Source organism: Lepisosteus oculatus, chromosome 28 (genome assembly GCF_040954835.1).
Source record: "Lepisosteus oculatus isolate fLepOcu1 chromosome 28, fLepOcu1.hap2, whole genome shotgun sequence".
NCBI classification, from domain to species: domain Eukaryota; kingdom Metazoa; phylum Chordata; class Actinopteri; order Semionotiformes; family Lepisosteidae; genus Lepisosteus; species Lepisosteus oculatus.
In genome coordinates this window covers 976,939-1,041,775 of record NC_090723.1, presented here as the reverse complement: position 1 = coordinate 1,041,775, position 64,837 = coordinate 976,939, and the positions used below count along the sequence as shown (strand labels likewise).

Below are 64,837 nucleotides of genomic sequence, written 5' to 3'. Positions count from 1 at the left end.
CTGCTCCCAGACATAAAAAGCTCACAATACAACACCACCCACAAAACAGAGTGACCCAAACCCAGCAGTATCTCCTAGCTTCTTTTAGCCTGATGTATAGGTCCTGATATAGACACTCATATACGGAGCTGGTGCTTACACTATAGCACATAGAAGGAAAGTTAAGAAACAGGCAATTAAATTTACCTTCAATATACATTTATAATCTGAGATGATCGGACTAACTGGCCCGTCTTTAAAAATGTTTTGCAAAACCCCAAATAAAGACAATCCCTTCAGCCCCATCTCAGCAGTGATTTCTTTAGGACCATCATAGCAACACTTTTAACACATCACAATCATTCCTGAAGGAGAGAAACACGTTGGGTTCAACAACACCATTTGAAAGTGTGTTCCAAACAGAACGACTGTTTACATGAAACACACATATTAAATTTCCAGAGTCCACTTCCTATATACTGGAATGTTCTTCCTTTATTGACTCAACAGTAGCTACTTGGAGACATGCAGTGATGATTAAGCTAATTTCTGCACAGTAGTTCAATGTAACAATGGCTATACACCCATCTTAAACAATTCTTTCTGACCCCTTTTTATATCAGAAGATGATCAATCAAGAGACTCAAGTGCACCTGAAGGCTCAACAGCCTACTTCCCATTTTCCCGTGTAAAAGTGACCTCTGCCTGATCCCGGAACCATTCTCACCCGGATTTTGTTTTTAGCCGTTCCTGTGGTCGGGTCAATTTTATGGTGCTATAATCAGCCCTTGGGGAAGTGAAGCACTTGCATGTACAGGTGCCTCACCTGCTGACGTACAGAAACTGCACTTCAGTCCTGCTGATGGAGCAATGGCACGGCTGCCACCTGGAGCAGACAGCAGGCTCTCACCCGTGCTGTTGACGTCATTGTGCGAATTGAGACCACCCACGCCCACTTCAGGATCTTCACTGGGAGGAAAACGATAGACACGAAAAAGTTTCCATCCAGTGCTCCACCCAGTTTTTGTTTATCCTAAAAAGAAGTCTAGCAATAAAATTGCACACCCACGTTTAACAGGAATAAAGTCAAACATTTTTTTTCCTGTTTGAAGGTTATTATTTTATTGTGTTGCTATGCAATTATGCACCATGTTGTCTTAATTTCGCCAAATGCACCTTTACATCTTTACACCTGCTTGCATCACAATTGTGGTGTTTGTTGTCTGATTAAGAAGTGTTTTCTGAATAGGAAGCCGAAGATCACGTTGCTAAAAAAAACGGAAATATAGACTGAAATATTAGCGAGGCAAATGAATTTTCCCATTCCGTCCAAATCATTTACTTTTACTGTCACCTCACATTTAATAAATGCCAGAATTCACGTATTAGGAACAGTACACCCTGCTATATATAACGAAGCTTAAGCGTTTCCATTCATATTTTTCGCATTTAACAACTGATTTTTGCTACAACGAAGGTGCGTTCTTCCCATTCTCATAGCGTGAGCTCCCTCTAACGTGAATATGAAGGGTATGCTTTAAGAAAAAAGCTGATGAAAGAAACCACCACATAGAAGCATATTATATTTCCAATAGCAATTCAGCTATTTGTTTTTGCGCCTGTTAACTTTTACTGGTGATATTAAGGCGTATTTTAAATGTACAGTTAATTGTAAAAATTGAACCAAAAAAGTCCAAAAAGATAACAATTGCGTCGCCTGGTGGCCAGAAAATGAACGACAGCGACACATTCAGAAATCACAGGCATCAGAGATGAACCGATATTGCACCATTTCTAAAACGCACCTTCTCAAACTTGAGTTATTGAGGATTCTCACATGAACATATTTTCCTGCTATCAGGAACAGTGGGCATATTGCGATTAAGGAATTCAACAGCAAAACATTTCAACAATCTGTGGACTCATGTTTTCCTACATAAAAACAATTTGGATTGCACAAAACATTTGAAGCTCTTGTAAATAAGTAGTGCATGACACTTATCATTTTAATACACTGCTTGGCTTTCTAGTGTGTTCTGTGCCTTGGTGTGTACATGTTGCTCTGGAGCCTGGGACACGAAGGGCTGGTTTTTGCATTGGACAGGCTGGGCAGCCCTCCTGGGACAAGGTCCTTGTTCTGGGTAATGGCGAAGCAGCACTCCCCCCTAGGAACACAGCATTGCAGCTTTATAACAGACAGGATACTCACCAGGATCCAACCACACACCTTCAAAACCACAGCAGTTATACCTACAACCTGGCAAATCGTTTCTGCGGCCCTTAAGAATTAAAATTGTTTTGTTCTTCAACTTTTAAGTTCTTGTACTTCTGCCTTCTTGGTCCGGAAAAGACAAAACAAAAGCAGCACTCTAGAAGGAGACAATTTATGTGTAAAACAAAAAGCACCGAGTTTCACTGCGATGAGTTCTAAGCACAGAAAACTTTGTGCTATCCCAAAAAATGTGTTAAAATTCAATTTTTGAACAATGAAGTACAGTAAGAATTTCTTATGTATTCTGATATGGATGTTCCACACGAGGTGTGGAAATCAGGAAATGTAACATCATTTTCCCTGAAGATGGGCTTTTCTGAACATAGGACTTGCATATTAAAATAACAATACCCCAACACTTGTAAAGTAAGACATGCATTTGAAATGAACTGCCTCCCGCTGACGTACCTCGAAACCTGTTAATGGTGCATTGTTATTCAAACTGCCAGCTGCTGATAGCATCAGCGGCGATTGTTCTGGCTCCTGTATGACAGACCCACAGCAATCCTGCTGCAGACGATCCTCACACTTAACAGGCTTCTCCTGAGCCACTGTTTCTAAATCACCCCCAGAATACACTTCTCATTTCAGTAGCAGTCTGCCTCAATTAGCAGTTAAAAAAAGTCCAGGGAAAGAATCCAGGTCCATAGAACTCAAGTCTGAATAATCAACAGAAACTGAGCTTTTTTTCCCCCCTCAATCTCGTTTCAGTATGTGAAATTCAGACCAAACCAAAACACAAGTATTTCATTAAACTCTGTCCTTTCTTTTTCAATGTTGTCCACTTTTAATTCTCTTGCAATGACTCAGAGCTTGCTTGCACTGTGAGTAAGACTGAGTAAGAATAAAAGGCAGATGTTGCACTGACTCCAACAGCACCATTGGTTGAAGTGTTCCTTTTGCAAAGGGGTTTAAGTGTGGGTATTTGCAGGCTTGGGTTGATATGTTAAAAAGATGCAGTCGTCCAAGCACCCCTCAGACTCGGGGATCTGTACAAGAAAACAGCCGTAAAGGAAGGCCAAACTGCTCAGTTATCCAGAGAAAGGTTTATAATTATTATTTCAGTATCCCAGGAACCCAGAACTATGGGGAGAAGTACAAATAACATTCCATTTCTCTTATCCCATAAGCAAGCTCCTTACAACTGATAAGCAAGCACCCAATTTTCCTACCATAACAAAACAAATAGCTGCGCTGCATGATAAATAGAGCAGCAAAATGAGGAGTTTAGTGTACTCAGGCCTGTTAAATACCAATATATAATATTGTCAAGCTCAAGCATTCCAATTGACTGTTGTTGTAATGAAAATCAGCCTATTGAGCAGCGTTTCCACCTTTTTCAGCCTTGATCACTCCAGGCCACAGAAGCTAAGCAAGGCTGAATGAGGTCAGTACTGGGATGGGAGACCTCAAAGGAAATGCAGGTCACTTCTAAAAATGGTGTCATTGGACCAGTAGGTGGTGCTCTTCCATCTGAGCCACACATCTCTGTTTTAACCTCTTCTTACACTTCAGGGTCATGGCAGAGCCAGGGCCTATCCCAGCAAGCAATGGGCACAAGCCAAGGCTCACCCTGGACAAGACACTAGTCTATCGCAGAGCACAGACAGACACCAGGACCAGTCTTCCCAGAAGCCAACTAACCTAGCAGCACCTGGAGGAAACCCACACCGACAGCAGCCCAGATCTGGGATCGAACCCAGGGGCGCAGCTCTGCAAGCCAGCAACGCTGACCACTGTGCAGTCTCATCTGAGCCAGAACTTCCAAAACAACGCTTTCCGCCCAATTCAGATCATTAGTGTGGCGAGTGGAGTCATTGTGCTGCAGGAGACATTAACCTAGGGTGGGCAGTCTTGGTGTGGGAAGGCCTGTTTGTCCACAGGGTTTCTAGGCGTCTTCAAAGCAGCAGCACCTGTCAAGCTGGAAGAAGCTGTTAAATAGGTCCCATTAAAACAGTAATGAGCTGACCTGCTTCAAGAACATGGCTGGGCAGCTTGTTCCACACTCCTACCAACCCTTAAAGAATTCTTGTTTTCAGTTTTAAATTCCCTTCCACATAGTTCTCACTTGTGTCTTCTGGTTTCAATGTTCACTCTCAAGAGACCTGCAGGGTTGACTATCAAGCCTGCAGGTCTCTAACAACTGTATCAGTGTACCCCCCTAATAGTCTTCTCTGCTTAAGAATAAAAAGGTTCAATTCCTTTAATCTCTCAGTTAAGACTACTTGATCATCCCAGATGTTCAAAAATGCAAATACTGCAGTCACATTTATTTTATTTGTCGGTTCTCTTGAGTGCCTGTGATGAACAACTACAAATTTAATAAGTCATTATCAACATCCATACTTGTTTTACAGATTAAATGTTTTTCCTGTTACCTGTTAGTTTGTGCTGGGGCCTAGGTACAATTATCGCATCTTAAAATTATAATTAGACATGTCTTTAGAACAGTGTCTTTTTAACAATGTGATGACTTCAGCAGTCAAATAAGCTTTAGTTTCTTCTCAGATAACAGATCCAATATAATATTACATAGACAAAACAAAGTTTTAAACTGAGTAGCTGACCAAACAACTACTTTATCAAGATAAGGCTGCTGCTGGAAGAGGTTTTAGTAAGACCAGCAGGGACTGCCTGTGTGCCCCCTAATGCACCAATATAGTGACGGAGAGACTATACTCTAAACAGGTGCCGTCCTTCGGATGAGACATAAAGCCAGGGGAGACATGTAACCCCCTGGCCTTCACCAATCAGGGCCTTCTAATAACCCCCGTCTCTGAACTGGCTTCATCCCTCTGCTCTCCTGCCCGCTGAGAGCTGGTGTGTGGGGAGCAGACTGGCGCATCCTCCAGGTGGGGCTGCACACTGCGGGTGGTGGAGAGGATCCCCATTACCTGTAAAGCGCTTTGATTAGACTTTCCAAAAAAGCACTACATAGGTGTAAGAATTTGAAATTACTATTAGTTAGTTTATAAACTCTTCTGGAAAGAGAACTGAACTGCACCCCCACTCTTTACAAAGCCTGAGGTATTGATAAAGGGGTGACGAGTGCTAGACACAGGAATGGGCTCTTCTTCCTCCTGCAAGGTCTTCTTGTTTTCAGTCTAGCGGAGCTCAGTCTCTTAACTCCAGTAACATGATGATTTGTTGCTTTCAGCTGCAGCTGGTATGTTTTCAAAAGAGTACCTCTCGCCTCAAACCGAGGAACTGTGTTGGTGATGAGTCATTGAGTAGCTCCTATTAAAACTGATTACGTTACCACTGCAGACACCCGATATCACTGTTATCAGTGTTCTAGTCAGATAAATATGCACCACAAACTGAGATAATGGACATTTCTTTCAAATACAGAGCAGAAAGCTTTTTTGGGGGGGACACTCAAGATCCTGAATGAAAGGAATGCCACTGGGCAAGTTCCAAATTTTCACCAAGTCCAACCTGCCAAGAAACTGTGGGACGCGGGTTACATGCTTGAAAAAAAAAAACTAAAAAATTCAACAGATCAGCACGAATCTACACGGTGCAACCAGCAAGCAGAGAACAGGAATGAGCAACCACTCTGGCCACCCAGCACTTCTAAGCTGGCAGACATGTGCGATATGAACTTGAAAGAAGGCAGAAATGACACTTTGAATGAAAACCAGCTGTGGGAATACTTTTCACAGGGCCTGGAATTCCATCAGTTCGAAACTCCTTGAAAACCTCTTCCTGGAATGTGCAAAACACGAAAGGACTCTTTCAAGTAAATAGTAAAGATGCTTAGAAACACTTCTATTTTGCATGCTATATAAAACACTTACGGAATTAAACAGCTCCATGCACTGAACTGGAGAATATACCTTATACTTAAGTCATGAAGCATGACTGTTGTCATCAAATTGGCTGGTGCTATAGAAGTAGACAGTGGAAGAAGAACTAAACAGCCAGAAGTTTATTGCACAGCAAAGGTTATGAAACTCTCAGAACCAAACATATCCAGTACAATTTGAAAATCAAAACAATTGGCAAGATACACCAAATGCTTATTCAGTGTTTTCCCAGGGCAGATAAAAAAACACATTAATGACCCTGTGCTCAGGTTTAGTCTTTAGCGTGAGGTAACCTGCAAACCTTAAAAGAAACCCACTGAAAACATTTAGTGTGGATAAGTCCATTAATAAAAGTGGACTTTACAGAACACAGAACCGTGCTACCTGAACATCTGTATATAGCTGTAAGAGCTATATTCCGCTGTGTTAAAACTCCTGAAGCAAGTAGGATGACAATTGGTTAGGAAGGATCACAGCCGTCCCAAAATGGTGTGTGTGCACACCTTTAGTATAGAAGACAATGAGAAATCACAGCCCTACTAAAATCTCAACCCCTGCCCCACATTCACCTTTACAAATACCTACATTGTTTTTCTGAGCACTCAAATTCATGTTTGTGCAAGAAGTGTGGATAACAATTATTTTTTCTAATCATTTATAGATTTATTTAATGGGTACAGCCCTGCGAATCAGTTCACAAGCTTCCAAAACAAACCAAAAAAAAAAAACAGATGACAAAGAATAAGAATAGACAGGGAGAAAAAAACATCTGTTACAAATTTGGTATGGAGACACCTGGAAAAGAGCTGTATAAAATCTTTTTTATACCATGCGGATCTGAAGTTTAAAACAAAGAAAGAAACAAGCAGTTTAGTGTTTTTATACATATTTGTAAACGAAACCTGTCTAAATCATATTAAAACACAATATGGCAAAAAATAAAAATTCATAGTAACAAATTCAATGTGGTACTTACAGAGACTGCACACTGCCTGGCTTTTAATGCTTTACAGAGCAAAACAAAAACTTTTTCTCCACATTTTGTAAACACTGTTTACATAAAAAGATGTAATATGGTTATACAATATGGTTAATACACACTATAGCATCTCCGCTACATACATGAATACATGTGTCCCTGGTTACGTTTAAACAGTGATATGAGGTATATAAAGGTCAATTCTAATTTAAAACATAGCGCCTCTTTTGAGTGGTCAGTTTCTGTTCCCTATGATATGACAAGTCTTGCAGTCTTTTTTTCTCCGCTCCTTTTAAAGGGCTCAATCACATAGGACCCCCAAAAAAACACAAATATCAACCCCCTCTGCCATTCCAGGACAGTTAATAAATAGCACGGAAGACAGCGCAATCATTTTTTTTTTGCAAAAATTCAGTTGTAGAAATAACACTTCTTTATCAGGCATGAGTTTCTTTTTTTTTTGGTAAACAGGTTTATGTCCAGTGATTTTTTTTTGCATCTGAAGCATCTTGCACCTCACCCTTTTCACTTCTTGGTACCTGCTGGGATAGGGGGGACCTCGAAGCTGGAAATTTTGATCTGAAATGTGACGTATGATTTCAGAGGTAGGATTTAAAAAAAAAAATTCAAAACCAAGTCGGACACCTTTCGAAGTGTCTAATTCTGGAGTCACTCTGCCCCCTTTTCTGTTCGAACGGCTTCAATACTGTCCAAAAGAGGTCATCGGCATCCACAGATTCGCTCACACGGCGCTCATGATAAACACCCAGAAACCTGGCGAGTTTATGAAATAACCCCCGTCCTGTTCCCAGTACAAGATCTTCGGTCAATACAAAACAATCACCTCTAGCCACAGGTCAGTTCCCTTGTGTTTGTCTGCAATCTAACTGGTGTTTCTTGTTATTTCGTGACTAGGTATTAAAAGTGCTTATCAGATTCCTATAGAAAAGACATGAGCCAGCCATCAGAGCGTGCCACTTCACCTTACGACAATAACACCCCGCATGTGCTAGGCAGGCATACAGCACACCCAGAGTCACCCCTACACTACTGCTACAGTGATGCTAGGACTTCTAACTACAGGCCCCGGGGAGGGCACCGCTGCTGGCCGGGCTACGCTAATAACTTTGCAAATGGAGGCACTCATGCAAACAATGACTCAGAACCCCAGTACGCAATCCGTACTGCAACACGCGTGCCGGGATTCCCGAGACTCGGAGCCCAACATGAGCCTTCTCTTTTCAACAGGCTAACAAATGTCCTTCTAAAACGCCTCTCGCTTTGTAGTGCCCCAGAACAGCTGATCCGTTTCATATAAATATATATGGGCCCTTACTGACAGAAACTGGGCGTTTCACATCAAACAAAAAGTACCAGAATCTAAGGGAAAAGTGTTATCAGTGTAACTGCACAGGAAGCAGGTTCATTACTTTTGCACTCATTTCTAAAAGGAATAAGAACTGAAGCTACTTTTTTCCTGTGGTCGAAACCTAGATCTCTAACAGAGTGCATGCTGCACTTCATAAACTCTCCTTATTACACTCGTCATTATTTTCCTGAGTAATACTTAATATCCATGTAACAGACGATATCTTTTTTTGCTATTTCAAATCTGGGCTATTCCCTGCCACAAGTTTATTATTTTGTACAATTGTAAAGTTTGATTGCTAAAACACAGAAGTCGATGGAAAAATAATTAAGCCAGTCCTCAGCTACCCTAATTTTGCTTAAAATTCATTTTACAATCTGACCTATCATCATTACGCTAATATGAATAAAACTGACTACGTACAATTTAAAAAAAAAGAATAAAAAAAATTGCATTGGAAGGACGTCACATACACCATTCCTGGTAGGACTTTTGTAGAAACATTCTAATGGCAGTGTAATAATTAAAACATAACTTTACTTAAAACATAAAAAAAGAAAAACAAAAACAACCTCCAACCAGGTCGCACCTAAGACCTTACCTGTAACTTTGGCTTGTTGGGGTCTTTGCTCCTGTACTAACTGGCTCATTTACGTCGGCCAACAAACTAGTATACCCTGAGAATTCTGAGACGGGAGTCCGTATTCTGTGGTCAACCTCTCCGCTAGAGTTAGTGCTGAAGGCCAGTGGCACTCTGCTGCCCGACTTGAACTGGGACCCGAAGGCCTGGGCGAAGTTCTCGATCTGGTAGGTGGCTCGGAGGTCGATCCCCTTGGAGGGGTCGATCTGGGAGGCCAGGTCCTGCCCAGACAGCTGGTAGCCGGACGGGGGGTTCTTGGCCTGATCCTTCTGACCCCCCAGGTCTTGGGGCGTCATCTGGAAGGTGGGGGAGTGCTCCATGTTCTTCTGCTGCTGCTCCAGCTGCTCGGTCAGCTCCTGGGACGGGGTGAGCTGCTGGTGGGCGGTGTCCAGGCCGCCCAGGTGGAAGCTGGGCTGCGAGGCGACGGCCAGCATCCCGAAGTGGGACTTTGGCAGGGCGGCGGGCAGCACGGAGGTCAGGGACTGGCTGAAGCCGCACTCCAGGGCCGGTGTGGTGTAGACGTGCTTGTCGGAGAACAAGGTGCTGCCGGGGTGCGTGCTGGCCGAGAGGCTGGAGAAGGGCCCGCCGGGGCCCAGGGCGAAGCTGCTGTTGTGGCTGGTCCGCTCCAGGGCCTGCAGCAGGAACTTGGAGTACTCGTGCATGATGACGGCCTTGTCGCCCGAGGAGGAGGGCGAGTCCTCGGCCACGATCTCGGCGCTGTCCCCGGAGGGGTGGATGTCCACGTGCTGGTCGGCGAGGTCGAAGGGCACCTCGTGGGCGCCGTCGGGCTTCTGGGAGTAGTGGTCCAGCAGGCTCTGCAGCACCTCGTCGGGGATGCCGGACTTGTCGTGCTTGATGTCCACATTCATGGGGGAGGAGTCCAGGAGGTTCAGCGGGGGGGCGTCGCTGTCCATGACGCCGGTCACCACACCCTGAATGACAGTCTGCTGGGAGGGCAGGTGCCCCACGCTCACCCCGTAGTCGGCGGCGCCGCCAGCGGCCTGCAGGTAGCGGCGCTTCTTCAGAAACTGCATGGCATCGTCGTAGTTGCTGCTACTCGTCGGGCCTTGCTTCGAACCCGAGCCCTGCAGGAGGCTCATGTTGTCCATCCCCGAGCTGCTAGCGAGGTCCAGGGACCCCGGCTTGTCCGACAGCAGCTTCTGCCCGACCAGGTCCGCTGGGGAGTCCCCCAGGGACAGCTCGTTCTTCTCCGGGTTCTTCCGGCTGACTTTCTTGAAGACGAGCTTGGGCGCTCGGGCCTGCTGGCTGTGCATACTGGTGCCTGGCATACTGTTACTCGAAGACACAATGGGAATTTCAACGGCGTAGTCCTGCAGGTTAAGGTTACTTGGCATCTGCGCTTCGCTCCCCTTCTTCTTTTTCCGTTCGCCGGCCTCGCCGGAAGAGTTTTTGGATTTGCCCTTTTTGCGGCCGGAAGCACTTGTGTTTCCCTGAGTGATTGCGTAGCTGCCCTGTCCGATCTCGGCGCCCCCCTGCTCCGAGGTCCCGGCGTCCATTCCTTTCTTTATGGCTTCTCCACAGGTTCTTTTGTGCTTTAATAATCGATCGGTCCTGGAAAAATACTGTGGGGGGGAAGGAGAGAAAAACACGCGTGTGAAAATGGCGAGATTCTCACCGCAAATGGCCATCAAGAGAAGACAAAACCGCAGAACCCCACCTCCTGTGTCCGTCATTGCAAATTTACTCTTGGCAGACAGTTCAAGAATAACTGAAAGGTGGGACAGCCTTATCAAAAACAGCCATTGTGCCATATGTGGAAAAATCCATGTACAGGAATCCTGGTGCACATTCGACGATCACCTCTAAACACTCACTCATGGTGAGACTCGAGTGCCTGGGACAGGATTCGCACTACCACCCCCCTGAAACAGCCTGAATACAGGGCACCACAGGAGGACGCACTTTGTGTGGGTGCTCTCCGGGAAATGGCATTGTTCATATAATAAAACTCATTTCAAAACCTCTCTGATCTGTGCTGTGACTTCTTGTGTCCCCTACGAAAGGAGCTGTGACTCATAGTTCCCTCCTGAATAAGCCCCTTATTGCTATGAGTCAGCATATTGCTAAGTAAGCAGGGTGTACTGGATGAAACCACACAACAAAATCCTACAACGAAGCACTTCTGAATTACCTTTGCAAAGATGTATTACAATCCCTGTGGCTCAGAAAATATACCAATAAAAGGGTGTGCTGAGTTGGGTAGTTGGGTACCTTTGCTCACTGCCTACCCACAGCAGCCTCAGCCTAGAGTAAAGTTTGTCTGAAGCCCGTTGTCAGCTGGCTGTTCAACTGCCATTATGTATTGAAATTGCTGCTAAGAAAGTTAAAAAAAGACTAATACCACTGAAATATTTTTTTTTCCCCTCCCATGGGACATCTTATTGCAATTGTGTACAGAGCAAGATAGCATGGAATTCAAAGTGTGATGAACTTTTTTTGAAAAAGAAAAATAGGAAGATTGAAGCTCAGTTCCAGAACTATTGCAGACTGTAATATCTTGAAGCATGCAGATGTGTACTAATGAGTATTGAAAGCTAAAAATAGCTGCTATCATAACCAGCATCAGCGAGGGAAACAACTAGACCCAAGTCTAAATCTGTCTGAGCTGAAGATAAGAGACAATGCAGAGCACTACTGTACTAAGGAGAGCACCCAACAAACTGTGAAACTGCGTCACCAGTGAAGCTCAATTGCAGGAACCTCACACAGTTGTCAAAGGCAACCCAGCAGAGAGCAGGAGCACCCAAGTCCTTCCAACCGGACTGGCCGGAGAGCGGCGGAGCTGCACGGAGCCGCTCCTGAGGAAGAGCAGAGAAACCCCCTTGATTCCGTGGAACTTCTGCTCTGCCATCAAGTTAAAATGAATGAGATAATAGAAAACCTTTCAATCAAATACCAATAGATTGATGTTAATGTTTCGATTATTATTTCTATTGCTTGTTATTGCAGTGTAAAGTGCGCTGTATATTCTCCTGCATTAAAGGTACAAGCCATCTTAAAAGGCATTACAGTTGAGCACATTTTCAGATGCTTGTGCAATGCTCAGCCGGCCCCGCTCAGTGCCAGGACTGTTCTCCAGGTCCCACACACCCTGCAGAATGAGCACCACAAACTCCTGCACAAACTCCTGACTGGAGTCAAAGTGTTCACCTCTGTTGATGTCTTTCTAGCCCTGAGCTAAGCCAAATGTGATGGAGCGCCCCACCTGCAAGGGCATTCCAAATCGGATCCACAAGTTTACAAACAGGAGAAGACTCAGCTGTGGCTCACTGCAGTTACAAAACAGCTACACAGGAGCGCATTTAAAAAGATTTAAACTCCAGTTTTAACATTCCGTACATCAGCTAAAACAGAGCTCCTCAGATGTTCAGAGCCTCATACCTATGATCTCTAATTACATGTATACACACACTGACACAATACTGGTTTCCCGAAAGGGTCAACATCTTTATATTTTGCAGTCACATTCCTACTGCACAGACTGGAGCTGAAGCAGAGTAGCAAAAAAACCAGCACGAAACAATAAAAGCATTGCTGAAGGAAACACCTGCCTTTTCACATGACAAAATCAGAAAGTCACCAAGAGTGGATCTCACTGTAGGACCCTCCTCTAACTGGGGAAGAACAGGTGGAATTAGCACGCTAGAAAATCACAGGCTCAGCCCTTGGTGAGGGAAATTCAGCTTGATCAGAGAGCGGGGTACAGATACAGACAGCACTGAGTGATTCAGATTTACTCCTGGATCTTCACGTAGGGTGAATGACAGGTGACAAGCTGTGTGCTCATGCACAGGAATGCACTGGTTCTCTACAAGACAGCAAATAACGTCTAGAGCCACAGTGTTTTGATAAATACACTACCAACCTCCTCCAGTGCACCTGTCTGCTGCATTGCAAAGTCAGGCCTGCCCCTTTCCCATTTCTGGGAAATATATTTACAATATATTGAGGAGGGGTAAGTGTGACTCCTTTAGATTATTAAAGCAATTAAGACTTTGGTTTTCCAGCTGAATTGTCATTTTTAGAACCAGAGGCAGCAGGATCACATTGACAGGGTTCTGGTTTAAGAATGAACAGGCCTGAAGATCCCACAGTATTGAACACACCCCCAGTACAATTCCCATGAGTTATTACCTGTTGGCAGGTGTCACATTTATATGGCTTCTCTCCACTGTGAGTCCTCTTGTGTCTCTCCATGTGGTACTTCTGAATGAACCTCATGTTGCACTGGTCACAGCTGAACGGCTTCTCTCCTGCAGCGAGGCAACACAGCACAGAAGTTTATACAGTGTGCCTCTGTGCAGCACTAAACCCTAAACAGGCACCAAACCCGGACTCGGGTGGTGCTCTGGCTCTATGGCTAAGGATCTGCGCCTGTGACTGAAAGGTTGTCGGATCGCATCCCGCGGCCGGCAAAGGAATCCTACTCCGCTGGGCCCCTGAGCAAGGCTCTTAACCCCAACTGCTCCAGGGGTGCTGTAGAAATGGCTGACCCTGCGCTCTGACCCCAAGCTTCTCTCCCTGTCTGTGTGTCTCATGGAGAGCACATTGGGGCATGCGAAAAAAAGACAAATTCCTAATACAAGAAATTGAATATGGCTAATAAAGTGATCTGATCTGAGCAGAGAAGGCAGGGGGAGACAAGCAGTCAGCAAAACCACTCAAGAGTCAACACAGATATTCTGCACATTTAATGCACCAGGATACTGGGTTTGATTCTAGCACCTAAGGTGTCCATATTCTTTTCCACTCGGGCTCCAAGCTTGCCTGGCACGGCTCTGATTTTTAATGCACAGCATGACCTGAGCTCTGACGAAAGACGCCAAACCCAGAGCATCAGGAGAGTCAAAAGCTTCTGCAGAGAGCGCCAATCCTATGTGGAAATAAACTTGAAAACTACATTTTAAGACACGGTAAGAACAAGGTAGATCTTAGCAAAGACAGCGGAAACATTAAGGAATTCTACTCCTGTGTAAAGTCAGATCCACCTCTTTTCAATGCCAGAGCACTTAAACCAAATTTTAAGTGGAAAAATATTCCATTCTCCTTCTCATCAAGCTATTCCCAACCTTGTAAAAGCCTCCTCCAGCCAAAACTAAAGCACAACACTCGGAACAGTGAGATACTCCCAAAAGATCAGGCTTACCACTGTGGATCTTCTCATGGCGCTGCAGAAGATACTTCTGGATGAAGCTCATGTTGCACTGGGCGCAGCGGAACGGCCGCTCTCCTGGACCACAAGGGAAAGGACAGCCAGCTGGTAAGAACTGGGAGCTTCTGACAGCACTGGCGCTGTTCCACTTTCAACCCTTTAAAACCCACTCTGCTCCTCCTGACACACAGGACTGCGCAAACTACTTCAGAAGTCAAGATAGTTTTTCCTTATTGATTTTTAAAGGAGAAAAGGTAACATTCAACATGGTCAAACAGAAAGCGAGAGCTCTTGATGAACCTGATCTGCATTTTATAAAAGCCACACAAAAACACAGATCTGCTCATGTTAAGGAACGAAAAACAATCGCAAAGGTATGAATGGCCAAGTCTTGATCAGAGACCAAAGAGCTGCTATAACAGTTACTAAGGGCCCTGATTTCTGGAGATTACATGACAGCAATATGACCGCACACTCACAAAGTGCTCACACAAAGAAACACTGACGTTCATGGCACGCCTGTGCATCTCGGGAGAAGTGCCACTTCTACTCACTGCCACCTTAAATTACTCTAATTGAAAAATTACAACCAGAAACACCAAGGCCCCACTTGTCACATAAAGCACACAACATGAAGTCACTCACCTGTGTGGATAAGCACATGCCTCCGCAAGTGATAGGAACTCCTGAATGCTGCATTGCAATTATCACAAATGTGGGGTTTGGAGCTTGGAGACAGGCTACCTCCATCCCCATCCAACATCATGGACTGCAGCAAAACACAAGGAACAAAAACTCTCATTCCGCCCGTTTCCTTCAGCAGACATGGAAGACTTGACAGCAGTCGGACAAGGCTCCTGCCCCCCCTTTCTTACTTCATCTCTCCCAGGCAGACCTTCCTGAGCGAGCCCAGGGTCGGCCACGGCAGAACCAGAACCAGCCCAGCACACAGCTGGCTTCGGTCCGCTTTCTCACGTTAACTATACAATTGATACAGGGTTACAAATCCCAAAAAGTATCAAAAGTAACAAAAGTTTTAGGAACTGAAAGCAAACTTAAAAATCAACCTCAAGTAGGAAACAGTAATTAATTATCCTTTGATCAAGGACTTAACTGAAGAAAAACCAAAGTAGGAGCAATGCTGGGAACCCCTGATCTGCAAGCAACTGCTAAAACAATTTTGTGGAGGAAAAATATGTTTATTAGAAGCCTCTGTTCGCAGTTTCAAAGTTCTGCATGGACTTTTGTAGCCAAATAAGAAACCTGTATACCATAAAGTATTCAGCATTTAAGAGAGCAGGCTTTCGTGGATGATTCAATGATGATCCAACTGAATAACACTGTAGTCATATGCTGTTCATTCAAAGTGATTCACGGAAACTTAGTGGTGAAAGAACCATCAACAGCTGCAAAGTTCCTCACAAAAGACTTTTATGGAGAACGTAAGAGGAAACTATTTGAAAGTGCAGTGAAAACAGAGAACAGGAGGCAGAGGATTGTGGGAGTATGGAACAGGCTACCATCCAGCCACGAGGTTGAAGACGATATCTTGGTTTCCTTCAAGACAAGGCTGGGCAAGGTCACAGGATCAATTAACTTCTAATTACCCAAACAGCCCAAAGAAAGGTTCTGAAATTCTAACTTTCTTTGTATTGCCTCATTCTTCTTAAGCAAAAGTTGAGGCTGACACAGCAGGACAGTGGTAAAGCTAGGGGTTGAACCTGGAACTACATCCCTGCAGCGGGACCCAGACTAACTGATGTGAGCACAGGCCATTTCTCTCTCTTCTGTGCGTTAACGCAGGGAGAATTTACTCTACTGTGGCAGCTAGATGGCAGACAGTGCTCTTTAACTGGGACTCATCTTTCATCTTGAGAAAGTACTGAGAACATATTTTAAATCTGGAAAGGGTGCACTGATCGCACACACACCTTCCTCAGTCTACAAGTAACAAATTATACAACTTGAACTTCTAGAACACAACGCACACCACATTTCAAACAGTGTGAGAAAGCAGCTGTGTTAGCAAAGCAGAATCCAGGGCAGACTGAACAGGAAATCTGAAGTAAGCTAACTGAAAGATTTACATAACGCACTGCCAAGTGGGCCTTTTTAGAGAGATGTAATGGACTGTTAAAACTGTGGATGTGTAAATAGCTTATTAAAACGTAACCTATTGCCTGCTTAGCAGTTTTGTGTGCTTTTTGGTGAAGATACGCCTGCAATATTAAAACACCAAATGCTACTCTCTTAGAAATTGAGGAGGTGGTACTGAAGGACAGCTAGGGACACGCCCTTTCCCAGAGCCAGCGGAGCACCTAGCCTCTCTCCTTGCGTGCCGTCGGAGCTCGGGGCAGGAACAACGCGAGAGCTGTGGCCAGGGCGGGGAGCCCCGCGGTCGTGTCCATACCTTCGAGGAGTCCCCACGCTTCCTCCTCGGCTTGGCGCCCTGACCTTCACCATTTGACCGCCTGGCCTTCCGTCCCAAAGACTCCTTTGTCTCTTTCACTAGCCTACCTGACAGCTGTTGGAAGACAGAAATAAAATGGGAAAACATAAATAACGAAGGCTTAAAAGCAGAAGCTATCAATTCAGATCACAGTTGCTAATGGTGTGTCCAGTTCCTGAAGCTAAGATGTCACCACCAGTTGTGGTTCAGTTGATTTTCCTGCACTAATCCGGTTGGAATTTTGTGAAATGCAGTCTCTGTCCTGGAGAAGTGTGGAGTTTGAAGTCACCCCTAAATCTGGACTAAAATCCCATATATATTTAACAGAAAACTTTACTTACACAGCCTACAGCTAAACAACAAAAAAACTTTTGAGAAAATCACCTTTCTTCTGAAAACATGCATTCTCATTATTCATACGAGTGATGCAGAAGAAACTAGAAGATATCACTAAAGGGATATTGTTGATTTAAATCAGAGAGCAAACTCAATCCCTTTTAGAAAAAGCAGCTGATTAGAGGTGGAATAAAGAGGTAAATATGCAGTATGTCTTCTCTCACCTGTGGCAATTAAAGAAATATACTGGTCTCACTTGCTTATTCCAACTACTGGTTTCTTACTGATTGAATGGTGACTTCAGACACCAGGTGTTTTGAGTTTGGAGGCCAGCTGAAATAAACTAGCTACAAGTCTGGCAGAAGTTCTAGCTTTTATTTAAAAAACTTTGAAAATTAAGTTTGCTATTACTAATAACATACCACTTCTGCCCCTATTTCCCCATTCACAGCACAACTGATGGGCTTTCTATAAAAGGAGATGACTGAACCTTCTAGGTCTACCACTGTTAAATAGTGAGATTTTTAACAACCACATTCACCATGCATAGACAAAAAAATAATGCATGCACTGCAAAAGACTGCAAAAAGTCCCCTAATTAGACACATTACATTCACATCATTAAGTCACAGGTAGAATATGGATTTAAAAATTTTTTTTTTTTAATTCCAGCACAGAATCTTAACCATTTATAGGTATCCCTGATTAATAAAAGCTCATAAAGCAGGCAGTTGGCTCCATCCAACCTCTTCAATTTCCAAATATATTGAACCAATATCACAGATCGAACACAAATGAAGGCTATAAAAAAACTAAACTGGGAAGTGCACCAATAGCAGGAATGAGAAGCCCTAAAAAGCGAGCTTTCAAGCCAAAACCGAGAATAGCCCACAGTGAGGACCAACAAATACACGTGCACAGCTCTGGCTTAAAGGCTCTGCGTGGGTTCCACTGCGCAGCCAAGGCAATGAGGAAGTGAGGAAGACGACAATGTTTTTAAAGACTTCATACGACTGGCAAGAACCTCTGAAGCCAACCTGGCTACCGTCAGGCAGAACGGCAGTGCTGGCAAGCCTGAGCAAGACGGCGGCGCACAGTGATCTAACCGCTCGCCTTGCCAAGCTTTATTCATGCTGACAGCAGCGAAGTGACATCATGTTCTTGGAAGGGAGCTTCTTTTATGCGAGCCAACGCTACTGTGAACGTTCATTATTCTAATGAAGATGCAAGAGCCTCTGGAAAAAAATAATGTAATCATCGCTGAAACCACACTACGAAACCTCCGAATTCGACCTTGAAGGGAATAAAACAAAAGCCAGATGTAAAGCTGAACAAACTGGCAGTGTTTGGGCGGAACTCCAATTTGGTCAAAGTGAATTGGGATTCTTTGTTAAAGGCGAACTGCAGTCCCCATTTCCCAGACCGATTATTAAATCTCAGTAACAAAATAAATTAACTGATGTTACAGATCAAATGTACACATTTCGAATATAGGAAAAAATCATCAACTTCGTAAAAGTACAGCAAGTCGCCATGTTGTCGCAAACCTGCATTCGAGTTCCCACAAATTGCGACATGAGGCGGCCCTTCCTGCTCACTCGTCTCTGCAGTGACTGATGTACTGTGATGTACGAGTGAATAAGTACAGGTTGTGCAGCAGACACTTCACTGCAGAAATGTTCCAGAGTGATCTGCATTCAGGAGTTAACAAGTAGTATTTCTTGGCAAAACTGTGTTGAAATTAAAAGCAATATTTCCATTGGATTAAAAGAGATGTATTCATAGGGCCACACACGTCACCAGAGGTTTTGTTGCCTCATTCTGAATCACAAAACATGGGACTGCGTGTACCAGGAAGTTTTGTCTATTTTGTGATGTAAATTGGAGGTTTTACAAGTTGCTGTGTACATTTTATTGCAGTTTGAAACGCACTCATCAATGCCAAATCTTCCTAACCCAAAATATGAAAATATAGCGCTGCAGTTCCCCTTTAAATCTCATGTTAATGTCTGTCCTACAGCTGTACTTGCAATTGACGTTTCTAAACAGAAATGCGGCCCTGTGTTTACACATGAAGGCAGGCAGCTCTTAAGAAATCTAAACAAAAAAACACAAAGAGGCTGGACTCACATCTCTGCTCAGGCTCAGATCGTGCACCAGTAGGTTTTGGTTTCCCAGAGACGCCTCCAGCAGGTCGGTATTCTTCCCAGAGGTCCCGTACATGGGCAGCCGGTAGTCGTGGTCGCTGGTCTTCTCCTGCTTGATGCCCATGGCGTGGATGAAGTCAGCCGGCCCGTCGGGGGAGTCGCGCTCCTTCTTGAGGATCATGTCCTGAGGTATGTCCTGCATGACGGACTGGGCGGCCAGGCGGGTGAAGCTGGTCACCGGCGGGAGGTGGCTGAACATGATCATTCCGGGCGGGAAGCTGGGCTCCATGCTGCCATTCCGAAGGAACTCGTTGCCAAGCTTGTCTTGAATAATACTCATGGTGATCACTGGCAGAAAACTAGCTGGAGCCAAAAGCAAATATCCTGCAGGTGAAAAGTGTGAGGGGGGGGAATGGTTAAGCAAGTATCCAGCCCGCCATGTTTGCATTGGAATCAGCTAAGAGTTCCTTGAAACATTTCTGCATTTCTTGAAAAATAAGACTTGTGTTCTTTCTTATTACTATTAATGTGAAAGCCTGTTATGGCAACAATAATATCAGAGAATCGTGTAAAGCAACAGCTCAGGACTAATTTTGGCAAGACTGTCTTCTTGTTTAGCTTTTGCAGATATAGGCATCACAAACTCTAGATTAAGGGTATGGAACGCATTAATAATGTATCCTGTTCATCCATCCATCTTCTAACCTGCTTAATACAATAAAGACAATAAATAGCAGGATGTCAAGCAAGTATCTAAAACATCCACACTTGTAACCTTAGCGATCTCAACGTATCCGTTTTCTAACTGCTTCATCACGCAGTTCAGGGTCGTGGGGAGCCAGAGCCTGTCCCAGCATGCAACAGGCACAAGGCGGGGTACATCCTGGACGGGACACCAGCCCACCGCAGGGCAGACTGACGTGAACACGCACACACGTCAGGGACAATTTCACAGGCCCGTTAACCGATCCGTATGTTTTGGGACTGTTGGAGGTAACCGGAGCACTCACAAGAAACCCACCACAACTGGGGAGAGCATACAAACTCCAAGCAGACAGGACACCAGGAACGGGCCCCAGGCATGGGAGGCAGCAGTGGTGACGCTATCCACTGCACTAATGGGCAGTAATTCAAATCCTTGATGAGCCAGAGGATGATGTAGGAAATAAAGTACGGATTTTATTTTCAACACAAGTTTTACATTTTACCTACATAAATCATACCACTGATGAGGCTGTCCAAACACTCAATGTCTTTCATCCAGTCCCATTTGGCCCAGGAGTCATTTAACTGCTATTTGGCAAATCAATGCCTTTTCTTTCCATACTGCCAGGACCCACTGCCACAGGCACCTGCTCCATGAGGTCAGCCTTGAATGCTGGTCTGTGTCGACTGCATCCTGATGATCCCAGAGGTGTTTTTTTGGGAAGATTCTCAATGGTTGCACTTCGACGAGAGTGCAGACCGCATCTTCCCAAACTACATTCTTCTTCACATTTTGGACTCCATTAAAACATGGCAGTGAAACAAACACTGGTTTAGTTTCTATGTTCAGCATCCTTCAATACCAACTGACTTCCACAAGCTTTGTGAAACTATTAGATGGCTACAAAATCTGCAACATTCTCAGCATTTACAAGGTATGAATATATTTGAGCTCTTTGGAAATGTTATTTTCATATATTTATCACATCTTAACTGACAACTCTGAATATACACCTAACTAAAATTCCTTGTATTTCAATAGTACTACACGTAAGAGAAACACCGACATGCAGTACCCATATTGGAGACGGACAACAGTCATTATAATAAGCCAATATCTCCAACACACAGCAGACCAGATGGAGAAACGAGAAACTGTTTTCCCAATGTAATGAAAAGGGACATTCTGAAGGCCATGCTGTGCAAGAACAGAGTGGAACTTAAAACTCCTATTTGCTAAGTGTCTTTACTTAGCAGTTTGGACCTCAGTTTAATATGCCAATGCAATGGATATCCCATACATCGTCACCACACTGGGGCAATGATTTGAAAGTTCAGGTCCAAAGGGAAGAGCCTCAGGTCCACAGACACCATGTTATAGTGGCAACCTGAATTCCATTAGAGGGCTCGTGTCCCAGCAGAGACCAGGCCCAGCCTTGCTTCGCTCCCAAGATCTGGTGAAATGGGGCTACAGAGTGGCAACGCAGCTGCCAATTTACTTTGTTAAACCAACTTTTACTTAAGAGATCATCAGGGCTCTGAATAAATTTGGAGGCAGTTGTAATACTGGATGGACTGTTTAACAGTGGTATCACCGAGCTCCCTTTTTTATGGCTCTTTGTTTTCCGAAACCGCTTTGGAAAACAGGCTTCACTCTTGGAAATTAATATTATTCCGCTCATGCTTTTAGTGCTGGCCTAGAACACTGAGGATCTGTCAGTGTGCCAAAACACTAAGCTAGGCTTCACTGAAGCATACAGTTGTAGGAGGCAGAAATCAAAGGCTATGGCCAACACTCACAGAACCCCAAGTGTCTCTGCTCAGGAAGCCTTTGTGTTTCCCTCATTGTTAACAGCACTGTCTCCCAATTGTAATTTAAACCTCTGAACGCAGATAAGCTCAACCCTATTGTCTTCATGCATTATTTCACAATGAGAGCATTAAAACAGTGAAAGATTCTACTTTCTGTAAGTTGGTTTCGGGGAGTCTTAACATATTAAATATGAGCAGGTTTTAGAATTTTAGGTTTAGATTTTAATCAAACTTCTGAGGACAAAACATTATCCTTGTATTGTCCATAACCTTTTATCTAGTCTGGAATTGCAACTTTCAGTAAGAACTTTACAAACCCCTGCACGCATTTACTGTCTTTACAACACCGATAAAGCTACTCTGAAATAGCAATCGCTAAGTTAATTTTTAGCCTACTTTTCTTTGAAGTCTGCAGTACTTAAATTCCACATGTGACTATAAAATATGTATAACAGACTTTCACCAACATTAGTCAATTCCAGCCAGGTACTGCGGGTTTTCATTTCTGCATTAAACTTTACAGCTTAATTGAACTAATTATTTACATAAGAAGTCAAATCGCCTGTTTTTTTGTCGTGTTTAAAAGAAACCCGCAGGTCTATGGAACTGACATACCCCTGACTTGCACTGGGAATCTCGAAAAGCCAATGAGTGACGATCATTTCAAAGGTGAAGAACAGAATTTTTTTGAAACCACAATAGAAAGAGCGCTTACAAAACACATAGAATTCCCTCTAGTAAACCAACGCAAGAGAGCAGGGGTTTTATGTCAAAACCTAGCCCTGAAAAACAAACTACCATGACTGATAGCAGCAGATAGGGGAGATCTTAATGACCTCACAGGGAACTGAAGAAATTAAGACTAGTCCCCTAAAAGTGTCAAATAATGGCTGAGACGTGAATTTTTGTGAAAATTATATGCAGACTTTTCTAGGAGGTTCACACAGGATACTGTGATCACCACCTCCTGCTAGCCAACGAGCAAAAGATCAAAAGAAAAATTAAGCTAAACTTCAATAGCCGACATTGCTCATTTGTTTATCAAAAAGTGCTTCAGAGGAAACAGTGAAAAGTGCTGCGGATTAGGAAATAACCATGATCACAAGTTCCAAGATGCTCAAAGACCAGCAGGATTAGTGCACCAAAACGAGACAGCAGAACACAAAGCTTCACGACAGAGACGCAGGCCCAGACATGGCAGAAAGGACTTAAATTTGGAGATATACTGATGAGAAGACTCCATTTTCCAACGTAATACAAACGCTGTCCCTGTCGAAGTAGAGCACCATACACAGGGCCAGATCACGGTCCTTGCAGATCCTGGGCTCTTGTTTCGTGCTCCAGTGGATGCATTTTTAGGGGCCCATCGATTACTATGGGTAGGTGGGTGATCAAAACTAAATTGGCCTATTCTTCCTTTATATATATTCAATAGCTTTGTTACAGTTTTTATAATACAAATAAGAAATATATGGTCAAAAACAGGCCCCTTTTTTGCGGGGCCTAGTACCGGATAAGACTATTATCTGCATTGGCACATTTGGCCCTGAATGCACCTATGAGTAGTTGCTAAGCCCTAGAGCCGTTTTCGGGCATGCACCAAAACACACAGGAGCTGTGCAAGACAATACACTCCTGTCGGAATTTTAAACCCTCTTTCATTGGTTAGGCAGTAAAGAAAAAGATCAGTGTAACAGAAGGACAACCTGGCCAAATCCAGCAGGCCCAAGAATCTGGTCATGCAGTAAAGGTAGCCTGCCTTTTTAAAATGCTTTTTCAAAACAGGTCTATATCTGACTGTTCTCAGTGGCCTTCTGTATAGGGTCAAGCCCAGTTCTTGTCGAGAGTACTTTGTGGTTTGAGTCTAGAAGTTCAAGACTAAATGTGAACATTTTTAACAAATTACCTGGCTAGGCCATTTTGTTGTAAAGTTTGTTTTCAAAGGAAACTGGGTTAACAAAACAAAAACACGATATCGCAAGAAAGGCGAAAGCATTTTAAAATTGAGACGAGGAAATCAGAACGCATTCGAGCAGAATACAAGCGACATTGAGCGACACAACCAAAAAAAAAAAAGAGGTCCTACTGAATTGCTCGTTAAATCGAGAAAACACACCAAGTCACCCAGCAACGCTGACGAATAGTAAATATCAGGATTTCAAAGGTTAATAACGAGCAGAAAGTCTACCAAACTCCTGCACTTAGGTGCTTCGCCAGGAGGGCGCTGATGCACAGCGCGGGTCTGTTTCACCCACGACTGTGCTCTCGCGTGGAAAGGGTGCTGATCGGGTCGGTCGATTTGCAGGCAGACTCGGGGCGCTGGGCGTGCAGCCGTGCTTACAATTTGATCACCAGTGCAAGCACCCGGCCAGCCCCTCACCATTACTAACAGGATATTTACTCTGCCTACCTACAAAGTGAATGAGGGACTGCCGCAGCCCATCTGTAGACAACCAACCTTATTTACCGCTTAATTCAGCCGAATCACGTATTTACCCCCCGTCCCCAACCCACTCGTTTGAATATCATATTGTTCCGACCACAGCACGGTCTCGCCGCATGTGAACTGTACACATCGTCTGCTACCGAAGAAATGAGAATTGGCTCTCCGGTGCCCAACACCACCTCCACTCCTACATTAAAGATCCACTTGCTTTAAGGGGTTTAAAAATCTGCTGTACGGTGAAGTTTTTGTTGGGGTTTTTCTTGTCCCGGAGCAGCTGTGCTGGTTTACAGGGTTAACATTCTGCAACACTGAAGGTCGAGCGACACCTTTGAACACCAACATCCCAACTCTTCCTAAACTGGTCGATGGCTATTTTTGCAGCTCATATTAGTTGAATATTTTTGGGGTTGTTTTCAATGAAGTAGTTGGGACAGCTGGCCCTGATCCCCTCCAACTCCTCCGAGATTCCACCTCATAAACCACTTTATTGTCTAGCGACCATTTGTCTTGCGTACGGTATTTAATTCAACGAGGGGAGCGGATGTGCTTTTGTATTTCTGATTTGGGACGGTGTTTCTCCGGCACTTTAAATCGGATCTCGCAGCTTTGATTGCAGACAAAAATACTTCATCGAGAGAAGTATTTTGTATAGTAAACGCACTGTGTGTCGAGGACGGACGCAATGAATAGGGCAGAATCTGAAAAATCAAGATTGGGGCGAATAATCCGATTAAGAAGAAAATCGGCGAAAAAAAATGACGCCTTTGATCTAATCGAAAAGCAACGCGTGTGTTTCCGCAAAAAATCAGCTTTGATGCCTGAACAAACCGTTATGGTGCCCGTATTAAATACACCGCCTAGCTAGTATTACAAAGGGCCTACATAAATAAACCACAACACGGCGTAAAAGGCGCACATATTTCTCAACCAGATTTATATCGGGGGGAGATCTTGGGCAAGAAAAAAAATGATTTAAAAATGGTGATAACTCGTCTGGGACGTAAAAAACCATCGCCCTCGTTCGCCGCGGTGTGCCAGCTGGAACAGGGGAAAGCCGAGGGATAATAACCGTAATGGTGTAGCGACGCTTAAGCAGTAACCCCATAGTAAATGGCCCCATGCAACAACCGAAACAATTGATGCTCGGCTCGGTGCATCCCTCACGGAGAGCGACTGCATTTCTCCCACCGACCTGGCCCCTTCCTCTGGGCCAGAGAGCGCGGAAACCCGGTCTCCCCGGCCCCGCTTACCTGTGCATGGCCGCCGGTGGCTCTCTGCGTCGGTATTTTTCTCTCTTTTCTCACTCGTTCCTTTGAGTCTCTAAAGCCCAAACACCGCTCTCCTGCAGCTGCTGCTCTCCTCCATCTTGTCTCGGCGCGGGGGATTGTGGGTCTGGCGGACGGGTCCTGCGAGGAGACAGACGCGAGGCGGGCGGCGGGGGGCAGCTCTGGCGCGGACCAGAGTGAACCCTACAGCCCGGGCGAGGAGTCGCAGCGCGCAGTGCACCACCTCACACTTAACCCCCTCGCCCTCCCGCTGGCTCTCCACGTCTGGCATTGCACTGGTCTCACGTAAGCACCACCACATCATAGCATAACCTTGCTTTGAAGGAACGTTTTTTTTTCCAGTTTCTGATGAGTTCCTCCCAGGCCAATGTCTCATATCAATTTTTGCAAGGCTTTTTAATAACTTTTAATACTGTATGCTGCTGTGTCTAAGTGTTATACAATGTCCTTCTTTGTCCCAGAGTGCTGTTGATTCTCACTTTACAATACTGATACTGTATTTATACACCCATTAAAGACACAGTGTTTCTTGAAGATTACGTGCTTTTGGTATATATGTGTTGAAAGTTTATTTTACTCTACAGTCATCCAAAAACACCACACTAGGTTTCTTGAGGAAGTTCAAGAGATTTGGGCTGTATGCTCCAGAGTAATGTCACCACTCAGTGAAGTAAAAGACCAAAGGTACGCTACACCCTGTGCCTAAAGTGAACGTTTGTCATCAGCAGATTCAGAGATGGAATATTGCGCTTGTGATCCAAAACCCTTGTGGAAAGTCCTTCTGAACTGTTGGGATACTGCTGTACGACCAAGTGGGAAAAAAAAGTTCTATCTGTGGGGAAAAGGATATCTATTTATCTGCTCATCATCTAATCACTTCATCCAGTTCAGCATCCTGGGGGAGATGGAGCCAATCCCATCAAGCAATGGGAGCAAGGCAGGGTACACCAGGGATAGGACACCAGTCCATCACAGACACAAACACACACACTCACACCAGGGTCAGTTTTCCCAGAAACCACTTCACCTACCAGTGTGTCTTTGGACTGTGGGAGGCAACCCAATCAAACACAGGGAGAACATACAAACTCCACTCATATGGCACCCCAGGAACTGAACCCAAGGCCACAGCACTGCAAGGCAGCAGTGCTAACTTCCCTGCCACCATGCTGTCCTCCCAGTAGTGTTTTCCCCTGGAGCTCTTGTAGAGCGTCTGCATGACTGATTGATGCTTCATGGTAGTTAGTGGTTGAAAAACCATTGCCTTTTTCGCATCTTTAATTTTTAAATAGGGCACTTTTGGTCTTATGTAAATGTTAACATGGGTCCAAATTTGTTCTGCTATTATGGTGTCTAAATTAACAGCAAATTAAGTCCTGAAATAGTTTCACATTAATTAGTGCCCCATGTGAATAGAAGTTTAACTTAGCCTGAGGAATTGATGACATGATGTTGTTTATTTAAAAAAGGAAATAAGAAACAACAGGTGGAAAAAACTAAAGCTGAAGAATAAGAAAGATATATAGTGAGAGCTTATTTTCAGTGATATCCAACTGACCTCTTCCAATTCCTCCGAGTCGATGTTATGTCCTAATTAAGTTTGTGAGAATGATAATGAAGCTGTTCTCATGATGTGTTTCAGCAGTAATGTCATAAGGGTTCAACTGACAAGAGGATGCTTCCAAGCTCTTAGGGTTTCAGTATAAGTCTATACTATGATCTTATCTTACTTTTTAAAAATACTTTTTAAGATGAGTGCAACTCCAGATGACCCTTTTCAGGAAAAGTTCATAAACACTAACATCAAAAGCCTTTTCCTCCCTGACACATCCACACAATCTTTATAGTGTTCTATTTATTTATTCCTTTTGAAGACTCATTTGATTTTTAAATACAAAATACAAGACTGTATATAAAATGTGTTTCAGAATGATTCAAGCATCAGTCATTAATTCAAAGCCTCAAATACATCAAAACAACACTTAGCTTGAGATGGAAGAACAGACAAATTAGCTCTTAATCAATCCCTCAGTTCTAAATGTAAATCTTTATCATTATGAGATCTGTCCCACTACTCTGTACACAGAGAAGTTAATGACACAGTCCTTGTGGCACAGTAAAAAAGTACAATGCATCAGCAAAATGGAAGAACTAAGACGTAAGTTAATGAAAATACAGGAAAAATGGAAACAATGAGAATTTCATGAAAACTAACAACCATTAATGAAAAAAAAAAACTTGATTCAAGGCTTTTAAAAAGTGTTTAAAAGAAATTCCCAGAGGGACACAGGTGGTTTCCCAGTGAGTATAGAATTAGACACCAGGGATGTGCCTCCAGTGTAGATTTCAATTAGAAGAGTAGGAGAAGGACCTCTGTAAGACAAACTGTTGTTTCATTTCTTCCAGTTTATTCTGATAGCTCCTCTGCCACGGCCTAGAAACCCACAAAGTCCTCAGAAGCAACAGTGGGGAGCTCTCAGAAATATCAGTGACCTGAATCGAATAATTAATTTCTCACCAACGTTACCCACTGGTAAGAGAGCTCAGGAACGCCCTCTGGGTGATGAGAGGACACACAGGCCTTCCACACAGTGTCTCTTCACCTGGGCTGTAGACACCTGTCACCCAGTTCCTGCTAGTGTCACACTACACACCTGGCTTGGCAGCCAGTTGACCCTGTTTCACAGTTACCCACCAGAGGATAAGAGCGCCTTGGCTGAATGAGACGAAATGTTCATAAACACGGACACATCACACTGAAGACTTCACTTGTGCGATCACCTTGCAAGTCACCCTTCATTAACTTCATTAGCTTGGGGCTTCCCTTAAAAATCTGAGAAAATGTGTCAGTAACAGCATGTGTGCATGTATTAAACCCCTTTACATATTGACATTTACTTTCTTCTGTGTCCTTAAGTCAAAAATGCTTGTTTAAATTACAGTATGAACATAACTGGCTGAGCCATAAGATGCTGAGTCACTGCCTGGGGAGGGTCTGACCCAGGTACAGTATGTCGAGGACACAGGAGCCTAAGCACCTAAGGGGAATCTGAGGGATAATAACTGTGATGGTGTAATGGTGTAGCAACGCCACAGCTCAGGTTTGAACTGGGAGCCTCTTGGCTGAAAAAGCTCAGCTCTGTTTCTTAGCCATGGTTCTCTTCCCAGCTGACTAGCTTAAGTCCTGTCTCTGAATTGTTCTGATGATGAAGGGGTGGATGGTTTTGTTACGATAGCCAATATTCAGGTATGGGGGAATAAAGTTAACCGTTACTTGCTAAACAAACTTGTATGAATATGTGAAAGCGAGAGAGCTGATTGCATGTAACAGCTAACATGAATGACAGCCTTTCCTGTTAAGAAAAATCCTCATATCAGTTTATATGAAAGGAGGGATAATCCAGCTGTCAGGAGATGCTGCTTACTGGTTTCATTGCCTTATTCAAAATAATCACCAGTGTGCTTGTCTCCACCCTGCACTGTGTATAGAACGAGAGGCTTTAATTTTGTTAAATGCATTATGGAATGTTTTTGCTGAAGTGGGCTCTCAAGGGAATATTCCCTTTTAATGAGAGGGAACAGCATTATATTATTCTGTGAGAACACTCACAGAGAAGGTGCACAGAGAAGATTAAAGAGATTAAAACATATTAGACTCTTTTTTTGCAGGATTTTACTGATACCAATATCTGACTTGAATTATTTATTTTGAATGACTAACAGTATTATAAGAATTAAAATAGAAGAAGGCACTAAAGTAACCAGGTGTCACAGTGGCACATCAGCATCACATCAGTGATCAGCATCGCTGCCTCAGAGCAGTGGGGCCCTGGGTTCATTTCCCGGGGTGCTGTCTGCATGGAGTTTGCATGTCATCCCCGGGTTCACGTGGGTTTCCTTATGGTGTGCTGGTTTTCTCCTATAGTCCAAAAACATGCTGGTAGGTTTATTGACATCTGTGAGAAACTGGCCCTTGTTTGAGTGTGTGTTCCCTCAATGGACTGGTGACCTGTGTGTGTCCTGCCTTCCAACTTTTGCTTGCTGGGATGGGCTCCAGCTCTCACACAGTCCTGTACTGGATAAAGTGGATGGGCTAGATTGACACTGCTGTAGAGTTACTTACTGTAGGACACTGTTTTCTGTCACCTCTGACGTAAAGAGCATGGGTGCTACCCAGAGTGATGCAGAGAGAATTTGGAGGAATGGTGAAGAATTCAATCAGGAACCTCAGGTATAAAGGCAAAGTCTTTGATCTTGATGATTAGGTAAATACTCCTTGAATAACATCTTTCATCTGCAGCTCAGAGTTAAGTACATGGCCTTATGAAATGTTTTTTCCTCCCAACATGTTTCATAAGAAATGGCCATCAGGCCCCCATATCTTTTAAGATCACATTAAAAGCTCAACGTGTAAAAACGGAAATAGACTAGAGTCAATTTTATTTAAGAAGAAACAGGGTTTATAAAACAAGAAACAAAGAAGTTTTGATACAGTTCTTTATAAAACACCAAGCAGAAAACAGAACAGACAGTAGAACAGCAATACCTGGTGCAGGACTGAATCACAGGCTTATACAAGAAGACTGCTACATACAGCAGACAAAAAGCTGAACAGCTCTGCTATTTTGAGGAGTGAATAATTTAATATGGCAGAGATCTAATTTTGCATCTGTTGTTGAACATGCACTCAAAAAAGTAGTTTAAAACCAAATGGACCCACTGCTTTCTGAGTGCAGTGGACTCAATGACCGCTGTGTTGTAATTGAGGAAGCAGATTAAATTGTAAAACAATAGAAATGCGGTCATGTCACAGTCAGGAGGTGAGATAACAATAAATTAGATAAAGGATAAGTATTTGTTTTCTGAGGCTAATAAAACACTCACTTATTATAATCAGGTCTCACATTAAAACATTTTCTCCTGTGCAACACTGTGGATTGATTTCTATTGCTATAAATAGAAATACAAACTAATCTCATCTATAATTCACTTATAGATGGACTTTAATAGACACAGAAGGGACCCTTTTCCCATGAGTAATGCCAATATAAGACTGGAGCCTTAAATATTTTATTACGTTGTTTATTATTACAGGCAGAAATGAACAGATGATTTACTTCTGTTGAGGTCTGTCCAAGAAGAAGTCATTGGAAAGCTGTGATTAATGCTTCATTGGGACAAATCCAACAGGCTTGAGCTCCTTTAGGCCTTGCCTACAGAAATAGGACCTGGGAGAGTGATGGAAATGTTTATAGACTGTGTCTTAGTCGCTGGAATGGCAGTCGGCATATTTGTTTCAGGGTCCCGGGTTTGATTCTATCCTCGGGTGCCAGCCTGCATGGTGTTTCCATGTTTGCCCTGCATTCATATGACTTCTCTTCAGGCAACGTTTCCTTCCAGCACCTGAAGACCTGGAAATAGCAGTTTGATTGACTAATTCTGCCCGCCCCCCTGAGGAACACATAGCTCTTGCCCTGTCAAGGGTGTCTCTGGTGCCTGCCCGTTGTACACGCACACTCAATATCACCTTTTTTCTCCCTGTTGCATTCGGATTGTGCTGTACCCTTCAGATCACTGCAGCACTTTACTTATTATAACAGAGTGACTTTTGTAACTGTTTAAAATACAATTCAGCTGTTGAGAGCAAGTCTTCTTGTATACAGGTTTCAGCCATTATTAACCCTGATTCATTGATTGGTTGCTCGTTATCCATCAATGGAAGTATTGGATTTTCTGGAGCTTTTTAGAATTTATCAATGACTTCTCCACAGAACATGAATTCATACAGTGAAGGGTGCTGTAATTTGGATTTTTGTAAGGCTCTCTTTTAAAAAAAAATTGTTTCCGAGTACTCTTTCCAAAGGAGACAAAATAAATAAACCTGCCTAACTGCTTTGCTTAGAGGGGATCATTTCCAGTATGGCTGCACATATTCTCTACCTTTAAACTCTACAATTACAGTGAGTAATAACCAGGTTTAATATTTTGGTTCACGTATGCATGAGGGAGAATGGGTTTCTGCAAAAGCACTACAGTTTTGTTTTCAAACAATCCAGAAGAGGTATCATTATCAGTGGAAAAAAGCAATTAAATCCCAGAAAATTACTTTTTTGCTTCATATAATTAATGGTATAGCTAAAGCAGGCTAACAAATAAAAAGTGTGTGCGGCTATAAACATACATTTCGCTTTAACACCTGGCAAGTGGGTAAAAGCAGATCTGTCAAGATAATTACCGTAACAGTTAGGATGGCTATAAACTGCAATTATTACCATGCCTCCTGCTTCCCATCGCTAATCACTTCAGTGGACTCCCACTGAAATAAACTATTCAAGATTACTGACACACAAAAGATGGGTTCTTTGTATTTAATCTTAATAGAATGACATAAAAACAGAACAAGGACTTTTCAGTTCAAAATCCCCAATTGACGTTTGTCTAAAATAAAATAGAACCTGTTTTCCCAGGTGCATTCTACACTCCTGCAACAACACTTTGATCTCTTTATATATTTAGAGTACCTCTGGTATCTAATTTGTACAACACTAGCACAGTCTTCCTGGAGGAAATTGGGCGTTTCTAAAGGTTCACTGTTCCACACTCTGAGACAATACAATGATAAAAAATAGATATGAACTTTGTTAAAAAAAATACTCACACACACAACAATCTCAACAACTGTGCAAAAACAAACCTTATTTCTAATGCCTGGACACCTGATTCTGCCCATGCAGTTGTAACCCATATTTTCTGACCATAAGTGAGTACAAGGATGCACATGAACTTGCAAAAGAAGAGCTTGGATACAGCCCCATACAGTAATGCAAGACAATGTACATCTGCTTCAGTACCTCATACCTGCGATGATCTGCCATGATCTCATGGTCCCACCTGACATCTGTAATGAACGTGATTCCAATGTACCAAGCGCCTTCACCAAGGCCATTTGCTGCATAGCATTTGGCACAAATAATTTAAACAATCCACACGATTAGTTAAGTGGCCTCTTTCTCTGTAATAGAGGTTTGCAATTTTAATTACATCTTTATTATCCCCTGGGGGGAATTTGTTTTGAGTACCAACTGCTAAGAGTTCTGGACAGAACTATTTCAGGATGTAAAATAGTTGTTTCATGTTATTTAAGAATGCAGTCACAGAGGTGATGAACGATTTCCTAAGTCTATTGGCATCATGATTTTCAGAATTAATACACCAATCTCTAGAAAGTCCCTAAGTCATGTAGTTAATTTCAGGCAAAGATGTTGATTCACAGATTAGAGGAAGGTAATAAAAACATCTCAAAGACTCTTCAGATATTATTGAGCATCGTGAAGTTGATCATTAAAAAGTAGAAGGCACCCAGACACTACTCAGTTCAACATGACCCTCAAAATCCAGAAGCCAGGCAAGGAGGAAACTGGTTAGAGGTGACTCTCTGAGGTCACTGGCAACTCTGGAAGATTTACAGGGTCCTATGGGTGGGATGAGATGTCCATAGGTCAATAATATCCCAGTCACCCCACAAAGGAGTGTGGAACTGGAAACAATATCTCAGATCCTGAACGGAGTGATACTGCAAACATATGGCTGAAGATGTATTCTGCTCAGACAAGGCAAAATTGGAACTTTCTGTCTAAATGCCAAGTCTTACATCTGAAACAAACCCAACATAGTGCATCATGCTGTCGACACCCTCCCTGCCGTCAAGCATGGTGGCAGCAGCACTATATTATAGTTCTGCTTCATCAGCAGGTACTGGGAAGTGTGTGAAGACTGATAGGAACCTAAATGAAGCAAAGTCCAGGCAAATCTTAGAAGAAATGTTAGTTCAGACTTTAAATTGGGGGAAAAAGTTCACCTTTCAGTGGGACAAAGATCCAAAGCACAAGGCCAAAACAGCAAATTAATTGGCTTAAGAATAGGTAAAACAGAATGTTTTTAAGTGGCTCAGTCAAAGTTTTGACTTGAAACCAAATGAGAATCTGTGGAAAGACTTGACAGATGCTCTCCATAAGCCAAAGAAAAGTGAGAAAATCTTCCAAGAAGAAAGGGCAAAAAATAAAGCATCTGAGTGTGGATAGCTGGTGGAAACCCTTCAAGGGACACTAAGCTACAAACTACTTCCAGCCCTACAGTACTGCAGCGGGAAGGTTTGGCTGCGATGGACTGGCGTCCTGTCCAGTGTGTATCCCGCCTTGTGCCAGTTGCTTGCCAGGATAGGCACTGACTTCCCTGTGACCCTGTATTGGATAAATTGGTGAGAAAAGGGGTGGGTGGGTTTGGAAGGGGAACGGATAAGGACTTTGAACTCCCTTTCATCTCTGATGTGCTGTATTTACTTCATTTGTGGGTGATAGTTTCCAGTGAAAATCAGAAAACTATGCTAGAAACTGATTTAATAAAGGTGTTACGAACAGGACACAAAACAGAGGCATGACAGATCACACATACCTTTATATTACATGTGTGAGGCCAGCTGCCGAGGTAGGATTTGGCACTGAGGAGCTGGATCCGACTGGGCAGCACCTGTCCTGCTCAGCAGGCTGATTGTTCTGAAATGCTTCAAGGACAAATATTTAGTGGTTAAGCACCAGAGTGTCTCACTGCCCACAGTTGCACAGCTGCCCTGGCGCCATTCTCTGACAGAGGAGGGCCTTCAGAACACAGAGAAGGCTTTTTCGTTCACTTCGGTGTTCAGGCTAGCCCAAGACTCACCCATTTACCGTGGAATAGAGTCAACCCGGTATCCCTACACAAAGCTTCCCCTTGTCTACGACATTACCCTTCTGAAAGCCTACCTAGTTACAGTCACCATAGATCTTCAGTCCACATCCTCTTCCTCCTGCTGCTCCAGGACGAGCTGTGAGGCACGACTTCACTTACTGGGGTCACCAGACAGGTTGTCACCCCCAAACGAGGCTTGTGCTCCATGGCAGCCAGCGCCAAGCATTTTGTTATTGTACAAGTTCAGTAGTGAAAACCATGGTAACAGTGTTGTAAACATGAAGGGACTTCTGTGGTGCAGATTGAGATGTAACGTAATAATTTTATAATTCATTGTGAAGAACCATTTACCATAACAGATAAAAATCACAAATATACCATATTTCACCATTTTTAATTTACTTTGATGTAGTCTTACTGCATACAGTACTGTTGCGAGTATTCTAAAGTGTTTCATTTGGACTATTAATATCTTATATCAAATGTTAAAGCTCTATCAACTTGTGGAAAATCAATAGACATAGAAAATAAGGATAATTATTTAATTTAATCATTTTCCCTACAGGATTAATAAAGTATTATCTATTTATCTAATTATGTTTCTCTTCTTGCAGAAATGAGCTTACCATGGCTACAGAACAGTGATTTCTGTCAGTTTCACAGAACACAGCCAAATAATTCCCCACCAGAGTTCTGGTGTGCTCACCCTGAACTGATCAAAAGAGAAGGATTATTACCGAACAGCCTGTAATCTCAGAAGTGCAGTGTTAATTAGTAGAGGAGACCTGATGAAGTGCACAGGGAGTGCTGATGTCCTGGGGGTCCATTAGACCTCCCCTGTTTTGGTAGATGTAGAAACTGTGATACTGTCTTCACAGAGAGCTGACCCAGTGTGGCATGTGCTTAACAATAAGTATCTGGTACCTAGAAATGAGCAAGAACTAAATATAGATGTCGCAGTATGCTGATAGCATTGCAGTCAATATTATTGAGGCTACACATACAACATTATCTATCCACTTTCTAACCACTTTATCCAATTCCGGGTTGCAGGGTTGCTGGAGTGTATCCCAGCTAATGACAGGCATAAGGCAGGATACACCCTGGACAGGGCACACACAGACACTCACTCGCACTAGGGGCTGTGGGAGGAAACCAGAGCACCCAGAGGAAACATGGAAACATGGAAAGATCATTCAAACTTCACACAGACGGCATCCCAGGTCCCAAATGAAACCCAGGGGATTCGCACATGCTGACCATTGTGGCTGCCCTCATCCCACAGTTCTCTCTCAATATAATTTGGTCTGGCGTGAAATACACTAACATGCAGAATATAGGCGAGTGCGATACAGTTTCATTCCTTTCCTCTCCATGAGCTGCAATGTTCACAGTTGTCAATAATCACCAAAAAGACAGCCCATTTAATATCTTGTACATATTCATGAACTAATAAAAAGTTTCGTGTCACTTATGCGGCACTCAATGGGACGAATGTTCCTTTTGGGATTCTCCACCTAATTCACCTGTTACTCAGTAGGGTGCACTGTGCCCCTGTAAGGCCTAAAGTAAAATGTGTCCACTACTTTAATCCAAATAAGCCAATGGGGCGGGGCCTCTTTGTACAACTAAGCATGTGTTATAATGTTTAATGACACAACGACTATGCCGGCGTTATTTTACTTTAGTAAATGAAACGGAAGCCTCGTCAAATGAAATGAATAATCTAATAATAAACTAAAAGTGGATTTAGTAGTGGAGTATATTTGCACAGATTTAGATTCCAACAGTAGGTCAGTAGGGGGCAGCAAATCTCCCCTAACAGCCAAGGACTCGCAATGAAGCGCATTGCTCCAAATGTCGGTGTGCTTCAAGTTGTTACTGTCCGCTTTCGTTAGGTTGTTTTTGTCCCGGCGTCTTTTTCGTACGATCGGCCACCTGTTCCAGAGGCCAAGAAACCTGCTTTATTATGTTTCGTATAAAAACTTCATAGTGTTCAAAGACAATAGCCGGTGTGTGCGACATCTTCCCTTTCGCTCCGCGCAAAACTTGGGTCTAAGAAAAAGTCTCCCATTAAACTATAAAATAGTCTTCCTCTCGTGAATTATAACTTCACAAATTTCCCATCAAATTGCCCAGCGCGGAAACAAGCGGAAAGCAAACACAGTTATAGATGTTATTTAAATGCATAACGCTCATTTAAACGTTAAGAATCACATATTGTGTAGCGCACGAAAAACGCGAAATTAATTTCCCAGATGGGAATCGTTCTCTTCCACGTCGCTATATAGCAAAGCCTAATTTATGGCGGTTGTTAACCCAGCCGCGGTTCGCGGGGGAGGATATTCTTTCATTTAGAAGGGGCCGTTTTCCTTTCTCTCGTTTCCAATAGATCGGCAGGCGCAGTTTGCCCAAGAGAGAGAAAGCCTCTCTCTCTCTTTATTGGCTTCTCTCCGCGCTGATTGGAGGGGAAGCCAAGGCGAGCGAGCGCCCCCACCCCCCAAGCCTGCCCCGTTCCCCGTGCTCAGCGCCACTTGCATGCGGAGGACAGCGGTTTCCCAGCAGTGTCTCCGGACCGGGGCTCCAGGCTGCGCCCGCCGCCAGACATGCCGCTTCACGGGCAGAGCGAGAGCGCACCCAGAGCGCAGAGGTGACGGGAGAGAGGCAGGACAACCGCGCACACTCTCCGAGGAGCATCGATGTTCCCACCTTTTGGCGAGTCCTGAAGCGCCAGTGTCTGGATATGAAAGTTGATGGAAGAGGTACAAGGCTGTGAGGCATTCCGTATTAGATAGATAGATACTTTATTGATCCCGTGAGGGAAATTGCAGTGCGGGACGCTACTGACATGCTCTGGACGGTCCCTTACTGTGCGAGGAGTTGCCGTTCTCCCCACTGAAAGGGAAACGATGCTCATGGATAACGTTTAACAACTGAAGCGCTTTTTTTGTTGTTGTTTTTTCTGCCGGGCTTGAAGAGCAGGTGGTGTGAGTTTTAGGGCTGTGGGTTTTAATTGCTGTTTTCTATTCCCGTAGAAGGCATGTCAGCGCTAAGGAGGAAATTCGGAGAAGACTACCAAGTTGTGAACACCTCCAGAGGCACGACGTACACCGCCCCGGCCAAGAAGAAGCGCCAGAGGTTTGTGGAGAAGAACGGGCGGTGCAATGTCCAGCACGGGAACCTCGGGGGGGAGACCAGCAGATACCTCTCGGACCTCTTCACCACCCTGGTTGACCTCAAATGGAGGTGGAACCTTCTCATTTTCATCCTCACCTACACCATAGCCTGGCTGGTCATGGCCTCCATGTGGTGGATCATCGCCTACATCCGAGGGGATCTCAACCAGGGCCACGACGCCACTTACACGCCCTGCGTGGCCAATGTTTACAACTTCCCCTCGGCTTTCCTGTTCTTCATCGAGACCGAGGCCACCATAGGCTACGGCTACCGCTACATCACGGAGAAATGCCCCGAGGGCATCATCCTCTTTCTGTTCCAGTCCCTACTGGGCTCCATCGTGGACGCCTTTCTCATCGGCTGCATGTTCATCAAGATGTCTCAGCCCAAGAAACGCGCCGAGACTCTCATGTTCAGTCAGGACGCTGTGATTTCGCAGCGCGACGGCAAACTGTGCCTCATGTTCCGGGTGGGCAACCTGAGGAACAGCCATATGGTGTCCGCTCAGATCCGATGCAAACTTATAAAGGTAAGAGGATGTGAACTTTCCGAGCTCGGCCAGCGCGACACGCGCCTCTCTTGCTTAACTGTGAAATTAAACAGAATAATTAGTGCAGTTAACAACAACAACTGCACTAACGCCATCGTTCTTCTATAATAATAATAATAATAATAATAATAATAATAATAATAATAATAATAATAATAATAATAATATACACCAAAAAGGACTTTAATTGATATTTAACGTTTCAATCGCATTACCGTTTTAAAACAATGATTTTAAATATAACGTAACATAAATTTCTCCTGTATTCCAAACCCTTTCCTGTGTCATTCTGCTGTCTCCTTTCATTGTGTTTTTTTTCTGTAAAGCGCTTTGGGAAGTCATCTTTCAAGGCGCCATATGAAGTTTACTATTATGTAGTGTTAAATACATAATGATTTTAATTGCATTGAAACGCAATGAAGGGCGCGCACTCCATCTCGGAATACATAATTCATTAGCCTTGAACACAACAGTAGCGCATTCATTATACATTATTCTATTAAAAATGGTTACAGTTATCACCTCTGCGGTAAAATGAAGACGGCATCATTACACAAACAGCAACAAGTGGTAGGTTTATTTGCAAAGCCTCCAAACGCTTCCATGCAAAATATCTCGTTACCAATCTTCAATAGTTGTTTTACACTATTGTGTGAACCTCCATATGTTAAAGAAATTATATTGATCGAATATCAGACTTCTTTTCCTCTTAGAAACAAAGTCTAACTCAACGTCTTAATCAAAAGGCTGAGAGCCGAAGCTGCCACTCCGGGTTCTGAGGAGGGTTGTGTTGCTTTTCACAGCGCATTAATCACAGTGAAGGCACAGCTAAACACCGCTATGTGCGCATTTGTCCCGTGCCATGTTAAGTTCACCAGTTTGCCTTGAGAAAGACAAATGAATGTAGTTTTAATTACGGTGATTTGTCAATTACCGTGAAGGGAAATCGTTCCCCGGAAAGACTCATTTGACCAGGATAACCCAGCGCATCTGTAACTGGAGTTGTATTGACAGCATAATGGGATTTGTCGTAATGTATGATTATTACTTCACACCGTCCGGATGAGGTGGAGGATATATCTTTCTGTTTATCGTTTCTGCTTTCTCCAACGATATGAGAGCACGGTGGCTAGATTAAGAAAACGTTATAGATTTCTATGAATCAGTTAACTTCCATCTCTGGAAATTAGATGTCAGCATCGATAGGATCGATATGTTTTTCGCAATTGGATGGTCATGTATGGTCCGTGCGGTTTTCTCTGAACGATACCATTTTGTGGCCTTAGAGTTTTTCACAGAAAAAAAAATCACAAATATGTCTTGAACAGTGTCTAATAAGGCTACTAGGAATACTACCATCATTTGTAAGTGTAATAAGAAATACAAACTAATGACCTTTCTTAAATGTAATTTTAATGTCATTATGTGGTTTTCGCCACACAAATCTCCTAAAAGTTACAGCTCTCTGTTTTTGTACAGGTACTGTTTCACCTGGAGCAGGCTGACCTAAACGGAATATTAAAAAAAAATAAAGTTAAGTGACATAGTCGGCTAGGCCATAGCGGGGCGCTGTGCTAACTGATCCATATCTGTGTATGACCTTAGTTTTTTCAAAGACGGAAATCGGTTCTACGCGCAGCTCGATTTAGCTGAGATCGTTAAGAAAACGTGGCCGCCTTCAGCTCTGCGGGCGCGGTATTCCTGGAACTGCAAGCGCGGAGCTGCCTCAGCGAGTCCGGTTCACTCTGCAACACCTCTACGTGTCGGGTCTGTTTAGCAAGCTGACGATTTCAGAAGGGGGGCACGGTGGCACAGTGGTTAGCATTGCTGAGTCCCCAAGTTCAGTTCTGGGGTACTGTCTGTGTGGAGTTTGCATGCTCTCCCCTTGATTGTATGGATTTCGTCTGGGTGCTCTGGTTTCCTCCCACAGTCCATACTGGTAGGTTAATTGGCTTCTGGGAAAATTGTGACACCTATGAAAGGTTAAAGAATATTGATCTGAGGATCTCATCCAGCTGTGCCCTGAAAAGGGCCAGATTATTGGCTTCAACAACATGGCACGGTAGCTTGTTCCATACTCTTACAACTCTCTGTGAAAAGATATGACTCCTTTTTAAAAACATTTGACATTGTATAGACCCCTGAGCTCAATTCAATTTCAGATTCCTTAAGAAACGTGTATCTTGTTAGGATCCTAGCAACACAGAGATACGGTCAGATATCTGCTTATTGCTTTTCATCTAATAAAAAGAAGAAGGCCTCTGTCCCTGGCAGAAGGCACATTCCTTCGTCTTATTTCATTACAAGAGGCGTCTGTCCCATTTATCACCCCCTAGACTCTCATCATTGAGCTGTGATTTAATTTGGGTGAGACCAAGCACAGAAGGGCTAAGGCAGAACCAATAAAACATGCGAGATAAGCCAACTATTTATTACAGACCTTGCAAAAATATGCTCGACTACAAATAATATTTTTTTTAAATAGCAGCACATTAATATTCCTTTTGGTTCCCTTTCTATTGACAAGGCGTAGCTTAACTTAAATTATTATTTTTTTCTTTTTTTATTGTATCAAACGGGGCATGAAAAATGCTTTAATTTAGGGCTCTGGGGACAATGTAGTGTAAACAGCTGTCGACACATTAATACTTCTGAGATTGAAGACATAGCAGTGTAATAGGGTATAAATGAAGCAAGGAAAAGAGACACACAGCCCATTACCAGTCTGGACTAATGAAAAACAGTAACAGAACATTGTGCTTCATTTCCAAAGTCATCCCATAAAATAAAGATGAAGAAAGGAAATGTAATTGACATTTCTCACCAACACTAAGGCCTTAAATAACTCCTGGACATTGAGAAACACTGAAAAAAAATGAATTTATCAGCATAAGGGTTACTAGGTTTCAGAACAGAACCTACCAGGAGGCTGTGAGTTGAGCTCAGTACCTTGACTTTGAAATCTGTGCATGGCATATTGTTATTTTATCTGGTCTGACTGTTATTTATCTCATTTATCTCACTGGTGTGTTTAGGACAGTATGTGTAGATGTGTTTGGCTGATGCTGTTTATTACTGGCTGTTTGTTTTGTATGTCACCAAACCAAACTCCATGCACCCAGGTGTCATGGCAGTAAAGTATTGAACTTGAAAGTCCACTGTGATCGTGAGGAGCCTATTTGTGCTGTGGGAGCTTTAGGCTTACTGAAACATTTATATCCTGTGCATTTCAAATGAAATGAAAATGAAATTATCCGTTAAGTAAGCAACCTTCCCTTTCCCACAGTTACTACATTACCAGTGTTTAGTTTTCCTGGACAGACGTCTTGATGATAAATGCTTTCTGTATAATTAACAAGACCTGGTATAATGTAAGAAGGGTTACAAGTGAAAGGAGGCTGAATGGCCCGTCTACCCTGTTTGGTGGTTAGTGGGTAATTGATCCAAGGATCTCTTTTTCTTGAATAGTCAGAGTATTGGCTTCAGCAATGTAGCTGGGTAGTTTGTTCCACGCTTCCACCACCCTCCACGTAAAGAAGTAACGTCTGTGCTTGGTTTTAAATGCATAGTTTCAACTTGTGTCCTCTGGTTCCTGTTTCAGTATTCATTCTTCTTTCATGTGAATGTCTTCCATCTTGTTTCAATCCTTCTACACTGTGAGGAGCGGGCTGAAACACAGAACAAGAGCTTCAGTGGGCCTGGGATCACCGTCTCCGGGTGCAAATGGACGTCTTTGCCACTGGCATGCTGTAATACTGCAGAAGGATGCCTTCTGAGTTCTTGACACATAGCACTGTGCTTCAGATAAAGTTGGCATTTCAACTCCCTTTCTCCTCAAAATCTTTTCTTTTTCATAAAAATAATAGCATGTATATACAGAGTTTCAGATCTTGTTTTCCTTTCTTCCTTTTGATATTGATAAGTTATTTTGATTAGATTTGTAAAAAACATATGATACTTCGTAAATATATTTTTCTTAAATGTTATATAATATAATAATAATTACATGCTACAGTTCAGTTGCTAAAGCGCTTTTAAAACTTGTTTTTTTTTAGGAAAAAACTGATTGTGTGTGTAATACACAAAGCAGGAGTAAAAAGAAAAGAAAAAATATGGCTTGGAAAGAAAGAATCTGGGCCGTTGTTCCATAAAAATACTTTTCCTCCCCATCAGGATGCACAGAGTGTTTGAAGCCAGCAATAAAATTGCAATGCAAGTTTGTCCCACAGGCTCTCAGGCATTGTAGTTCTAGTTCCCCGAGTCTCTCTCTGAATGTTCCCTTTTATAGTATGCCTTGCAGAGTGCAAAAGGGCAGAAGACTTGGAGTGTGCACTATCGCCTGTACCTTCTGACAGCAAGTCAGGTCAGAGCACTGCCGAGCAATGGGGCTCGGGCATTTGGATCTGAACAAGATTAGTGCCTGACAAGATGGTTCAGATCACGTCTGCTATGCAGAAATATTGCAAGAGATAATCACAGAACGGTAACATTTCTAGATCTGTAAAGCCTTCAAAATACGAATGACATATGACATGAAGCACAAAGAAAATTGAATAATTAATAAACAAGCAAACTACGACACAGGTAACCATGTGGATTATTTATTTTGCGGGGAGGTAACTATAAGTCGTTTGAGAAGCAATTTTGTCTTTGGTTGAGTAGCTGGTACGGAAAGCCAGTGATAGGTGCAACAGGGATGCACAAGCTGCTGGACACCATCAGCTGAAGCAAGGAGAGAAGACGCAAAGTAAAACCCTAAGACAACAGGCCTGATCAAACTGTGACAAAGACTGGTCTGTTCAGAAATATCAAGCTCTGTAGCTACCACTGCATGAAGAAGAGTTTGTTCAGTGAAAGTACAAAAAAGCAGCAATATTACCCTTTCTTTAATTTATTGTTTTACTTAAAGCACCCAAGGTTTCCATGGCACTGAAGTATTTTAAATAATATACCCAAGAGATGACAAGATTGTTTTCCTTATGCTAATAATAGAGTAATACAATTCTGAATGAATACTGCCATCAGCATGTGCCTTTTGTTGCTGGTGGTGAGATTGTGCTGCACTGTGAAGCCAGATATAATCAGCTTTCAGAGGTCAGCATGGCTTGGTATGTCCAGTACCGTAATTGAATAGGTGATGTATATACCAGACATGCTTGTGCAACTGTTGTTTTGTGCCCAGCAAGTGACACTGTTCCCACTGGACTAAAAGTCACATAACTATCAATGGCATATATCAAATTAGGAACAATTGTTTGGAATATCTTGAATTGTTCAGCTGCTGAGCATTGTTTTATTCACACATGGTAGGAACCCCTCCAGATGGACAATTTAGCATAGCAAATCAAACTATACTGACAGAGAACATGCAAACTCCCTACAGACAGATGGAATTGAACACAGGACTCCAGAGCTGTGTGACTGTAGGGTGTTTCACCAGCTTATATACCTTACTAGTCTTTCCAAGGCATTTTACAAAAATATCAATTTCAGTTGAAAAAGTCTTACCGTCGACAGGTGTATTTGAAAAAGTAAATCTCTCCATGGCCTGTCAAAGCAGGTGACTCACCTCTCACTGCCAGGGTGGTGATTTCTGATGGGATGGTGCGGCAGGGGTGAAAAAACAGCAGCTGGTTCCCACCCAGTCTGTTCCAGAGGTGGTTCAGGTTCTAGAGGAGAACAATTTAAGATGCTCCTAGTCCTAGACACTGTTCTGGAATAGCCTCTCCCTATTCCCTGTGGAATTCCCTGTCCACAGTACTGCATGGAGGCTATTTGACTTAGCAGGAATCCATCTGGAAACGAAAGAGATGAGTATCCATCCATTTTCTAACCGCTTCTTCCAATTCAGGGTCGCAGGGGAGCCAGAGCCTATCCCAGCAAGCAATGTGCGCAAGGCAGGATACAAATCAGATGGGACAGCAGTCTATTACAATATTGTCGACACAAACAAACAGACTCACACACCAGGGCCGGTTTTCCCAGAAAGCAATGAACCAACCTGTATGTTTCTGGACTGTGCAAGGAAACTGGAGCACCGGGAGGAAACCGACACAAACATGGGGTGAACAGACACACCCCACGCAGACAGGACCCCAGGTCCAGTGTTGAGCCCAGGGCCGCAGGAGTGGAGAGCTGGTCCTGGTGTGAGTGTTTGTGCGTGTTTGTATCTGCAAGTCCTGCGATGGACTGGCGTCCTGTACAGTATATATCCTACCTTGCGCCCTTTGCTTGCTGGAATCATCTCTGTCTTCCACGTGACCCTGAGTTAGAAAGCAGATGGGTGTATGAATCATCTTCATCTAAGTAATTTGGTCAATTACTAAATGACGTTGGTTAATGTCGCAGGAGTCTTCAATATTTCATTATGCTATTTGTCATAAATAGAAACCATCTTCAACATGCAGTGTGTGACAGCTGGAACCAAAGCCTCTGTCACGTTCACTTCTTTTGACACCAGGTATCACTTGCTAGTTTTGTACAATCTCTCCCACTTAATCATGTACAAGGTAATACATAATGGATATTGCCGATTGAGTGGGTGTTTGTATTTACTCTGGTAAATTTACTTCTGGTAGAAAATTACCAGTAAGGAAACAATATGCCCTGTTTATCAAGAGTGATAGTGCTTTTGTCTGCAGGCCACCTGTACCTGCATACAAAAGCATTATCATTCCTTAAATTAAATACTGTTATTCACGGATGTATTAAAGGTAACAGATATTGTTTTCTTTATCTTATTTAATTGTGTTCTACCTTGATTTGATCCTCATTCATCCTAGAAAACGGTAGTAAAGATGTTCTGCTGAATTAAGCAGTTTTGTCTGAAGGTGTAAGTGCTATTCTCTGCAATCAAACTTGGATACTGACATGCTGTATTATTTAGGAAATGCTTGGAATGAAACAATCCAAATTAATTTCATGTTGCACTTAGCGTTGTTTCACACAGGCTGCAATGTTTTATCACTGCAGGCAGGGTCTTTGTTCTGCAGCAGCAGCAATCTGCACAGCGAGCAGCAGTGTTTAACAATGAACACAATGAGCCACTGAGGGTGAATTTGCCCGTGGTTTAGAGAGGGAAATGCTTTGGCATTATTAAAGGCTTATGCTAATGGAGGTTTCAGGTGTTAATAATGAATCTCCATTAGGCTTTCCTTTGGGAGTTCGTGTTGTCATGCTGATTGGATTAGCAATGTTTCAGTGAGCAAGGTTTGTTTAATTTGATCAAGGACTCCCCAAGACACTTTAATGTGCTGAACAAATTTATGGTTGATAGGGATATCCCAGTTTCCTGTCTCTGTGAAATCAGACCTCCTATAGCGGTTTTTACATTTTCTTCTTAATAAAAACCCCTGGGTTACCAGATTGACATTTAATTAATTAATTTTGTAGAGCAAAATTTCAATGATAAAATCTCCAAATTCATGTTGGTATAAACATGGTAAAACCAAACGTTGTACAAAACTGTTGTCAAAACTGTTTTTCTTTAATGTGCGATAGTGTGTTTCAATGGTGTGAAATCAGGAAAACAGGGTTTTCAAGCAGAACTACACCAAATACAGCGTATTTAGTCATTTCCCCAGCCAATGTATTTCAATTCAAAGATTAAAAGCTTTGAAAGCTTTTAAATCCAACCATTTAGATAGACTATAATAGCTAAATATAGTGGTACTGTGATGGGTTAACATGGCAGCATTCTCAAATTAGTCAGCAATTATGAAGAACTAACAAAGACAGAATTGTCTGTTTCCCTCAGAAGGCAGCAGAGGTAAAAGTGCTATTACTGGTTTTGTACTGGCAGTTTGGGCAGAAACAGAGGTGGTAGTTATATCATCCCAGTCCAGCCTCAGTTTCTTCTTAAATCTTTTCCATCAAGTCTCATATACTGAACCTGAAAAAAGCATGACAGCCAGACACCAGCATCTTATCCCTATTGCTCTGCAAGCCCGGGTACTGTATCACCGCGGCAACAGTTATGACCCTAAAATAGTTGTATCCCTAATAAACAGCCATCAAAGGGAACTGGGTGGGGAGTTAACTAATCATCTGTGTAATGTTGTTAACAGGCCAAATTACTGCTGTTGTAAATATTCGTCTCATTTTCTTACATGAGCAAACTGCGTACCTGAACACAGCCATTAATGCTCTATGAGTAGTTCACTTGAAAGAAATGGAGAGATTAATTATGTATAAAGTATTTGTCGTGACTTGCCTAGCTGAGGGAATAGCAGCCCAGAAACACTAGGGTGGGAGATTTGTATACAAAGACGGCTGGAATGGTATCCAACCTTCCTCCCGAGTTTCTGTTATAAACTCCATATGGAGTATATATGCTGGGGGATATTCAGTGCAAATGAAAGTGAATTAAAGGTAAGTGACTTCATTCTGAAAAACAGAAAACTAAAGCTGTTGGATTGGCCTTCCAGGGTTTCATATTGAATTGGCTAGCTTTGCACGTTGCTTTTTTGTGTTGGATCAGAAAAACACAAAAATACTTTTTTTATCCTTTAATGTGTTTTAAAACGCATGAGCACGTATCAACAGTACCATCTGGCACCCTTCTGTTCGAAAAAGAAAAAATGTGGGCTGTGCACGAGATGTTTAACGTGTCGGCTTTTGTGACACTTCTCTACTTTTTCACAGAGACGAGACCATTTTTGTCTGAATCCTGAGCTACAGGACAATAGGGCAGAAAATCCATTCATCCATTCTCTAAAAACCTCTTACCATTCGGGGCCACAGGAGAGTCAGATCCTATTCCTGCAAGCAGTGGGCGCAAGGCAGGGGACACCCTGGACAGGACACCAGTCCCTCACAGGGCACACACACTCACCAGAGCCCATTTCCCAGAAGCCAATTAACCTCCTAGTATGTCTTTGGACTGTGAGAGGAAACCAGAACACCTGAAGGAATCCGAAACCCACAATAACACAGCAAGAACACACAAACTCTGTGCAGGCAGCACTCCGGGTTCAGAACTGAACCCAGGGACTAAGTACTGCAAGACAGCAGTGCTTACTACTGAGCCACTGTGCCTCCTGGGGCAGAAATATCAGGAGCACTGGAATTCATTTAGCTGTGTTGAAGGTTGTGTTTGTAGTTGCAGCTCCAGAGTTCTGAGGTGGTGACTCTCGGAGGAAAGTAGCTCCCGAAGAAGAATGTTCTTTGTTTCAGGATTGTTTTCCACTGCGCATCCATCAAGTCTATCAAAGGACTGGCTTTCTTTGTTTTGAAAACACAACACAAAAAATGCAATTTTCCAACAGCTGCTGTTCTCCCCTTAGGGACCGATATATCACATTTCTATCTGTGTGCGCAGCTACTGTATATATGTATGTAATGAGGACCTAGAGGGTGCCAGTATAAATCCTACATGTGGATCTGTCAGTATATCTGACCTCTGTGGGTAAAACAGTGTAAAAACACAAATGAAAAATTGAAATAGGTTTTAGAACAAAATAATTCCAGTAATGAGATATCCTTAAACCAACAGAAGACAAAATGGAGTCTTATTCGAATACTTGTTTGAGAGACAAGGGCGCTAAAGATTCTGTACAAGGACAACAGCTGGGACCTTATCACAGTAGAAATATAGCTCTGTGGCTGGTTGCAGGTTCCATAGCAACAGCTGGAGTGCAGTAAATTCTGACATGCTGGGACAGCACTCATCCTCTGGGTTCACTCTGTGGATCAGTTCTCAAATCAACTTCCACAGAATGACCAAAGTCCACCGTTAGGTGTATGTCCATTCACAGGTAAACTATATATCTACAACTAGTGTTGTAGATATATATGTTTGAAGAAGACCTACTAGACAAATCAAGATTTTGTGTGTTCGCTGACCATAATTGGCTGTTGAAATGTGAGATGACTTTCAGCACAGTGGTGTCAACATCTTGTTTCAGGAATTTTGTGGGAGGAGAATCTCTGATCTAAGTTCTTTGCCCTTTGAATTCGGCTGGCTTTCTAGGATGAATGTAACAAGGTAATTTCCAGGTAACTATAGGTACTGAAAGTCTTTCTCAAGAGTTCCTTTGTCATTATTGTTAAGAGGTCATCAGTACTCTTTCTTAAAGAAAATGAAAACATTTGATAACAGGTTACTGCAGCTCATGCCTTTTTCTAAGAAGGTTTAGCTTACTGGCTGGCACAGGGGTTAGAACTGCTGTCTCACAACACTGGGCCTCTGGGTTCAGTTGGATTCTGGGAAAATGGCCCTGCTGTGAGTGTGTGCTTGACTATGTCTGATGTGTCCTGCAATGGACTGTCATCCAGGGTGCAGGTTGTCTTGCCTTGTGCTCATTGCTTACTGGGATAGGCTCTGACTCTCCAGCAGCGCTGTATTCAAAAATGTGGTTGGAAGATGGATGGATGAGTTTGGCTTACTGCCTTTATGTTATGGGGAACAGATGAAAAGGGTAGACAGACATGGACATGGACAGTAAATTTACAGCCAGTAAATTGCCTAGCAATCTGCCTGATATGGAACAATATCATATCTTAGTCTGAAACACAGATTATATCCAGTTAATGTTTTTTAACTTCACAGGCTCCTTGAAGCCTTTTGTTGCTCTAAAACACCAGGGAATGTAGCTCGATGCCACCAGCTTCTCTCTTGCATTTTGAAGAACTCTTTGAAGACGTGAGGCCCTCTTGTGTTCACTGCTTCACTGCCCCTCCATGGGAAGTCTCAGGCTCTTGTCCCACTGTACTGACAATAATAACATAGCACTTCTGGTGTGCAGCAGGCTACAGTCATCCAACACTGCTTTCATACAAGTGGCTGCTAATCAATGTGTACAGTTGCTGACATGTTCTGAAATCAATGCATCTGAAACCTGGTTCTGCACTGCTTTATTAAGTGTAATCAGTCTCTCATCCTTGCGTTAATCCCGCATCAGCAGGGTCCGCTTGTCGGCACGCCCATCTCCATTTGGTGGTTTGAACCAAATCTTTGAGCTGACGTTGCCATTAAACGCGACCGAGAATACTCCAACCGGCGATTAAGTGTAATCAGTATTGTTTGATAAATTATACATGTGTCTCTAAATGTATTAAACTCTCATTTTTTCCTGCTAAAACATCTTAGTGAATGAATGCAGACAATACAGGGTGCTAATACTCCTCCCTAGCTGCATGTACAGTACACCCTGAGGCTGCGGACAGCTGTTGTTCAGGTGCAATTGAACGTGTGCAACTCTTTTAATTATGTGGGTGTTTGTATTATTGTAGTATCTGATCTAGTCTCAACAAAGCTCCTTACCTGCAGTGCAAAACTCCTCCCAGCCTTCCCTGTGAAGTCATACTGTAAGTGCAGAAATCCAGACCCCCACAGCTCAAATGTGCCAATGTTTTTAGTTACACTTCAGATAAAAGGTCCATTATTAATACATAACAATATTTAATAATTAGAGTTTATTAACACAATTTTATTGTGTAGTGTTTACACTTTGAAATGCTTAAGCTTATGTATAAATCATATGACCAAAATTGTTACTGTATTATGTAAATATTACTTCAGCAACATGGAATATTTTCAATATACTGTAGATGTGCACTTGCATTTGAAACATTGCTGATTTTGCAGTGTAGTTTAATTTCTCAATGCATGTAATTACAGAACCTATACACTAGGCCCTTCAAAGCAGTTATTCCATGTTTATAAACAAGACAGTTCTTATCTGAACAGCACATTTGGAATTAAAAGTAAACACTTGGCCCTTGCATAGGTGTTTTATTGGGCGTTTGCTACGTATTTCCTGCAGATCCATTCATTGGCTAATGCTATGACTGTAATTTGGATATCATTAAAGTTCGTTCCAGGAAAGACAAACAAGAATATGGTTATAAATACTAGCTGGACACCTAAGAAACACATTTATCCAAAGCAATAATCTCAGATACTATAATGTTTGATATTCTGTGGAAAGAACGGAGCAAAGTAGTTTTTGAAAACACAGGTAGTGTGATGTGAATTAGGGCCACAGCTGGGGTTCATACTGAGAGCCCCTTGTTAAAAATCTTCCTACCTTAATTACCTTACATATTGGAGTGATTATACTCTATTATAGCTTAGAATTTTTGAGTGCAGGTTATTTGATATGCAGTAAACTTTTAACTGAACTACTGCAGCTAGAATTAATTCACAGCACGCACTGCAATGTTATGTCCTCAAGAAAATAATTTGGCCATGACAAGTCAAACATTTCCCAAATCAGCACACTGCGAAGGGCTATATGACTAACACTCATACAGAGGGCCTTCATGGTTCTATTTCCTTAATAATTCAGGCTTCAATGGGTCTGGCACGTCTGGGGTTTTCCTTAAAAAATGCTAAGGAAAAGCTCTCCCATTTGAAGTCTGAGTGCCATAAATAAAAATGAATCAATTATCCCAACAAAGCAGAGTCTTTCATGGGGATAGAAAGTCTGGAATGAATGGCACTTGTAAATCAGGTCTTAACGATTTTGAGTCAGGTCAGCTGTATCTGCCCTGGCTTTTAAATGAGTGTATAGAGCTGTCTGAGGACTGCTGTTGGTCTGGAGACACAGTGGTGACGCCACCAGTAAACCTGTTCTGTGCTGTTAGTACTGTCTGGTTAACCAGTATGATTATACAGTTGTTTCACTTCAGTTTCATGGCAGTGTTGTAAGAAACCTGTTCATAGAAGAACTTTTTAAAGGGTAGTACCTCTTTAAACTGCTCTCACTGTCCATGATGGTGGCAGATTAGATTAGTTACCCCGTGGTGAAAGAGCCATTTTAGCATGAGCATTGTTTTTTCTACAGTGTTTTGGCACATGAAGTGCATCAAGGTAGAATTCCAGATCCTTGAGTGATGACTTAGTACATGCAAGGGGCAGGGCTCACTTTAAATAGAGCTTGGGACCCACACCTCCCACTTGTTTCCAGTAGCGAGAAACAGAAGGCTGCTGTGAAGTTTGTCATTTAATTTGTAAGTCAATAATGGAATTTGAAGTTGCCCTTTGTGGGTGAGTGGATCGAAGTTTTAATTAAATCCAACAAAGTAAATAACAAAGAAGATCTGTGTGCTCAACTGCTGCTGTTCCTTCACTTTCGTGCTGGAAGTTGCTGGCTGTTTTACAATGTTGTAAAAGATAACTAAATAGTGAATAATAGTCAGTTTAACTCACGGGGACATTTCTATGATTTCTGTGTGAAAATCAGTTTCCTTTAAATCACAAAAGAGCACAAGCAAAACACAGCATTAGGCTAAAAGTGTTAAATATACTGTACAGGATTTGATGTTGTGTTGCTAGTGTTCTAGCCGCCACTGAAAGGGGAAACATGTGCCCTTATGTTAATACGCCTTTCCCATGCACTAACATCAGGAGGTTGACCAGCCTGGTATTGTGGGCCTCCATCTGCTTGTACTCCACAGAGGAAAGCAAATACACCCTGAGCTGCAGCCTAATAAATGAGCACCTTGTAAACAGAAAAAAGGTCACTCACCTCATCATAGCTTCACAATAAATGGTGCCAGAAACCTTGAGACACTGAGTGGAGTTAATGGTGTACTAATAGAGGATTCCCTGGGTATCTGCTCTTCTAAAAAGCATGGCAAGAAACTTCCTGATTTTGTGACCTGCCCACAATGTCACCCCAGGTAAGGGGCTGTGAGCAGTTGAAATCCGTGCAAAACGATTAAACTTGTCAATTAATAAGTTACCAACACTGTTTCTACACCGTGTAGTATGCCTGAATCCTGGCAGTGGTTTTATCTGGGGTGTAGAATGATGAACAGATACAAGAAAGGTTCCTGAAAATGTTGTCCAGCGATATCTATGGTCAGTACAGCAGTACAGCAATATGACAGGGCTTCTGTCATATTTCCTTGCTCTTTAACCACTGAAGGGGAAGGTCTTAATCCAAAAATCCAAACAGCAAATATGTATTTTACTACATGACTGTCACAACTATTTCCAAGTCAACCACAGAACTGCTTCATGACCAGTGATGAAACAAAGACCCAGTGACTATGTAGGAGTGCATGGAGAACTGAACATATGGATCACTTCTTTACACAAAGGGCTCATCTGACTTCAGCTAAATGGCCTGCAACATTTCTATATCATTATCTTATATTCTTATATTGCCGAAATTCAAACATAAGATCTAGCTATAGATTATGACAGCTATTAGACATTCTATATGGGGTGCTGGAGTGCAGTCTAGCTTGAGTGCATCACATAAAGACTAGTCCATCACCCACTGAGAACCTCGATTTTGATGGAACTGCATGCAGCTCCTTCCTGCGGGGACCTGAGGCCTGAGCTCTCGCTCATCGCTGTGCTTGTCTTCTTGCAGTCGAGGCAGACACCGGAGGGCGAGTTCCTCCCCCTGGACCAGTGCGAGCTGGATGTGGGCTTCGGGACAGGAGCGGACCAGTTGTTTCTCGTCTCGCCTCTCACGATCTGCCACGAGATCAATCCCAAGAGCCCATTCTTTGATCTCTCCCAGAGGTCTCTGATGAGCGAGCAGTTTGAGATCGTCGTTATCCTGGAAGGCATTGTGGAAACAACAGGTTAGAGGCTACTTTCTCTTTTTTCCTTTCTTCATCATCCCCTTCTGTTCTATGCTTTTTGGAAACTCCAGAGCCAAATGTACTGCATTAAATAATTTATAATTCACCAGTAGGGTTGAGCACAGTGGAAGTCTGACAGATCCATAGCGAATAAATTCTAAACCAGCTGTAAACTGGAGAAAAAGTGCTTTGCTGAAAATGTAAAATTAACACACAGGTTTGGCAGGCTAATCCTTCTTTAAGAGAAGGTCAGGAATAGCAGCTCTCAGGAGGAAGTCAGGATGAAACGGGCTCCCACTATCCCTCATGGTGCTGTACTGTTGCACAGAAACTTCAAAGCCAAGGCAGACTGGCAGGCAGGAGAGCATGTGAGCTGCAGCACCTGGTTTGGTTTAGCTACAGCACAAATCCTGCCTCTGAGGGCCAGAATCCAGCAGGTTTTCCAGGAATCAGCAGCCGAAGACCTTTGAAAAGTGCAAAAGCTGCCTATTAGCTGAGTGAGGTCGTTGAGGGCAAAGGTGGAACGAAACCCTGCAGATCTCTGTGGTTCTCCAGGACTGGAGCTGTGCAACCACAGAGCTCCAGTAACACAGCCCACACTTGTCCTACCCCTCGTGCTGGGGCAGGGGTCCTAGCAGAATTGGAGAAAAAATATGGTGGTGCCAAATAAAAAAAAGACAAATTAACATAGATTCTTAAATGTCATTATTCTTTAAAATAAAGACTACAGTCACGGCCAAAACCTTGATTTCTTTTTCTCTTCATTGCCTGAAGCCAGACTACAATGAACCTCTTCTGGAAACTGTCTTGTTTTGAAGGGAGAGTCAGTGCCCCTTCAGATTTTTTAAATTCAAGCCACAAGAGCAGGGATTTCTCACTATGCTTTATCAACCTCAGCTGTACCTCTTGCACGGATACTTTATTTATGTGTCATATAAAAACTGATATTCAGCCAGCTGATGACAAATTTACAAGACCCTGAAGCTGACAGGGATAGCGCACTGACTTACACAAACACATGTACACAATGAACTGTTCTGTTTGCACTGGACCTGCTAGTCAGAATACTGTAGCTAAACCCTTTAACCTTGTTAGGCTAATAAAGAGGCACAGGGAAAGAGCGCAAGCAGTCTTACAAGGCTGTGAAGAGCAATGGAAAAGCGATGGAAAAGCGATATGTTTTATGGAGTCAAAGGGATTGCACGGCTGTTATGTAATTGGTGCTTCACAATCTTTTTTCCATTGTAACGGCAATGTGCTCCAGCGATTCCAGGAAAGACAGCTGGAGCAGGATATTGTGTCACACCGTGGCGATAACATGTTCCGCACACATAGTCGAGAAGAACAAAAGAGCTTTGCTGATCCTCTGCTGCGTGCATGCCACTTGTGCACACCGCTGGTCACATCACTGGTCACTCCCCGGCTGCTCTCTGCTGCGCAGAATCAGCAACTAACATTACAGAAAAGAGGTCAAAATGGCCTTTTTGCTCTTTTGTTTCATACCTGCTAGAATAACATCGGCAAGGTAACATTTGAAGATTTTCACTATCTCTTCCCTCATCTAGCACTTGCAATATAAATTTCCAGACATTTCTTATGGACTTGAGGTGTTTTCCACATTTTCGCGACGTCTTGCTGTATTTGTAGCTTAAGGCGCGTTTAATGACTTTCAGAAAATTCCTGTGATAAAAATTCTGACTTGTCACGTTGTTCACACATGATCTGCGGTAGATCTGCAAATGTTTTGCAGAGGCAAAAGAATGAAACTGAAAGACATGCAGTATGATACAACACATCAAACACTAGTAAGGACTTTCATTTTTGATGTTTTGACATAATTACATCCAGCTTGTAACCTATATTATGATAGTCGTTTGTAAATCATCAACAATATGAAAAAAGTGCTCTATTCCTTATTCCCTAGTTAGTATCAATATAGTTATTTGTAATTGATTATTGCAGTCCCCTATGACACATTAAATGGAGCAGCTGTTTCCCTGCACCACTGATGTGGATACAATTTCCACTTCTGTGGACCTGTTTGGGAGATAACATCTGTACTTCTGATTCTTAAGTGCTTTATTGATTCTGAAGCACTGTAATCTGGAGGAAAAGGTCAAGGAATTAATTTCCAAAGAAAAGGAAATCATTATTGTGCCACGTCAGATCAGAAAATCATGCTGTTGGGGTGGGTTGTGAAGCTTGTACTGCCTCTTCCCACTACACTGTGTTCCATCAGAACTGATGAGCCGCACTTTTTAATTAAAAACGAGTCATGCTTAATATATGTGCTTTTTAATCTCATTAGCTAGGCAATTTGCAAAGCTTCATGCTCCAGAGTTAAGTTTGCAGTTTGTTTAAAGAAAAGAGACATGAAATTCGTGACTTATTCCCTTTCATGGAAGTACAGAAGATGTTCTGGTATTTTTCTGGACTTGACAAACCTGGGGCATACTGCATTACAGATCTGGCACCTGACTTATCTAATAGTCTCAAAGGATCTGAACACATTAAAACTCACAATGGGTGTCAAAGTAAGTGCAGAAGCTTTATTTAGGAGATTTTCTCAGTTTTACAAACAAAATACTTCTTTGCAGCCGCCCCAGCTAGCACTGTGGAAGCCCCCTATATCCCCAAACATTACTAATTACCCTCCATGTGAGAATGAGGACTTAACCACCATCACTCATCATATTAAATTAATTCATTGTACATCCGTGTCTAGTTGCAAATAATACAGGGTTCAGGGCCTACAGTGGTAAACCAGCCGTCTCCCCACAGACTGGTTTGCCAATCCAATATAATCCTGGCTAACTCTACCATCTAGGCAGGCTTTCCTCTGGGGCAACAGAAGTTAACCTGAGCGATCTGAATCCCATCCAAACCCCCAGTGGAGCACTCCTGCTTGGAGACTCCCGGTCACCGCTGGCTGATGAAGAAGAAGGACCTTCTTCAAGTGGGTGCGCCACTTTCTGTTGAGCTGTTATTCATTCCCTGGTGGAGGCCCAGTGCTTCAGTGAGCTGGGATCAATACACCTCTCCTGTGAATACAGCACAATTAGGACGCATCTGGATTTGAAGGAGTGCAGAGAAGAGAGATAGGGGACAAGGACTCATAATGAAGAACAAAACAACAGGACATCCATTCATACTCATCAGAAGAATTGCCTTCTTCTCTTCCAGCTACACAGCCCTCCAGTCCATTGGGCTTTACACTCTATAAAAAGGAACTTTGTTTAACCAACACATCACAAAAGCCATCCATTTTCATGGTAATAGCATCCCTCATTATCATTTTAAAAGGACAATTGCAGCTGCTTGTCCTCCTTGCAGTTTTATTCAGGTATCCTCGTCTGTCAGTCTCTGTATTTGATAGCTCCATTTTCATGTGCAACAGAAAAAGTGGCGTGAATCTTTCACCACTTTTTGGGCTTTTTAAATAGGCCATACTGTGGCTTACCATAGTTATAGAAAACAAACACAGTTTGGTTATTATTGAATTGATGTGCTCCACCTGGGGAAATATTTTCTTTTACTTTTACTTGGGAAGCATTTTTTATCTCTTTTCACAAATTACTAAGGCTTTGTCTCTTTCAGCCTTTACCTCTGCTTGTGACGTAGCCTCTTTTGGATTAAAAAGAATAACCTTCAATTAAAAATCACACACAACGGCAGCAAATTGCCAAGCACAAAAAGGAGCAGACAATAATAATAATAATTATGTTCATACAGTAGATTTTTGTTTGATGTTTTATTTGTATTTATTTAAAACCCAGCACGACAAGGGAGGAAACACAGAAGCTATTATAGAACAAAACAGAGCACATGCACTTCTTCCAGAAATGCACAATATACATCACAGTATTTCAGTCAAAGAACAACACAAAAAAAAGGAGAGAGAAACAACAAGGAAGACATAACATCACATCAGCTGAGTTTTTCAATATCAGTGTCTCGGGCTGCAAATGTATTGATAGAGGCTGAGTACAGCCAAAGCATCTAGCTGTCTATAAGCAAAATATCATGTATATGTCTAAATCAAACACAAGAAACAGTAATAGCAGGTCTGTCCAGCTTCTAAGAGTAGTCCTTTTCAGTGTATTCAACGCTGTTCTTAAATCACGCTTGTAGACTAATGATAATGTTGACTATGATACAGGTAGTAGACACAAAATGCAAAAAACACTGACTTAATTGGGCCATCAGGCAACATGGCACAGAATCTACCAGCATCTGGATTCCTGCAAGAGGAATGCAGCAACATTCTTCCATGAGAAAGTCACTCATCTCGGGACTGCCTGATAGAGATGCAAAAAGCTATCGCAGATGTTATTCCAGAATATCCCATAAATGCTCGACTAGGTTCAGATGTGGTGATTGAAGGTACTGACAGATAGATGACATGACTGTGCTCAGTCAACCTGGAAGACATGATCCTGAGTAAGAGTTCTTACCACCCACTGATTCTTATTTTCTGGCATCTTTCAAGAAACAGATGATGCAACGGCAGCCATATTGCGCCAGAACGCTCACCACACATCAGCTATTAGTGGGGAGGAGAACAGCATAATGAAGCCAGTTCAGAGATGGGGATTATAAGTAGGGCATGATTGGTAAGGGCCAATGGGAAATTTGAACATGGATCTTTTATATAGGGTCTCAAGCACCAGGGAGCCAGAGAGTGGAATTCATCAGGAGCTCAGAAATAAAAGAGGGAGAGATTCCCTTCATGATCTTGCATTCAAGACCAAAATCTGGAAGTTTTTGCAAAATTTCAACAGGACATCAGTGCAAGGATTTCAGGAGCTACTGTACCTGTATGTTATGAGGCAACATTATATCAGGAAATTATTATAAATCAGGTTTTTCAAATATAATTGAACATCTAACATCTTAATATATAACATAAATCATAAAACGATTTTAAGTGTTGAACTATTTGAAAGCTGTGTTATTAGCTTATAGATGAAGTGGAACAAATATTGCTTGTTGACCTATCCTTGTGGTTTGATACTTGTGGTTACTTGATACTTATTCTAAATCCATCCTAGCATTGAGATGATCTAGCTAATTGATCAATTTAAGGTACGTCGAGGCAACGTCAGTGTTTCTTCCACTATATGCTCATCAGTCATGCATTTCATGTTCTCAGCAAGTGGGGGCCTAGTGTTTTAAGGAAGAATGAAAGAAAGACGAGGCCGCTTTGTTTTCTTGTCAAAGTGAAACGTGGTTTGGAGGTGACAGCTCAGCCAGTGCCTGGTCTGGCTGCTGCCATGTGGGCTTGTTTGTTTGCCCCGGTGCACAGTCTTCATTCGACAAGCAGCTGTCAGCCCTTCCTTCCATTCAGTGTCTGTGGCTGAAGGAATAATAACAGCAAGAACAATCTCAGTCCTCACGATGTAATTTGAGGCTGCTCCATTCAGCGGTGATGGTTCTTTTGTGTTTCCTGTCTTTTACGGTCTCTTGTTAAAGAGATGTTACAGTTGAAAAAATCAGAGTATTGCAAAGTTCAATTGAAACATATTGAATTTCTACTCCCCAGGTCATCGCAGTATCTGGCAGTGTTATAATTTTTACTTTTCCTGCACTGAGAACAGGGAGCAACACCCACATGGTTCAGCTGAAGATCTCCACCCAGAGCACACACTCACACAAGGGTCCTCCTCATTCAAACGAGGCGTGCTTCTGTTTGATGATGTAATCAGACTGGGATTCTCCATAGGCGCACTGAGCAAATGGATTCCAGGTTCTGGCAGAGTTCTGCATACAATCGCTTCCCCTGTCAGGCTGATTGGGCACCAGCTGTAGCTCCATTGGCTGTGTCAGGTCCCTGCTGGATGCCCATTTGTAGTGGGAATAATATCAATATCCAACCTTTGAAAAAAATGCAAGTTGCAAAGGGTAAAGCTGGATTTTGTCTGGAAGCATGGATATAGGATGAAGTGGATGTGTGGAATTTTTATTCAGTTCATGCGTTATTTTAAAAATCCAAAAGTATTTTGCATGGATTTAATAAAGCATAATGCTTTTATGTATGTCTTAAATTCAGACATATTGGGAGTTAATGTTTTTATCAAGTATTTCTTATTAATGGTCAATAAGAGCTGTATGCACAGCTAGCAATAAATGGACTATTTTTATGACCAGAATTATCTTTTGTTTTTCAATGTGACCCACTTTCATGCCAGCATTCTCTCTGCTGTCAACATTTTTTTCCCCTAGTAATCTGAACATAAACACTAGAAATGAAAAATAGACTTTAAGAATATTTTGTTGTTCTTGTTGTTGGCCCACTTCAATTTGAAAAAAAAACTGATTTCCAATAGTATTTGGTGAAAATCAAAGACATTTCTTTATTTTTTGCAACAGCTGTGCTTTCAGAGTCAACCCTGTTAACTGGTGCAAAGCGCCTCTATGCTCTGTGTAATGAATCAGCGGTCAGGGGGAGAGCCAGCCCAGGCAGGGGTGGAGATCAGTGGGGAGCTGGAGAGAGGGATCAGGCAGGCGAGGTGATGGGTAGTCCCCAAGCCAACAAGCCAGAGAGGTTCTCAGAACTCAGGCATCAGGAAACGGGGCGAGGGGCCAATATTGGAAGAGCTAGACCAGGCAGGAGCACAGTGAGGCGCACAGAGACTCTCCAGACAGAGCGCTGGGTGGGGGCTTCAGTCCTGGGATAGATACCACAGAGGCTATCTAGGTAATCGCAGATCAATTAGAGGCAGGGGGTACTGACAATCGCCCAAGCCGTCCACACGGGTGTTACAGGATATAGTCATGATGTAAAACTCCCTGTCATCACGGTGCAGTAGACGGCCCACAGCTGTTAGCTGGCCTGACGTCAGAGCAGGCTCTACCAATCCTGTGTTGTTGGCTTCTCTCCAGGAATGACATGCCAGGCCAGGACTTCATACACTGAGGACGAAGTGTTGTGGGGCCACCGCTTCCTGCCGGTCATGTCTCTGGAGGAGGGCTTTTTCCGAGTGGATTACTCCCAGTTCCATGCCACGTTCGAGGTGCCCACCCCTCCCTACAGCGTCAAGGAATACGAGGAGAAGATGTCTCTCCCCTCTCCGGTGCCCACCCCCCCGCTGGGCGACATCAGGGGCCGCAGGGAGCGGGTCTTCTCAGTGGACTGCATCGACACCATCGAGGAGCGGGCTGGCAGGCTGCCGAGCAAGCTGCAGAGGATGAGCTCGGGCAAGGACGAGCTGCAGAGGAGAGTGCTGCGCATGAGCTCCCACAACTCGGAGAAGGCCTGCAGCACGGGCGACCTCCCGCTCAAGCTGCAGCGCATCAGCTCCGTGCCCAACCACGGGGAGGGCGAGGAGAGACTCCAGCTCAAGGCCCTGAAGGTCAGCGCCGAGCCTATGACGCAGTCCACCGGCGACCTGCAGCAGAAGATCCCCATCGCCCCCAGCCCGGGGCCCCGGCCCGAGAACAACCTGCCCGCCAAGCTCCGCAAGATGAACTCGGACCGCCTGACTTAGCGACCCCCCCACCCCCGCAAAAATATGAGCACGGAAGCAGGGAAGTGAAAGTGGGGACTGAGAAGATTGAGCCCCTCTGTGCCAGCCCTCTGACGACACATCCTTCTTTCATTCTTGTGTGCATGTTGGAGACGCAAGATTTTTAGTCCGGAGGAAACCCTGTAGCCAAATTATACCGACTTCACTTCAATAAAGTCGGAATAAACTGCATAATTACATAATTGTGACTTGCCTCCATTTGCTGTGATCTAAGCTGCTGTAGTATGAACGTTTGACTCTATGGATGAAACGATCCCGCCAACTCGGAGATGCACAAACAGTTTGCTGGTACTGCTATTTGGTTCATTTCCAGTTTGCTTGATGATGTCCGCTCTTGAGTCAGTGTACTCGAGCTCAGGAGGTGTAATGGATGTCTGAAAAGAAAGCCCCAAAGTTAAATGCACAGTGGTTGTGGATTAAAATAATAAAGTAATAACCAGGGAAAGTGCATTGGGAGAGAAACTTTTTAACTTCTCTTCACAGTATGTAATTTGGCAGTTTATGCAGTAATTATGTGTTAGAAGAAAGCTTTTAAGTGACAGGCTGTAGAGGCGCTTGATTTTAAATCACTTATTCTGTGACCTGTTGCCATGACTGACGTTAGCTCTATGGCAGCCGGCATTGCATGTTAACAAATAAGTCTGATTTCAATTCACTTAATGGCCTTCTAAACAAACGTCCTGGAAAAGGTTGAACCCTAATCTCCCCCATTTCCGCTGTCCAGTGGAAAAATAAATGTCCTGATAAAAAGCTCCCCTCCAGAACACCACTTACCCATCCCTCTACTCACTCCTTCCCCCACCCAGCCATCACCCTTGCAGCTGCTCCCTGGCTCATTCCAAGGGGGGGGGTTTCCATCTGCCATGGCCCTTCGAAGGGTCAAGGTTGTCTTGTAAGCATGTGAAGGCTTTCTGATTTCAGCTTCAAGGGAAGAACAGACACTGGTACCTGACCAGTGTTGGTACATCGATTTTGACCACGGGGTGTCACATTCATGCAATGGTTTACAAAGACAGCAGCAATAAATAAATTGGAGGTGCTGTGACGTCTCATTAATTCTTTCCACACTTTATCTCTGTTATAAATGTGCAGCTCCAGTTTGCCTGGGGCAGCCATGAGTCAAGAAATATCAAACATCTCAAAACATCTGAACTGAGGTCTGTTTGGAGGCAGTCCTGAATGTATCCACAGGAACTGAAACAGCATAAGAGTGGAAAGCCTTTTTCTTATATGTGATGGGTAAGCATGAAAAACATGTTCAGCATTGTATTTGCACCTGTGGCCCTCCAGTTTCATTAGGATTACTGTCAGGTCCAAGAACACTACATTTATTTTGTAAAAGCTTTAAGACAGGACAAGGTCAAGCTTTTGCCTTCATTACAAAATCACTAAAAATGAACAACTTAAAACATGGCTTGCTATGTATAATATCATCAAACTAATTTATTTGCCTGATGCTGTTTTCAATAAATATTTGTATTGAATGACATATCATATTTTATTGCCTGTTGTTCATTAATTTATACATTAAAGCTGCTCTTGCTTAAGATAACTGTTGTGAGTTTAAGCACACATTTCCAAAGTCTCTCAGGACCAGGAACTTTCATTCAATATTATGACCATTTCAACGTATACTCTGTGCTTCATGGATGAGCTTCATGGTGTGCTTTACAATACTCGGAGCTTTGCTCTTTTTTAATCAAGAAGCCCACTCCTGCTTTTATGAAAGGTGTCTCTTTGTCTAGGATCATTCTCGTCTCTTTGTCTAGGATCATTCTTGACCAAGTATGAGGATGGCACCTCTTACAGCCCAGTGGGCCTGGCTACCTTACTGCAGTACTGGTCTGGAAAGGCTGCCTGGTTTTCCTCAGAGATCTCCTATCCCAGTACTGACCAGCCCAGCCTTGCTCAGAGGTCTGTTATCCCAGTCCAGTCATGACAAGATCAGCAGGGGTAACCATTTACAGGGAGGAGTGAGGTTGAGAAATAAACAACAAAGCCCTCTTGCCAAGTCTATCCATGGAGTGATTTTTAATTACAGTCCATTGTTTACAAAAGGAAATGGAATACTCAACTATCTCCTCTTTCGTCATTTATTAACACACAACTCAATACAACAGCATAACCTGGGTATCGGCCATCACCAATCATTAATGCACAGGAGAATGCAGCAGATTTTCAGAACCTACAAAGAACGTTTAAAATCAACTGCCAACCCTTCAGGTTAATTTAATCTGTAGCGAAGTCTTTCTGTTACAGCTTTCTTCTCTTTTGCACTAAATGAGTAGACAGCAGTGGTGCATTCATCCTGACTCCTAATTCCCCAGATACATTTCTTCATCCTGGCAGAAAATTTCAGTAAAATTCTGTCCACCTTTTTTTAATCTTGTTTTTCACAAACTCCTCTATCAGGTGTATTAAAATACACAATATTGTGCTGAAACAAATTATTTTAAAAATTCTATAAAATAAAATGCAGATTTTGTTCATATGTTTCTAAATGTATCTTATGTTTTTATGGAATTTTAAATTTATCCTTGTCTTTTTTTCTTTAAAGAGAAAACTGACACACATCTTAATTATAGAACCAGAGTAAAATTCAATCAACCCCAAGGCAGACAAATGGGGAAATAGAATTAAATTAGTCACAGAAACTTTAGCAAAAAACACTTCAAACTGTTCTGGTAACTACTTTCATGCACGTTTATGCAGTGTTAATCTTCCTACTAAAAGGTGCATTTTGAGAGATTAACACCTTCCACACAAAAGACCTTTTGTTTGTAAAAGCGGTCCCTTTAACAAACAGCAGAGGTTGCCATGGTGACACAGGTTACAGGTGGATGAGGTGACGTACGTGATGGTAGAAAGTGAATCTTCCCCAACTCTCGCCCCCGCATTCCATGTCTGAGTAATGAGTAAGGTCTGAGAGAGGGTTTGCATATTTGCAGAAGGCAAATTATTTTTTTCATGCTGAAGGGAAAAGAAAAGACACAACGTTTCGGTTGTAGAGTCTTCTTCAGGTATGTCACCTGTTTATTTTCCTTTCAGCTTGGAATAAACCTTTACCTGTTCCTTTGCAGCCTGAGCACCCTGACGCAGCTCCCTAGTTGAACTTCTTCAAATTATTTCTTCATTAGAATGTTTTAAATATTGGATTTTGTGATTGAATGGCTTAATAGAATGATACCTTCTGAAAAGAAGGAACCTGATTTGGTGTAGTGCATGATAATGATGCATAATATAACGTCCGGTGCCGCAGTGGTAGCATTATGGCCTCGCAATGCTGGGGCCCCGGGTTCAGCTCCAGGCATGGGGTTCTGTCTGTGTGGAGTTTGCATGTTGCCATTGTGTTTGCATGGGCTTCCTCTAGGCGCTCTAGTTCCCTCCCACAATCCAAAGACATATTGGCCCGGCTGTGTGTGTGTCGTACGGACTGGCATCCCATCCAGGCAGTATCATTCCCTTGTGTCCCTGTGTTGGATAAATCAGTTAGAAAATGGAAGGATAGAATATGAAGTATAAAGTATGAACCCTAGTGTTTTCCACATTGCAGTGTTGTCCACCAAACTCTGCACAGAAGGCACAACAGTCTTGATTCAAACCCAGGATACTAGAACCGCCATTCCAATGTGCTATACTTCATGCAGTTTAAATATATTTAAAAGAAATCTACCAAGGATCCTTTAACTAGAATATAGAAAAGTCAAAGAGGCAGGAGAAAAAGAACAGTGATGAAATTCAGTTTTAAATAAAGGGTTTCAACAATTCCTTAAGGGCTACTGGATCTTACGGATTTCATACTCATTTAAAGTTTTGGTTTCCTAATCAAGGCAGAGTCTGAAAATATTGGAGATACTCCTCAAGTTTCTCAGCATTTTGATCATTTCAATTCTGCATGTAGTTCACGGTACAGTCTTTGTTAAACATTCCTTGGCCACAACAGAGGAATGTCTATTTCATTCAACTATACTAGCAATTAAGAGTGAGTGAGAGAGAAATTTCAGTTTCAGGGCCTTTCTATAAACACCTGTCAAGAAGTGCTTCAGTTATAAGATGGACACATCCAACCTGATTACAGAGGTCACCACTTCTTTTGTATTGGACATATTTCGATAGATGGCTTTGCTAAAACAAATTTGAATGAACATTTCTCAAGAGTACAGCAACAATATCTTTGATTCAGGATTAGAACCTACAACCTTCTGAATCAGAAGGAAGAACCCAAGTACAAGAACTACTCTACACTGGCACCTTCAGGGCTTGAGGAGATCAGTCTTTTCAGGACAATTGCTCTCTTCTAGGTGGGCTCATAAAGTATCGGAGAGGTACAGCTGGAGATCAAAAACTCATTAGCGGAAGCTCAATGGGGGGCGGTGGAGGTCTTTCCACCCTGCCTCATTGTGCTTCAGGCCGTGACATGCTGTTCTAAACTTTGATTTGACTTCCATTCTAAGGAGAGAGAATTGCAGAAGCCTTCTTCTTCCACTTCTTGGGCAACGACACCTTGTTGAATTAACATTGTTGATGTGACTAGAACATAGAACAGAACAAGACGCGTTGATGATGTACAATAACTGCACAGGATATTACATATGGAAACCAGGGAAAAAAAAACACCTTTTTGTAGATAAATACACCATCTGTTTTTGCAGCCTTTGTAAAGTGTGACAAAGAAACATCATAAAATATAGAACAGAACTGAGAATTGATCCCAGAATTCTCTATTGGCATAGCCAAAGTAGTATTAGCCGGGAATAAATTGAAAAACGTCTTACAAACGGTGTTAAAAACATTCCTAGCAAATGCTTATGGGCATGCATTCACTCCAAACACACTCGGGTTATGCTGTCCTGCAGCGCCGAAAGGAGGGTTGGATGTTTGCTTTCTCCAGCTGATTCGTGTGACCAATTCAGA

General features: G+C 42.8%; 2 protein-coding genes across 2 annotated transcripts; one reads left to right on the top strand and one right to left on the bottom strand.

Moving 5' to 3' along the window:
- Positions 1–6,179: 6,179 nt before the first annotated feature.
- Positions 6,180–25,519, bottom strand: znf281b (zinc finger protein 281b). The gene is made up of 7 exons (XM_006638095.3): positions 25,367–25,519; positions 19,137–19,537; positions 16,632–16,745; positions 14,867–14,990; positions 14,216–14,299; positions 13,204–13,322; positions 6,180–10,631 (listed from the first exon to the last, which is right to left on the bottom strand). Exons 2-7 carry the CDS (start codon positions 19,491–19,493, stop codon positions 9,006–9,008), a joined length of 2,424 nt encoding a protein of 807 aa, XP_006638158.1. The 5' UTR covers positions 19,494–19,537; positions 25,367–25,519; the 3' UTR covers positions 6,180–9,005.
- Positions 25,520–36,626: 11,107 nt separating this feature from the next.
- LOC102689214 (G protein-activated inward rectifier potassium channel 1-like) lies at positions 36,627–61,414 on the top strand. The gene is made up of 4 exons (XM_006638094.3): positions 36,627–36,888; positions 37,162–37,832; positions 52,181–52,397; positions 59,280–61,414. Exons 1-4 carry the CDS (start codon positions 36,870–36,872, stop codon positions 59,882–59,884), a joined length of 1,512 nt encoding a protein of 503 aa, XP_006638157.2. The 5' UTR covers positions 36,627–36,869; the 3' UTR covers positions 59,885–61,414.
- The last annotated feature ends 3,423 nt before the right edge of the window (positions 61,415–64,837 follow it).

Excerpts from the sequence above, each read along its gene's own strand:
- znf281b (XM_006638095.3), bottom strand. The coding sequence starts at position 19,493 with ATGAGTATTATTCAAGACAAGCTTGGCAACGAGTTCCTTCGGAATGGC. Across the intron at positions 14,991-16,631 it reads AGCGTGGGGACTCCTCGAAG|TCCATGATGTTGGATGGGGA; the intron begins GTATGGACACGA and ends GTTTTGCTGCAG. Across the intron at positions 10,632-13,203 it reads AATGTGACACCTGCCAACAG|TATTTTTCCAGGACCGATCG; the intron begins GTAATAACTCAT and ends TCCCCCCCACAG.
- LOC102689214 (XM_006638094.3), top strand. Across the intron at positions 37,833-52,180 it reads TCCGATGCAAACTTATAAAG|TCGAGGCAGACACCGGAGGG; the intron begins GTAAGAGGATGT and ends GTCTTCTTGCAG. Across the intron at positions 52,398-59,279 it reads AGGCATTGTGGAAACAACAG|GAATGACATGCCAGGCCAGG; the intron begins GTTAGAGGCTAC and ends GCTTCTCTCCAG.